The 71,183-nt window shown below is 43.0% G+C and overlaps 3 protein-coding genes across 7 annotated transcripts; 1 reads left to right on the plus strand and 2 right to left on the minus strand.

The window, feature by feature from the left end:
- Positions 1-2,826: 2,826 nt before the first annotated feature.
- Il36b (interleukin 36 beta) lies at positions 2,827-10,955 on the plus strand. Of its 3 annotated transcripts, none has more exons than XM_037204734.1 (5): positions 2,827-2,966; positions 4,168-4,255; positions 6,323-6,430; positions 9,399-9,538; positions 10,329-10,955. In XM_037204734.1, the coding sequence occupies exons 2-5, from the start codon at positions 4,180-4,182 to the stop codon at positions 10,539-10,541; spliced, it is 537 nt and encodes a 178-aa protein (XP_037060629.1). In that variant the 5' UTR covers positions 2,827-2,966; positions 4,168-4,179; the 3' UTR covers positions 10,542-10,955. The 3 variants fall into 3 exon arrangements, with proteins under 3 accessions (XP_037060629.1, XP_037060628.1, XP_028724693.1); XM_037204733.1 differs by lacking the exon at positions 2,827-2,966 and adding an exon at positions 3,049-3,142; XM_028868860.2 differs by lacking the exons at positions 2,827-2,966; positions 4,168-4,255 and adding an exon at positions 5,779-5,812.
- Positions 10,956-28,149: 17,194 nt separating this feature from the next.
- Il36a (interleukin 36 alpha) lies at positions 28,150-45,899 on the minus strand. Of its 3 annotated transcripts, none has more exons than XM_037204372.1 (6): positions 45,837-45,899; positions 30,662-30,748; positions 30,447-30,560; positions 29,831-29,970; positions 28,636-28,849; positions 28,150-28,387 (listed from the first exon to the last, which is right to left on the minus strand). In XM_037204372.1, the coding sequence occupies exons 2-5, from the start codon at positions 30,684-30,686 to the stop codon at positions 28,637-28,639; spliced, it is 492 nt and encodes a 163-aa protein (XP_037060267.1). In that variant the 5' UTR covers positions 30,687-30,748; positions 45,837-45,899; the 3' UTR covers positions 28,150-28,387; position 28,636. The 3 variants fall into 3 exon arrangements, with proteins under 3 accessions (XP_037060267.1, XP_037060268.1, XP_037060266.1); XM_037204373.1 differs by having other exon boundaries at positions 45,842-45,890; XM_037204371.1 differs by lacking the exon at positions 45,837-45,899 and adding an exon at positions 31,077-31,209.
- Positions 45,900-49,909: 4,010 nt separating this feature from the next.
- Positions 49,910-55,734, minus strand: LOC114692730 (interleukin-36 gamma-like). The gene is made up of 5 exons (XM_037204374.1): positions 55,540-55,734; positions 54,975-55,027; positions 54,377-54,484; positions 53,909-54,048; positions 49,910-50,875 (listed from the first exon to the last, which is right to left on the minus strand). Exons 2-5 carry the CDS (start codon positions 55,006-55,008, stop codon positions 50,666-50,668), a joined length of 492 nt encoding a protein of 163 aa, XP_037060269.1. The 5' UTR covers positions 55,009-55,027; positions 55,540-55,734; the 3' UTR covers positions 49,910-50,665.
- Between the last annotated feature and the right edge of the window lie 15,449 nt (positions 55,735-71,183).

Genomic DNA, 71,183 nt, shown 5'->3' on the forward strand with positions numbered 1-71,183 from the left:
TATAGTGTATGTAAACCAATATGATTCCCTCTGGATTTTTCAAATACCCTCACTGTTCTTTATCCCTCCTCCTCCCCTCCCCCTCTGTGTTGCCCTCACTCCCCACCCCCAGGTCTGGGATGCTTCTTCCTGTCATCAGGTGAAATGTGGTCTAAATACCACTTTGGTGCAGTCAGCAAAAAGCATTGCTCAGCTCTGTATCTTTTCTCATCAGCATCCCTTACTACCCGTCTGCTTGTTTTATTAACATGGAGAAAGGAGGGCTCAGTTCACCAAAGAAGTGGGAGGGACGTCTGTTGGTTCTTTTAGCCCCACCAGTTTTTGAACCATATAATTTGCAGCTGTATTATTAGGCAAATACAACATTCCGAATTGTTCTGTGCCTGGGAGATCTGACACATTTAGCACCATGGACTCTTCCTCTTCATTCCCTGTTCATCTGTTTTCTCTAGCATCCATAGAGCCAGCACAACTTCCTTTTGTTTAGCATTTACGTGATATTCACTTTCATCTATGTCTTTATATTTTAGATTTTTAATTAGGTTTCCTGCAGATATGCATTTTTTTTTTTTTTTAAAGATAGGGTCTTCTGGCCTAGTCTGGCCTGGACCTTACTGTCTATCCTCCCAGGCTAGCTTCAAACCTGCCTCAACCTTCCAAATACTGGTATAATGGGCACAAGCCACCATGCTTAACTAGATCTTGAATTTTTTTGTTGTTTTGTTTTCTTGTTGAGACAGGGTTTCTCTGTGTAGCCCTGGCTGACCTGGAACTTGCTCTGTAGACCAGGCTGGCCTTCAACTCAGAGATCCACCTGCCTCTGCCTCCCGAGTGTTGGGATTAAAGGCCTGCACCACCACCGCCCCACTACATCTTGCATTTTATGCCATCTGAAAAACTCGGTTTTTGAAATTAGTGTGTTTACAGCATCTATATTTAGTTTGCATATTGATGTGGCTGGATTAATATCTACCATCTTGCTATTTTCTGTTTATTCCATTCTTACTATCTTCTGCCTTCTCTTGTATAAACATTGTTTTATGATTCAATTTACCAATTCACTCATTATTTATATTCTTACCTTTTTTATTGGTTACCCTTGGTCTCATGTGTCCTTAATTAATGAGGCTAAGTTTAAATTATTTCAAGTCATTCAAAAATGTCTTATAAGAATTTTGTATAATGGTCTGGTTCCAATCTCTCTTGTCCCTAAGGAGATAAAAGTATTCCAAAAGCTTAGAAAGCATAATGCCTGGAAAACTCATGGGGTACATTATTTAGAAGGACTTATTTAAGAAATAAAAAACAGGCCTAAACCAAATGCTCACAGGTCCACCTATCAAATCTTAACAGCAAGTTCTTTCCAAATACCTTAGTTGCAGGCCAGAATAAATTGTACCCTCCAAATAACCGTAGTGATACAAAAATATCCAGCACCTCTGGGAAACAGATGGCAAGAAATAAACAGAATAGTCTCTATCATCCTAAACAGAAAACAATGACCTGTTATTTTAAAAACTTTGTAATGGTGAGGTTGTTTTCAAGAAAAAACAAGAGCTAAATGCGAACACCCAGGAACGATCTGGGAGAATTAGCATCAGTCCAGTGTGAACCAAAGCCAGGGAAATCCTAGCTTCAGAGCTGAAGCATCAAGGAAAGAGAGCAGGGACAAGTTCTGTGGGCTGGGGTGGCCATGGGAAGAGCTCTGAGTATCCTACGATGAAGTAACACTGTTAGTGAGTTTTGAGCATAGAAGCAATGTGACCATGTTTCTACCTTATCATGGTGCTGGCTGGGTAGCCATATAAATCCAGGGAAAAGCGCTTTCCTGGTGTGTGCTCTGCTTTCCTTCTCCAGGAGCCCAGACCAGTCACACCTGTATTGCTTTCCTGCCTCCCCTTAAGGTCTTCACAGGTCCTCTGTGCCAGCCCAGGTTTCTTGGTTAAGTGGGTACACCTAGGGCCAGATAGTTAGGGACTATGGAGAGATTCCAAAAAGAAAACTTAATGATAGATCTCAGAGAATACAACCATGACCCACGTTTGGAAGTTCCCTGAGGGCAAATTTTGGAACAGAATGAGTGGGGTTCTTTTAGTGTTTAGCACTGATCCACAATATTATTCCAGGACTGAAAGTTTCCTTCTGTCGTCAATGTCCAGGCTGCATCTGACTTGTGCTGCAGAGTTAGGAACTCACAAGCCCGAAACTCTTTCATAGCATCTTCATCTGCTCCCTTGGTGTTTCTAACACAGTACACAGAAGATCAAGCCCCTCAGTGAACACATCACACAGTACCCAGGAGGAAACACTTGCCTTCGCATTGGCTGGACAGTGGGACTGACTGGCACTTATGTGGCTTTTTTTTTTTTTGTCACCTCTCAGGGCTTGGTTTCTTCTGTGAGAAAGACCAAGGGCCTGTAAGGGACGATTGTGAGGGTTAAAAGATTACTTGGGAAAGGAGAGCCCTTACAACTTTACCAGAGACAACAAGCTCTCAGGAGCTGTGGCATACTAAATATGTAAAACTCCTGAGATCAGGACTGAGATTTGCCATATTTACATATTTACATTTGCCTTGTAAATAGTGCTCTGGTGTCATGCTGTTCACTGAGTCAAGACAGCCACACCTCTGCTTCAAGGCAGTCCAGAGCCCGTGTTCTCTACCCAGACTCAGCTTCTAGCCTGTGCATTTCCTCACTGTTGTTCTCTGGTGTGTGCTCTGCTTTTGTTTCTCCAGGAGCCCAGACCAGTTCCACCTGTATTGCCTCCCTGCCTCCCCTCCAAGGTCCCACAGGCCCTCCTTGCCAGTGTAGGCTTTTTGCTAAAGCGGGCACACCCAGGGTCAGGAGACAGGGCTGTGGTCTTGCTAATTTAAAGTCCTGGAGTCCCAGACTGGTTCTCAGTGCCTGCAGGTACAGCTGCAGCCAAAGCTTTGATTCCAGAGACAAGAACCTCTTTGGACAAAGGTAAATTTTTGCTATTTGAGCCTTCTGAGGGAAAACTTTCCCTGCTTTTTGTCTAGCCCTGGGTGCGTCTGGAGACCTTGCCATGGATCTTATGATTGTATAAAGAAGGCTCTGGTGGGCAGAGAGCCAAGATGCCCAGTACAGAAACACCATTGCAGACAGTGCTCAATGAAGAGGTATTTAGTGGGGGTGGGGGAGAGGGAGAGAGAGATGGGGAGAGAGAGAGAGGGAGAGAGAGAGAGGAGAGGAGAGGAGAGGAGGGGGGAGAGAGAGAGGAGAGGAGAGGACAGGGGAAGAGAGAGAGGAGAGGAGAGGACAGGGGGAGAGGGGGGGAGTTCGAAGGTGCACATACCTCATGGGAGCCAAGCGGAAGGGGAGAGAGGGAAATGAGTGGAATTTTCCCTTAAGATACATCAGGGCATAGGGTGGTGCCAAGGGGCGGGATCAGAATATTAACTGTAGCTGGGGTTATCTCTGGGTCCTGCCTGGCCCACTTGTAGAATCCTTGGTGGCGCCTCTCTGGACGAAGAGTAAAGGAATACACAAGTCAGAGAGGCACGTTTGCTGAAAGATGCTCAGGAATTCTCAGCTTAATAGCAGGAATTGTAGTCTTCACTAGCTGTGGGGAGAGCTAGAACACAGATGGACGGACGGGCACACTCTGCTTTCCTCTAAGCCTGGTGCACAAAAGGCACCTGGGGTGATGGAACTTCCTCACCATCCAGATGTGGCAGTGGATGGCATTTCAAAGCCATCACCGCCTGGAGACCTAGGACCACACCAGTCACTAAAGGGATGGGAGCATCTATTCAGGGCTTGCTGGCCTTGAAATTTGTTTTGTCTAGGTACACTTTAAAACCTTAATCTGGGGACTAGAAAGATGGCTCAGTGCTTAGGAGCACTTGCTGCTCTTCCAGAGGACCAGGGTTCACCCACACTGGGCAGCTCACAACTGTCTATAATTCTGGTTCCAGATGATTGCACTTCCTCTTCTGACCTTCACAGGCACCTGGCACAGACTTGGTGCACATACATCCAGGCAAGCAAAACACTCATATACATAAATACAATAGATAGGTCATTAAAACATTTTAATGTGAATATGGGGTGAGGGCTTAGGGAAGCTCTTACTAAAGAATTTTCATACAATTCTAGGAGCCTATAAGAGAAGAATATTTTTTCTTTTCTCTTTCTTTCTCAGGGCCAGGCAACAATGGCTTCCTGTCCACCCTTTAGTGAACTTTATCCTCCTAATGAAAGCTCTGAATGGGGTGAGATGCACAAAGAAAGTAAGTGTGAATCACAAACCAGTTTGGATCAATCTCCATTTACTCTCGCCAAAGACAATAGGGTTGAAGGGGCCTGTTTTACTTTCTTTCTCCCTCCCCACTCCCTGAGACGGGGTTTCTCTGTGGAGCCTTGGCTGTCCTGGAACTCACTCTGTAGACCAGGCTGGCTTGAAACTCACCGAGATCCTCCTGCCTCTGCCTTCTGAGTGCTGGGATTAAATAAGGCGTGCATCACCACCGCCTGGCCTGTTTCACTTTCTTAACTACAAATCTCTTTGTTCTGGCTGAAATACCCAGAAACCTACATATTGAAATCTCAAGGCACTTAGTTCTTTTCTTATTAGTTATACATAGACTTGCTTGTTCCTTCACGCATTACAGCAAGCCATAGTTGGGACAGATGTTAAAGTGGTCTAACTCAAGGCCCAGGATGTGGCTCTGGGTGGTAGCTGAGCTAGTTGGTCCTGGCCACTTGGACCCCACCCCTTCAGGCAATGGGGCAGAGCTAGCTTTCCTAAGCCCATGCCATTGGGGCCTACTCTCCCATGCCTGTGGTAAGGAGGTAGGGTGAAGAGGGGATGGTGTCCCCTCTCCCATGGTGGGTGGGATTAGCTTTCCTGCTGCAGTGTCCAGCAAGGGGCAGGGCCAGCTATCCCAGGACCGGTGAAGGGTAGAGCTGGCTCAGCACAGGCCTCAGATTTCAACACACATAGTTCCTATGACCCTCTGTGGTTACACGAGCAATGGACAATCAGCCCAGTCCCTGGCTGCTGTTGGGCCACTGATGCAGACATGACCCACTGAAGTAGCCTGGGTCTGGATGACACTATGGCCCTGTGTGGCTGTGTAGACCACCCAGATCAGCTCTCAGACACCAACATGGCCACAGGATCGGCCCAGACCTTGGGTATCTGTGTGGCCTTTGATGGTTACATGGGCCACAGACATCAACACAGACCCCGACTGTGGTAGGACCACAGACCCAGACATGGTCCTTGGTATCAGCCTGGGCTTGGATGTCACCATAGCCCCAGGTAGCAGCGTATGCCAGATTGGCATGGCCCCTGTTGTAGTGAGGTCCTCAGACACCAATAAGGTCGCAGGCTGTGGCCTAGACCTCTAGCATTGGCTTTGATGGTATCAGGAGGCACAGACATCAACATAGACCCTGGCTGCTGTAGGGCCACACAGACCTAGTCATGGCCCTCTGCAGCAGCTCTGGCACAGACCACACCATGGCCCCAGCGGCAGCACGGCCCTAGGACACCAACATGGCCACAGGATGTGGCCTAGACCCTGGGCATCCGTGTGGGACTGGTCCTGTGGAATGATAACCACAGGATCTCCATGACTCAGGGCAACAACAGGATATCCGAGAGGAGTTTCAGTGAGGGCCCAGTGATGATAGTGTGCCAGAGGCCAGAAGTCTTGAACCAGACTCATTGCAATGAATGTTTTGTTGGTGGGGCTGATTGGACAAAAGGGTCTACTGTATGACACACTGCAGTTCCCAATGCCACTAGGATGAAGAAGGTGTCGGAAAGATGGAGGAGCGAAGTGAGTTTTTTGTTTGTTTTGAATTAAGTTTGAAGGGGCATGCTGCAGGGGTGAGGGGCAGATATGGAGGGACTGGGAGGAGAGCAGGATTGGGGTGCATGATGTGAAATTTCCAAAGAATCAATAAAGGATTATGTAAAAAAAAAAAAGAGTTGCATGTGCATTTTGATTAAAACGATAAAGAAGGAGATTACACACATACTGATGACTGGTTTAAGCAGTTTTGGTTGTTGTTGCTATGCAGAGACTTTGTAAATCAGGAAAAAATAACTTCAGAAAAACTGGCAAGAGTCGAACATCTCTTGCAACCAGGAATGTATTCAGTTCTTTTCTGTGCCTTGATCCATACACCAGCCCTGCCCTGTTTCCCTTCCTTTGTTTTTATGGCCATTTCTTCTCAAAACAATATCTATGACAGAAATTCATAATTCATTGTTATTAGAATGGAGCCCAAACCTTAAAGCTAATTGTACCCACACCTGTGTCTTGTGCTTTTCTGTTATCTGACAGGTCAACTATATCCCAGAACCTACAAGATCCATGACTCCCAGCATATGGTGTGGGTCCTGACAGGAAATTCTCTAATAGCAGTGCCTGCTAGCAACAATGTCAAGCCTGGTAAGTGACATGCGAGGGTACGGTTACTCCTGAAAACCATCAGGTCCACTGCGAGTGGACATGAGCCTGCACAAGCCTTCTGCTCTTTCTTACCTGGTCACCAATCTGATGTTCAGAGGAAAGGCAAGGCGAGGAGAAAAAGATGGTCCCCCTGCTACAGAGGAAAGCAGACATAGAAATGACAGTGCAAGGGCCGACGACTCCCCTCACTAAAGTGTCTTCAAATAGGAAAGATTTGTGTTCACAATCCCTGTTTCCTTTTAGAATGGCGTTCCTTTACATTCCAGCTGGCATCTACCCACATCCATAGATTCAAACTCTCTCATCTTTCCACTGTCAAAGTTACATGCTCTTCTCTCTTGGCATCTCTGCTTCTAATAATGGTGAAACATTCCTTCTTCCCATCAAAAGGAAATCCATCTTAGCCTTGTCTCATGTCTTTAAAACTTCCATGTTTTATTTAATTCCTCTCTTAACCTTGCCCATCACAGAGAGGCCCCTCATATCATATCCCCAGTCTCAATACTAAAACTTCCTCTTCATTCCCACTTTCTATTCCTTCTATCATTTATGATAGTTGGTTTTTCATTAATATGACAGCCTATCCTCACCATCAACAAAAATAGTTTAAAAAATACTTAAATGTTGATTTGGGCTAATAAATTCAGAGTTTTCAGAGTCTTCTGCTAGCTTCATTGCCTTTTTAGGCCTGTGCCAAAACAGACACATGGTAAGGTGGAAAAGAGCTACTCTCCTCATGTTTTGGACAGGAAGTTGTGGGGAGTTTCCAACCTTGTTGTTTTAAAGAAACATCACCAGAGACCAATTATGTCCTGCATCTAATAACTCATTCAACTGTGAACTTATTAATGGATTAATACATTGATGGAGTTAGAACTCTCATGATCTGATCATGTCTCAATAGTGCCACCAGGTCATGTGCAAGCCTTCATTATATGAGACTTTGAGTTGAGTATTTCATATCTTGCCCTAAGCCAAATCTCCAATGTCCACATAGTACTTTGTCCTAGGTGGATAGTTAGTAAGTAAATTTTGAATGGATTTGTTTCCTGTCCTCTACCAAGAAATAGATACATAATGCCCAAACTCTTGGGAATCTCCTCCTAAATTATTAGATAATTAAATTCAACCAAGACTGATAGAAAACTCACACAATGGGAACTTAAATAAGATAGTGGTTTATTTCTTTCATATATGAAACTAGTGGGTCAGGCCAGACTGGGTTCCATGTTGGCTCCATGACGCCACCAGAGGCCAAGTATTCTATCTTTCTGCTTCACCAATCTTAAGTTTACCTAAGCTATCACTTGATGTAGGTGACAAGATGTGACACGTGAAGTATTTCCAGGTGAGTCTAATCTCTGAAGGAACCATTTTAGAAACCCTACAGGATACTTCCACTCATATATCAGGGGCCACATTAAGTGCATGACTTTATTTAGATGCAACGATAGTAAAATATCTTTATTTTTTATTTTTTTTATTTTTTCCTTTTTTTAAAATTTTATTTTATTTTATTTTACAATACTATTCAATTCTACATAATAGCCACAGATTCCCTTGTTCTCTCCCTTCTTGCCCCCTCCCCTTCCCCCCAGCCCACTGCCCATTCCCACCTCCTCCAGATCAAGGTCTCCCCCAGGACTGGGATCGACCTGATAGACTCAGTCCAGGCAGGTCCAGTCCTCTCCTCCCAGATTGAGCCAAGCGTCCCTGTATAAGTCCCAGGTTTCAAACAGCTAACTCATGCAATGAGCCCAGGACCTGGTACCACTGCCTAGATGCCTCCCAAACAGATCAAGCCAATCGACTGTCTCACCTATTCAGAGGGCCTGATCCAGTTGGGGGCCCCTCAGCCTTTGGTTCATAGGACATGAGTGGGAGCAATGAAGGGCGAGGGTCGAGGGAAAGAGAGAGGGAGATCCTAGCTGGATCAAGAAAAGAGAAGGAGAACAAGGAATAGGAGACCATGGTAAATGAAGACCACATGAGAAAAGGAAGAAACAAAGAGCTAAAGAGGCCCACAGAAATCCACAAAGATACCCCCACAAAAGACTGCTGGCAATGGTGGAGAGATAGCCGGGACTGACCTACTCTGGTGATGGGATGGCCAAACACCCTAATAGTTGTGCCATAAACCCCATCCAAGGACTGAGAAATCTGGATGCAGACATCCAAGGCTAGGCCCCGGGTGGAGTGCTGGGAGTCTAATTAGTGAGAAAGAGGAGGGTTTATATGAGTGAGAATTGTTGAAACCAAGGTTGGATAAAGCACAGGGACAAATAACCAAATGAATGGAAAATATCTTTATTTTTGAGAACAATGTGCCCAGGTGACAACTGAGGTTCTGGTGTCAAGAAGAAAAAGGAAATTCGTCTCAAAAGAGCAACTAATAATCATCATTATGTGGCTAATGTGGGGAGCTTTGATGGAGAAGATGATGATGATAAAGATGATGATGATGATGATGATGATGATTTGGAGGGCTAACAGGGTGTGTCTCAAAGGACTAAATTTTTTTTTTTTGGGGGGGAGTGTTGGTTTTAGCAGCACTCTTACCCTGCAAGGAAAAGTCACAGAACACAGTAAAAACCCACTAACAAGAGTTTCATTAAGAAAAGGAGAAAAGGACAGGGTGTGATCAGGCCTGCTGGAAAGACATGTGAAGAGGAGAGGGAGGGTACATGGGATCTGCCTTTTAAGGACTACCCTGCACATGCGCACATGAGCCCATGTGGCTACTCCATGCATGTGCATAGAACATGTGGTCACGCTGCATGTAATTTATGTGACCATGCAGCACATAGATTACATAGGACATATGAACCTGAAATGACTAGGTGGAAATGCCTAAGTGTCTCTCGTCGGGGCATGCGTGAACATGGGGACATGGCTAGAATTCCTATCAGGGAGCCTGACTTCTCCCCCATTTTCCTTGTGTTTCTAGTCATCCTTAGCTTGATAGCATGTAGAGATACAGAATTCCAAGACAATGAAAAAGGTAATCTAGTTTTCCTGGGAATCGAGAGCAAAAGTCTCTGCCTCTTCTGTGCTGAAATCGGGGGCACACCAACTTTGCAGCTTAAGGTGAGTAACTGCAGCTGGCGAGGGAGGTATATCAATTAGACTTTTATTTAAGGTGGCTTATCAGGTTACAGAATAAAAATGATATCCCTGCAAGTTTGCACTCTTCAGAGTAGGAAAGGAACCCTCACCTGGCTGGTCCCCAAATAAGTAACAATGCCACTGAGTAGATACAGCACTTATTTTTCTAACCCCAGAGAACAGGATTTAAATGTGAAAAGCAGAGCATCAAACCATGGAAATGTTTCTGAACAGTGAAGGAACAGTGGCTTTTCCATCTGTAGTCATTTTGTAACTTTCTCCTAGACATCCTCAGAGATGATGCTAATATGCCACACTTAGGCAAAAGATTGCTAATCTGGACTTTTCATAATGCATATTTGTATCTGTGTGCTAAAAGAAAATATTTATAGATAAAAGTCTCATCCCTTGCTAATGACGGAAATTGCAATGCATACATTCACTTAGAGGTTGGGAATTCAGGCTGGCTGGCGCAAAACTGTAGATGGATGCATATCCGAAGCCTTCCACCGCTACCCCATTCTTTTCCAGGGAACACTATGTCTCAAAGAATCCATACCCCCTTGTATCATGGGATGGTTGGAAAAAGCCAGGCGATTTGGAAACTCCTGGGTGCCTGTTCTGAAAGCTTGCTGTCTTTTCCTTTGCCTGTATCCCTGACCCACGTCCCTCCTACTGGGCATAGCATTTACTCCCATGATGTGCACTTAGTGCTCGGTTGCTGTAGCCCCTCCCTGGTCCTCCTCACTAACAAGCCTCTTTCTTATCCTAGGATGTAGACATCATGGACATCTACAATGAGAATAAAGCACAGAAAGCCTTTCTCTTCTACCACAGCACAGAGGGCTCCACTTCTGCCTTTCAGTCAGTCGCCTATCCTGGCTGGTTCATAGCCACCCCTTCCACAGCAAGACAGGCAATCATTCTCACACAGCAGAGGGGTGAAGTTAATAACACTAACTTCTACTTAGAGTCTGAGAATTAGAATCCAGCATGGGACATATGTGGCTGAGTCCAGGACAAAGACTCAAATAGTTGGAGAATCTTTTACTTGAAAACACAGCAAGGCATCTTAAAAGACCACCACGTCACCTCTTCTCCAGACATCCATTTCTGAAATGCCTCATCTGAACATCATTCCAGTGTGAAGCCCAAGAATCACTTTCATCCTTTCCTGATCTTGCCTCACCATCCGTTCAGCTACCACGTACAGTCAAGTCACCGTCTTCTTACATGCAACTCTCCCTCCCTGTGCTCACAGCAGCCCATGGTGCAGAGATGTGGATTCCAAGCAGTCAATGCAAGAGTCTTCCTTCTTAACTTTATGTATGTTTGTTGTAAATATGACAAATACCTAAAAGGTAAATATCAAGAATGAGGCAATAAATATAAAAGAACATTTTCTGTGTCTTGATGATCACAATAGATTCAGAACATCATCAGCTAATAATTTGACACACAATGTACATTTTTATTATGGTGACTGTTAACCAAACTGAATATAAACTGGGTCCAACTTTCAAAGAGTAATTCACATCTATTTGGATTTCAAACTAATTATACTGTCTTTATTTAACCTTGTAAAGTGATTGGAAGTTGAAGGGTCAGCTCTGATATTTTCTTGTGTTTTCTGGAATTTCAGGAGTGTCGGTGGGCTAGTTTAAAGTCAGTTGCCTATTGTGTGAGGGTTTGGGGGTTTGAATAATAATGGCCCCTATAGACTTAGAATGCTTAGGTACCAGGGAGTGGAACTGTTTGAAAGGATTACAAGAATTAGGAGCTGTGGCCTTGTTGGAGAAAGTATGTCATTGAGAATGTACTTTGAGGTTTCAAAAGCCCATTGCCAGGCCAGAGTCTTTCTCTCTGCCTATATATGGATCAGGATACACAACTCTCAGCCCCTTCTCCAGCACCCCATTTGCCTGCATGCTGCCATGATCCCTGCCATGATGATTGATGATGGACTAACCTCTGAAACTGTAAGCAAGCCCCCGATTAAACGTTTTCTTTTATAAGAGTTGGCAAGGTCATGGTGCTTCTTCACAACAACTGAACAGTGACTAAGATAGAGGGATACTTTAGCTAGAAGCCACATGGATTGCAATAGACTATGAAATCCTGAATACAGACATGAGCGTGGGCATCTCTCTTCCTTCAGACCCCAATATGCAAAGCAGTGCCTTAGGCCTTGTAATGCTGCAGACCCACTGCTGAGCTCAAAGTTCTTGGCCAGGAGAAATATGTTCCAAAACCTGTGTTGGCATTATCTCCTGTAACAGCATCACCAGTGATGCTGTTCAGGATGTTCCTTGAATCCTGCCTTACATCTCATAGCTTACCTCTTAGTCCTGTCATTATTAGGCAACAAGCTTCAAGAAGGCATTATATGACAGTGTCTTAATTAGGGTTTCTATTGCTGTGAAGAGACACCATGATCACAGCAATTCTTCTTTTTTTTTTTTTGGTTTTCCGAGACAGGGTTTCTCTTGGTAGCCCAGGCTGGCCTTGAACTCACAGAGATCCACCTGGCTTTGCCTCCCGAGTGCTGGGATTAAAGGTGTGCACCACCACCGCCCGGCAGCAATTCTTTTATAGGAAAACATTTAATTGGGGCTGGCTTACAGTTCAGAGGTTCAGTTTGTTAACATCATGGTGGGACATGGTAGTGTGCAGGCAGACATGGTGCTGGAGAAGGAACTGAGAATTCTACATCTTTAATCTGCAGGAAGTGAACTGAACTAGGTGTAGCTTGAGCAAAATGACCTCAAAGCCAGCCCCCACAGTGACACACTTCTTCCAACAAGACCACATCTACTCTAACAAAGCCATAACTCCTAATAGTGCTACTCCTTATGAGCTTATGGGGGCCAACGTACCACAGAAGCTTGCTATCTCAGTCACATTGGTCATCTCTTCCTGTTCCCTAGGACATCTGGGGAAGGACAGTTGCAGGCCCTGCTTGGTGCTCACACATGCACAAATGTAGATGTGTCCTATGGAGAACCCTTGACCAATGTGTGTGGGAGCAGGTCAAGGATAGCTACCCTCTTCTCTTCCTCTCCAGCACAACTCTGTGATACTCTCTCTGTTGTCCCTCAGCAGGTCTCAGTAGGAATAAGGTGGAGTCCCAAAAACTGAACTGGAGACTCCTCCCTGCATTGATCTCTCTCATTTTCCTTTTCAATTCCCCAGCTCCAACTCCAACTCTTCTTCCCTGGAGTAGCCTGCCTTCCTTCCTTCCTTCCTTCCTTCCTTCCTTCCTTCCTTCCTTCCTTCCTTCCTTCCTTCCTTCCTTCCTTCCTCCCTCCCTCCCTCCCTCCCTCCCTCCCTCCCTCTCTCCTTCCCTGCCTCCTTCCCTCCCTCCCTCCCATCTCTCTCCTTATTTATTTATTTATTTATTGAAGGAATTTTTAAATTCATTTTACATACAAACCACAGATCCCCTTCTCTTCCCTCCTCTTGCCCCTGCAGGCTCCCTCCTCCAACTCATCCCCCATTCCCTCTTCCAACAAGGTATGGCCTCCCATGGGGAGTCAGCAGAGCCTGGTACATTCAGTAGAGGCAGGTCCAAGCCCGTCCTCCTCATCAAGGCTGTGCAAGGTGTCCCACTATAGGTAGTGGCACCAGGAGTCTAGTTGAAGAGAGAGAAGAGGGATTCTATGAGCAAGGGGCATCAAGATCATGATGGGGAACCTGCAGAGACAACCAAACCAAACTAGTGGGAACTCATGAACTTTACACCAACAGCTGTGGAGCCTCCCTGGGACTGGACTAGTAGGCCCTCTGCATAATTGGGATAGTTGTGTAGTTTGATCTGCTCAAGGGCCCCCTTGGCAGTAGGATCAGGATCCATCCCTGGTACATGAGCTGGCTTTTTTGGTCCCTGGAATAACTTTCCATTGCCACACATTCATACCTTTACCTCAGGATCTGCTCTGGAAAAGGATATTCTATTTTTCTTTTCTACTGTCCATACCTGTGTTGGATTTCTTCCCTCTGCATAGAAATTAACAGAAGCTAATGCCTTCACATGTGACTCTAACATATACAGCACTGCATAGCCCAACTGATATGACCTCTCTCTCTCTCTCTCTCTCTCTCTCTCTCTCTCTCTCTCTCTCTCTCTCAGTTTTTCAAGACAGGGTTTCTCTGTGTAGCCCTGGCAAATCCTGTAACTTGCTCTGTAAATCAGGTTGGCCTCGAACTCACAGAGATCTGCCTACCTCTGTCTCCCAAGTGCTGGGATTAAAGGTGTGCATCACCACCAACTGGCCTGTTATCTCTTCTTCTTTCTTTTTCCCTATTATATTATTTTTATTGCTCATTTGGGAATTTCATACAATGCATCCAATCACACTTACTTCCCATTCCACCTAGGTCTACTCTCCCACCCTTGTGGCCTGCCCCCCCCCAAATACACCAAATACAATTTGTGTTGCCCATGTACCCATCAGAACATGGTCAAACTCTTAGTTGCTAGCCCCTTAAAAATAACTGAGTCCTTTCCCATCCCCCCACTAGCAACCGACAACTGTGAAGAGCTATACCTCAGCATCTTTATCACAATTTTTAAGAACTCTCCTCATTGGTTTCCTGTGTAGACTGTTTCTTATTGGGGCAGGGGAGGAGGAGAGGTTGTTGTAGAAGATTTCAATGTCTTTCATTCTCAGTTATGAGTCTGTGGTCATCAATACCACTGCAACGGATGCTTCCTTGCTCATAACAACCAGTAGCAGCATGGATCATGGACTTGCATATGGTTTCCCACAGTAGCGCAGGCAACAGAGGCTGGCATGGCCTCTGACAGTAACAGAGACTATGAACATCAACATGGCACCAGGTGGCATCTTGGACTACAGACACTAACATGGCCTTGGATAGCAACAACGGGCATCAACATAGCCTGCTGGGGCAGCCCAGACCATAGATAGCAGCACAGCCTGGGCTGTAGCCTGGATCATGTACGACAACCTGGCCTCTGGTGGCAGCATGGACCTTGGAGGTCCTTGAGAAGGCCCAATCCAGAAAATGAACCATTCTCCATCTTGGACATCCTACACACACACAGACACACACACACACAGACACACACACACAGACACACACACAGACACACACACAGACAGACAGGCAGGCAGGCAGACAGACAGACACACACACAGACACAGACAGGCAGACAAACAGACACACACACTGACACAGACAGACAGACAGGCAGGCAGACAGACAGACACACACAGAGACACAGACAGACAGGCAGGCAGACAGACAGACAGACACACACAGACACACATACATACATACATACAGACAGACAGACACACACACACCGCTCTGTTTTTCCATTCTTCCCACCTCCCCGTCACACCATTATGTATTGAAGTAGCATTGCGAACTGTAGTGTGTCACACAGTATGTCCCACATCCATACAGTCTCTGGTGGCATCACAAACCATGGACTTCATTCTGACCTCTAGAGGCTGCATGTACCACAGACATTAACACAATCCTAGCATGGATTATGAACACCAACATACACACACACACACACACACACACACACACACACACGTATATATATACATACATATGTATATATACATATGTATGTATATATTGTTTAAAGAGCTTTCTATGCAAATAGTCATTGTAACTAGTCTTTGGCCTGGTTCAAGGTCTCTGGTATTGGTGAAATTATTAAGGCCACTCCACGTAGTTAGAAGGGAGGTTTATTTAGTGGCGTAACTTACAAGTGAAAGGATAGGTAGGTTGCAGGGTCTGGGAAAGGTGTATCGCAGTCTGGCAGTGTTCTCTGGAGAACTCTGCTCGGTCTACCTCCAGTGTCCAGGGTCCAGGAACCAAGAGAGCCCCTGCATCCGGAACTCGGGTCTTCAGGGTCCTCTCTCAGCCCCGCCTTGTAGGTGTGACTGTTACCGAAGCCTCAATGGGGGTTGGAACTTCCAGGTCAAAGCTGGAATGGCTACCCACTACACTCTGGTTTCTGAAATACCATAAATACTGGACTATTACCAAGACTCTTCTTGGATATCCTATTGTTTCCCAGAGTCAGGGTAATCCTTCAGCTAGGCAGGGCGACTGAGGACAGGATCCGCTAGAGCTCCAGGCTGCTGCTGGCTCACGTGGTATGACCATCGTGCCTTCAGCCCCTAGGCAGCTCCACAGCAATAGAGGCTCTATGCTGTAGGCTGGGTCTGTTAACCTAAGCTTGGGACTGAGAACCCTTCCTAGGAGCTGCTTCATGGTCCCGATGCTCTTCTCTGAGTTTCTTGCTGCAGGACAGTGCTCTGGCTGGTGCTTGAGTGGTGGCTCAGCAACTGTGGCTCCTCCTGGTGGCTGCAGGGGTGACAGCGAGAGGGAAGGGGCACTGGTTCAGCAGCAGCATCTCATCTGTGCACCGAGCCCCGTATGGCTGCTTCAGGTCATCAGCTGTGGCCTGGTGCAGGATTCCCAGAGCTGGGGGATGTGGGAGAGACTCCTCCACTGTGCTTCTTCATAGAGATGGCCAGCTCCTTTTGTTTGCTTTGTCTTCTTAACACCCCAAATCTGAAGTGTTTGGAGGCCACACTTCATCTCTCCAGCCAAAGGCAACACCTTTTCTTCTTTGAAGTCACAGCAATTTTACTTTCTTATGGAAGATTTCTTTTGTTTGGCTTTGTACTGTTCTTGACTGCCGCATAACAATTCCTCAAGAAATGTCACTAAAATAAATTATCACTGCATAGCGTGCGTCTTGCATCAATACCAAAGTGTGTTGGCAAAATCTTACATTGTAATGTCGGGCAGGGGCAGCATCCAACTCCAAGAAATGTCTAAGTAGACATTAAGTTCCTCAAGGAACATGGAGCTGAAAAGCACAGAAAGGCTGTTTAGTAACATCTCATTTCATTTCCTCATCTTTTTCATACGATACTTGTGACCCTAGGGAACTGTGGCCATGAAAGGATGTCCACTCAGGAAGAGGTGGGTGCAGACTGAACAGAACTGACTGTTCCTGGAGGCCCCCCCCACCCCTGGCAAATAGTGTTCACTGCCTGCCTCTCAGAGTGTTCTGGGTATAGTCTGAGGGTTTGTACTTTGTCCAAGCCCTCCATCACATACCTTTAGGTACATGCACAACATCTGAGTGACATAGGGGGAAGAATCCAAAGAATTCGTTGAGACAATATTTTTCTAGGACAGAGCAAGGACTAAGAATAAGATGGCTCCAAGGATGACCAGGAGGGACTTCCAACAATGAAGGCCAACACACAGTAGGGCAGGCTACAAAGATTTTGAGTTCTCTAAGCACAGAGGTGCATAGAAAGAATGGCCAGTGGTATTGAAAACATAATGTAGTCCTGGGTTGTGTCCATAGACAGTCCAGAAGTGTCATAGACACTGGACATGAGTAGGAGAGAGACAACTCGTCCACCTGAGCTATCTTCGGTGTTTGATACAGGAGGGGAGTGGTGCCATGCAGAAGGAGGAAAAAGAAGGGAGCAGCCCCAGACTCAGGAAGTGTCCAGATATCCCGTTCGCCTTACTGGATTGATGTATACAGTATTTGCCACTTGAACGTAAGCTAGGGACCAGAGAAGGAGGCTCAAGAGTAATGGGTTTCTGCATGGTCAATATCTGAAAGCAGTTCCATAAAGCCATGCCCTAAGATTTGAAGGAGAAAGACAAATTCCTTGTCTGTCTGTAGCCTGAAGAGAATTAGTGTATCCACACTTGTGCACAAGAAAAAAAAAAGATGGATAAAGGATGCAACATGGTACCATCTCTCCTGTTCTAATCTCTGAATCACATGTCCTGATGACTTTTCCTGTAGTTTATGAAATAGTCTAATACTGCAAAAGATGCTGATGCTATTTTGCCTTCTAAACTGGAGGCATGGTGACCATATTCAAGCCTAGGACTGCTGAGTGTGTCTAGAGAGGAGATTCACCCTTGTGTTCCAGTTTCCCCCTGAATTTCTTCCATCCAGCAACCTGAGTACAAAGCCATTTAATCTGTTTCATAGGCTTTTATTCTCTTCCATCTATTCTTTCCTCCAATATGTTTGAGATAACATCTACACCTTTCCCTTTCCTCACATCCGATTTCCTTTGTTATTTGGAAAATCCATTTTAAAGTCTCTACAACCCCTGTCACTGACTTGGGTCATGAAGGGTATCTTGATTTTGTTTATAATATAATATAATATAAACAGCAGGCAAGTGGTTTCACTTGCACTATCGACAACGACGACGACGGAGGAAAAGTGGACATGCTGAAGAAGTAAAAGCCACCTTTGGGTCACCTTTAGGGATGGGAAGTAGCCACAGAAACAAGTGGGCATCACACAAGGCACAAATGCACATAGACATCACAGAGTGTCCCCATAAAGATGACTATTAGTGCATGTCAACTTAAAATGTGTGGTAACAAAATGCTATTTCTCTAAGGCAAGATCTTCCAGTCCTAGCGTAAGGGAGAAGTGACAGCTCCCCCTCCTCCTTACTGGCAGACAGTCATTACTCACAGCACTACATACAAAAGGACACTTGGATATAATGTACTTTGGTCATATGCTGCCTCTACCCGCTTGCCTTCCTGCTCCTTAACAACCCCCTCCTGGACCTTTGTCTCAAAGGGCCATTTCACTTCTGCTTTCATGACGTATATCTCAACGTGCTTTATGTAGCTATAAAAAAATCTAGGAACCACAAACTAGAGGAATATTTGTCTTCCCGAAACAGACTTCATTTGCTTAATATGATTATCTCAAGTTGTATCTCAAGTTTTTCTGCAAGTCACAGAACAAAAGAAGTGTAATATGTGTGTGTCTATTACACTTCTTTTTGTCCATTCCTTTGTGGATGGACACCAAGGCTTCTTCCCTCACTTAGTTATGGTGAATATTGCTGCATCAAATACTGATGCACACGTATCTCTGTGACATGTTGACTTGGGCCTTTCAGGTAAATACCCAGGAGAGGCAGAGCTGGGTCACATGGTAGATCTACTTTTAATTCTTTGAGAAACCTACATACTGATCTCCATAGTGGCTAGATTAGTTCACATTTCCATCATTAGTTTACCCCTCACTACGTTGTCATCGTCATTTATTGTCATTGTGTGTGTAATGATTGCCCAGTACCTTGCTGAGGTAACCAAATGCTAGTTATCTTACTAGAAGATGTTCAGTCACCAAGCACATGGCAAGGATCTCATGTTTTGAAAACTTACAACTTCTGTTAAAGCTAATTTCTTTTTACACTATTCATTCTTTTCGCTTTAAACATGTCAGGCCAGTGAGATGACTCAGAAGGTAAAGGTGCTTGCTGCCAAGTCTGGTGACCTCAGTTTGACCCCCAGTACCTGCATTCTGGAAGGAGAAAACTGGAGCCTGCAAGTGGTCTTCTGACCTTCACACACACACACACACACACACACACACACACACACACACACAATCACGAACACCTACACATGCACACTTACATACACACACAAATAACTGTAGTAACTCTTTAAAATACTGTTGTTATTAAAAATACATTCATCAAATAGATCTAAATTGTATACCCCAAAATACTAATTTCTCTTTTCCTCAACTCAGAGGTAGCCACTATTATGTGTTGATATCATTCTGGTTCATTCAATATGAAAATATGCTGCCAGGTGGTGGCTCACGCCTTTAATTCCCAACACTCTGGAGTCAGAGGCAGGCAGATCTCTGTGAATTTGGGGCTAGCCTGGTCTACAGAGTGAGTTCCAGGACAGGTTCCAAAGCTACACAAAGAAACCTTGTCTAGGGAGAAAAAAAAGAAAGAAAGAAAAGACTCAGTGCACTTCTCTGTGTGCCGTTGTGTGTCTCTAAGTTTGTGTGTTTCTTATCCCCATGTATTTCCCTGGTTGGTATGATAGACTACATGTACTTCCCCACTCAGCCATATGTTTGAATAGATATATATCCTGGCATGGACAGCTTTAGTTCACTCTCCACAGTGGCTGCTGAGTTTCCAACAAGCTTGTTTCAATGTCAGTTGCTTGGCCATTCTTTCAGAGATAGACAGGGAGGTTGTGTCATAAACAGTGGCGATGCGTATCTTCCTGAAGACCTCATTGCAGGTCTGCATATCTTGCATATGCATGCAAGGCTTTCTTTAGAATAGAAGAGTGAATTGAAGGGCGGTGGAGTAGGTACATTCTTTATTTTCAATAGAGCTCTCTCTCTTTCTTAGGTATGGCTTTTCCCCATTTAAACACTTCCAAGATGTCTTTAATCTTGCTTGCCTAATGCTTGCTTTTAGATTATAAGAGTTTTGTTAGCTCAATATAACAGATGTATATCTTATTGTTATTGTAATTTGTTCACCACTTATTAATAAGCCACCCACTGTTCAGCACACTCTATGTCTGATTTTCCACCCAAACCTATTTTTGGAGCATCATTGACAACACCTCTGTCTGTTGACTAATCCAGAGGACACTAGCATTTCACCTCAGACAGTGCTAGAAACAGCCCCACTCCCCTCACACCTTTTACTCATATACCAAATATTCTGCACCAAGTCCTGCCTTGGTTTTCCCAACCTAACTAGGTGTCTATTCCCAATCCTGCTTCCTGATTGCTCCTCGTGTGACTTCTAGAGGTTGAGGCTGCTCTGGAGTCACCTTGATTGCTTCTTCTTCCAAATTATTTCACTAGGTGGTACTACTTGTCCCATGAACTTAAGTTCTAGGTGTAAGCTAACAGATGATCTTTGGCCTAGAACTTTCTACTACACTGTGGATTGGAACTGTGCTGATTTGTACTGTCTCATAGCTTACAAATAGATATGTGGCAAGCGGAGCCATTAATGCTCCCCACAGCCTGCCTGTTCCCACACCCAGTTTCCTTCTCAGTTTCTCAAGACAGAAACCAAAGAGTCATCACTGATTCCTCCCTTTCTTAAAGCTCAACACTCCATCAGAAAGCTCATTTTTCAGATTGCCTCTGAACTACATCTCATTCTACCCATCCTTGTGTAAGAACCCTGCCACTCACCACTCACCAGGCAAACACCACAGTTCAGCTGGATTGGGGGTCAGCTGCTGAACCCTCAGTCCTCAGCTGTACCCATTAAAGCCATCTTTTACATGGCTACCAATATTTAGACTCTCCCAGTCTTTCCATCTGCACATACTTGGCAGACTTGGCTAGATAATCAGGCACAACCTCCCTGTTCTGGAAATCTTGTTCTCTAACAGTTATGCTAATCTTTCAATTCCTTGAACATGCCAAGTTCTTTAAAGCCTCAAGACCTTTACATGTATGATGCTCTTTCACATCCCTACACCTGGATGGTTGGTTTATACTGCACTGTCTCCTTTGAGTCATCTTCTAAACACCATGCCCTAAGCTCTCTTCTTCCATCGCTTGTATTTTTCTCTCTCCAGTCTTTCTTTACACAGCTTGTCTGTATTTTTCTGCCTTTGTCTTCCCCTTCTTTCCCCATTATAAGGAACCTGGTCACTGGGATGTTTGCCAATTTAACCACTGTGTCAGCAGTCCCCAGTGTAGAGTCTGTTACATCCTTAATACATATCTTTTGAATGCACTAGTCAGTTAATGAATCAAAACCTCCAGATGTGTGAGCTCAAGCAAAACTTTCCTCTTTGTAAGTTGATTGTCTCAGATATTTAATATGCTAATGAAAAACTAATGTGACTAGCTCTACTCAAAGTAAAATCCACCATCCTGCTCCCAACCTTTGACGTCACAGAGCAACAGAATCTCTATCTGCGCACAACTCCTTTGTAATCACTGACCCTATCCATGTTTCTCCCAAACATACATCTTATGTGGTCTTATGAGAAGCACATTGCACGGCCAGGCTGCTGTCTACCTACTTCCCACTGAAAACCAGATGATATGAAGAAAGCCTCCACATTATACTCCTCCTTCATTGTTTCCACTGTTATGAGGGCCATCCTCACAAGGCAGAGCACATGGCACTGAGAAGCTGCCCACAAATGGGTGTGACTACCAGCCTCATGGTCTTTGTAGAATGAACTCACATTCTTCATAATAAATTAGTCTATAAAAAAAAACTAGCCTTGGTCTTAATTCCCAATTGGTGCTTAACTCGATGATGGGGTGAAAGATTCCTACCCCTTCTCAAGAGACTAGAAATTAATATAGCAAAAGTCTAATCCTTGGTCCACTCCACAATGCACTGGTATTAATGGATGCTTCTTACTCTAGATAGGCCTAATATTTGGGTTCAGCCTTAAATACCAACTAGTCATAAGCATCTTAACAGTACTGGTGAAGGAGAATGGAATATTGGTTGGGACAGCAAATGTGGTTTAATTATTCAGATAGAATATCATGATGCATACTCGAGTGTGCCACCAGGGTCCAGTTGTGATGGGTTCAGGTATACTTATCACACTGTCCTAACTGTATGGGTCTAAAATCATCAGAGACACCTCTGAAGTCCAGCAAAGTCCAACTTTTGGACTTACTCCTGGAAGACAGTCATCAGAGAACTTGGAGAAGAGTGGTGTTTAGGTGGCATTTAGGTAAAACAATGTTTAAAAATCAAAGCAAAAAGTGTGCTGTGGACAGGGTTTGCATCATGGTTAGGAATGTGAAGTTGATCCAGGGACTGTGTCTTCTCAAAGTATAAAGTTAAGACAGTTATAGAGTGCCTTCATCTGGTACTGTGGGCCCAGGATGGACATAGTGACTGTGGTGGTTTGAAAGAAAATGTCCCCCCCCCACGCCCACTTCAAAGTGACACTCTTAGGAGGTGTGACTTTGTTGGAGGAAGTGTGCCACTAGGGGGCAGGCTTTGAGGTCTCATTGCTCAAGCTTCTTTCAGTGTGATGTTCAGTTGACTTGCTGTTGCCTCTGAGTTGAGATGTAGGATTCTCAACACCAACACCATGTCTGTCTGCATGCCACCATGCTCCACGCCATGATGATAATGGACTGAACCTCTGAAACTGTAATAAACCTCCCTCAATTAAATGTTTTCATTTATAAGAGTTGACATTGTCATGGTGTCTCTTCACAACAATAAAAACCCTAACTGTGACTGTGGCTGTTTATCTGTGACCACTGATTATTAACCTCCAGCAAATTTGGGAAGAGATGCTTCATTCTTGGGGCGCCTAAGAATCCAAGCAGTCCTAGTTCTGACTGCCCATAGTGGGAAGAAAAATCTCTGTATGAATAAGAAAGTAACAGTCATTCATCATGCTATTTTACATGAATAATTAAATCGTGTGTTCAATTTTTGTGTGTGTGTGCCATTCTCCTCTACCAGTAAATCCTTGCAGGAATAAATATGGTTCCTGATACTTTGCATCTAGCTTTGTCTGTGCCTTGTCAATACAGCCTCATGAGTAGTGTGCTGATTTTTCTTTTGTTACTAGATGATGCAGGATCGTCAATCTTTCTCAGCCTTAGCCTTGATATGAGGAACAATGACTATGGTCCCATCAACTCTCTGCTCAATGAGAAATAGTAGTTCCCTTGAAGTCAAAGAGCCTTATCCATGGCTAGAGTTTATTTAATGGTGGGATTTGTAAGAACAGGTACCAGCTGCCTCCTGATGAGCAGTGCTTAGGGGCCCATACACAGGTATCCATGCATTTTGGTCTTGGTGGCTTCTCTGACAACAAACATGCTGTGCTCTGACTGCTGAGGCAGGACTTCCGGCCTTCGGCTAAAAGGGCGTGTGCAGGTTCCTGTCTCTAGAAACTTATTCCTGGTGAGGCTTTGGAAGGGGACATGACAGAGCAGGTTGCAGACCAGGTCAGAGAATATCAAAGGAAGAAGGTGAGGGAAATCCCCAGAATAGGAAAACAGGGAGTAAAATGGCAGAACCATTTGGCAGGTTCTACCAAGCCGGGTGCCTGGAAGTTTTCCTTCCTGAACATGGGATCTCCCTGCAGTCAGAGAATACATTTTTCTAGGGTTGTGAAGTCCTGGTAAAATGTCTCCTTCCAGCAAGCTTCACTTCCTTAGAGCCCAGGGCAGGTCACCAATGGCCAACTTAGTGTCTGATGATACACTCAAATCCCTTTTTCGAGAGTCCAGAAAGTTCTTCAAACCCTGGTTCCTAACTCTTCCCAGTGCTCTTTCTTTAAATACCATTGACTGGAAAGAAAAGTATTTCAATAGGATGTAGTCATGCTATTAGCATTGTGTATGGAGTACGGAATTGATATGAAGCAGCTGTGAAACTTTAAATCATGATGCTACCCCTACAAGATGGGAGAATTCAGCCATGCCTATTCACTCACCTGAACTCTAGACTTCTCTGATTTTTTTCTCTGATTTTTTAAAAAGCACCACAAATGTTGTTTTCAATGGAGACTGACTGGTTTTGATATAATTTGGATAAAAAGAGTCAACCCAAACTCTTTGATTTATCTCTAATAAGAGTTACTGGGAGCCGGGCGGTGGTGGCGCACGCCTTTAATCCCAGCACTCGGGAGGCAGAGCCAGGCGGATCTCTGTGAGTTCGAGGCCAGCCTGGGCTACCAAGTGAGTCCCAGGAAAGGCGCAAAGCTACACAGAGAAACCCTGTCTCGAAAAACCAAAAAAAAAAAAAAAAAAATTGTGCCGGGCGGTGGTGGCGCACGCCTTTAATCCCAGCACTCGGGAGGCAGAGCCAGGCGGATCTTTGTGAGTTCAAGGCCAGCCTGGGCTACCAAGTGAGTCCCAGGAAAGGCGCAAAGCTACACAGAGAAACCCTGTCTCGAAAAATCAAAAAAAAAAAAAAAAAAAAAAAAAAAAGAGTTACTGGAGTCGAAGTTACTCCTATGTAGACAAAAAGCTACAGGGTTTCCAGGAACCTTTCATTCCTTGGCATTTAACATCTGGAATTTGAGTTCATTAATTAGAGTTTTTATGTTTGGTAGGTATGATGAGTTCCTGTACTATGGGACATCTAGCCACATGTATAAGACAGATGGTCATCAGGATCAGTGATATGAAATAGAGGTAGTTCTGACAGATTGCGATGTCTATAAGTTTGTTGTATTTTGACATTTTAAATATCAATAGCAATATAGAAATTAAATTGATTGGACCAGTTAATACCCCCTTTTTATAGGAAGTGTTATTATTTGTGGGTCTAAGAGTTTGGCTCTAAAATAGAGGTGCCTTCAAAATGGAAGGTTCTGGGGAAAGGCTTAAAATAAGTCTCTGTTCACCTAAAACCTGGATGTTTTATACAGTTTATATTGAATGATAATCATTTTAATAACAAAAATGTGAATATTTTTAAATGTCAAGTCTTGGTTTTAATGCAGTAGACTGTTGTGGGATATTAGTTTACACTGTGAAGATGTGTCACTGTGATTGGTTTAATAAAGAGCTGAATGACCAATAGCTAGGCAGGAGAGGTAAGGTGGGCATGCAGGAGAGATGCCAACAAGATATGGAGGGGGTCAGACATACAGAATGGAGGAGAGGTAAAAAAGCCACATGGTAGAACATAGATTAATAGAAACAGGTTAATTTATGTTATAAGAGCTAGGTGGGAACAAGCCTAAGCTAAAGGCCATGCTTTCATAATTAATAATAAGTCTCTGTGTCATTATTTGGGGGCTGGCAGTCTCAAAAGAAAGTCAGACAAGAAAGACCTGTTACAGTAGACAGTCAAGGTAGGCAAGCAGTCATAGAAAAATCTTGACGAAGAGATCATACTTGTTGGACTGGCTCAGATATTTGGCCCAAGAGGGAGTCACCTAAGACACAAGATGGGTGACCCATGTGGGATCCAGCCCTTTCAGGGCAATGAAAATGGAACAATGTACACTTCTCAGAGGTCTGATGACCCCTTGTCTCAGCAGAGCAGCTTGACCACAGCCTCCAGATCCCCCCAGCCTCCATAAGATTTTGCTTATTGCAGTCTCCTTTGCCCGAGACAGTCACTTTTTCCTTAATACTCTCCTGCCTTTCTCCCACCCAACTAAAAGCACCCTATAAATCCCAAACTCCTCTTTGGTGGTTCTGCATTCCCTTTTCTTGGGGACAGCCTGACAGTCATACCCTGAGTAAAGCTTTGCCTTTTGGCCTCAGCCCAGCTCTTGTGGTCTGGTTCTCTCGTTAAGTCACACAGTAATACCATCCTCAGTTGTAGTTTTATAAAACCAAGATCATTGTTATTTCTACTGTTTAGAAAGTGAACCAAGGACCGGGCGGTGGTGGCGCACGCCTTTAATCCCAGCACTCGGGAGGCAGAGCCAGGCGGATCTCTGTGAGTTCGAGGCCAGCCTGGGCTACCAAGTGAGTTCCAGGAAAGGCGCAAAGCTACACAGAGAAACCCTGTCTCGAAAAACCAAAAAAACCAAAAAAACGAAAGTGAACCAAGGAAAAGATGTCAGATAACTTTTAAGAGACCTAACTAGAAACTGGTTTAAAAAACATTATAGAAGAGCTATCTAGCAGAAATGTGCAAGAGGGGTTCTGAGTTCTGTTTCTTGTAGTGCTCAGTTGTCACAGTGGTAGAAGATGAGTAACACCTAGTTCTTCTGAAGTCTACCTGGATATGTTCTCAGAAGGATTTGGCACAAATTTTAGGTAAAAAATATATGACTCTAATAGTTTCTCTCTTGAAGTTTTGTAGCACAGGTGATGGCTGAGAGAACCTGCTATGGCCCTTTTCACTGAAGGTAAAGGGGGCTCTGACTTACTGTCTTTTCCAGGAGGACTGAAGAGATTATTTTATCAACCACCACACTGCAAAGAACTAAATAAACTTCATGTGCGTGCGTGTGTGTGTGTGTGTGTGTGTGTGTGTGTGTGTGTGTGTACATAATAAAAGGAAATCCTGACTGCATCTGCCTCCTGCAATGCAGCAAAAATGGAACTCAATGGGTTTAAAAACAAACAAACAAATGAGGACACAAAGTTGGGTGGGTAGGGAAAGAGCGGTGCATCTGGGAGGAGTTTGGGCATGGAGTGAATGTGATCAAAACATACTGTAGGAAATTCTCAAGGAATTATTTAAAATATTTTTAAAGAAACTTGAAAAGAATACAGAAAAGGATAAACCTTCAAAAATGAATATGCTCACCACCCATGAAAACCAAGTCAGTTTATGGTTGATGAGTTCAAAGGAAAAACTCAGAAGATACTCACAGAAACACATCCCAGGGTGGGGCAGGAGATTTTCATTCAACTACATATTTGCATTCTGCACTGACACATAGAATACAACTTTTATTAATGGGGCCCTGTTTGTCCTAGCCATCCATATTTGGGCCTTGAAAAACCTGCTTCTGGAAGGGACCACCTTCCTTAGAAATCTTGCTAGTTCTAAAAACTAAGAGACTCGGGACTGGGGAGATGGAATGGAGGGTAAAGTAGTTGCTGCTCAAGTGTGAGAACCAGAGTTCAAATCCCCAGTACCCATGTAAGTGCTGGGCAGGCATGGTGGCTGTGGCAGTTAGCTTTCTACTGCTTTTATAAAGATTATGACCAAAAGTAATTTGGAGAGGAAAAGATTTATGTGGCTTACACATTCTGGTCATGGCCCATCACCAAGGGAAACTGTTTTGGTTACTGTTCCATTACTGTGAAAAGACATCATGACCAAGGTGGAACTTATAAAGAAAATCATTTAATTGGGTGCTTGCTCACAGTTTCAGAGGGTTAGTCCATTATTATCTCGGTGGGAAACAGACAGAAATGGCACTAGAGCCACAGTGGAGAGCTGTATATTCTCTCAGATCCTCAGGCAGCAGGCAGAAAGAGCGACACTGGGCCTGGTGTGGGTATTTGAAATCTCAAAGCCCACCCCAGCAACACACCTCTTGCAACAAGGCCACACCTCCTAATCCTTCCAAACAGTCCACCAGCTAGGGACTAAGCATGCAAATATATGGGTCTATGGGGCATTCTCATTCAAACCACCACAGAAGCCAAGGCAAGAACTCAAACAGGTCAGGAACCTGGAGGCAGAAACTGAAGCAGAGACCATGGAGGAGTGCTGCTTATTGGCTTGCTCCTCATGATTTTCATAGCCTGCTTTCTTGTACAACACAGGATCACCAGGACAGAGGTGACACTTCCCAGAGAGGACTGGACCCTCCACACAGTCATTAACCAAGAAAATGCTTTATAGACTTGCCAGTCTCTTGGGGGTATTTTCTCTTCTCAGATGACCCTTGCTGTGTCAAGTTGACAAAAAGTCTTAACTAGCACAGTGTCCCTTTTGTAATCCCAGTCCTCTGAAAGTAGAGACAGGGAGTTCTCCATGAGCAAGCTGCCTAGCTGCCCCCTAGTGGAATTGGTAAGCTCTGAGCCCAAATGAAAGACCCTGCTTCAATATAAAAGGTGGGGGGTGATTAGGGAAGACACTCGGCATCATCAGCTTCTGGCTTTCACATGCACACACACACACACACACACACACACACACACACACACACACACACGAGAGAAAGACAGATAGAGACAGAAACAGGGTCAGAGAGAGACACACAGGGAGACCAAGAGGAACTTCATGTGAGTCTGCTTTTCAAGCTGTAGCTCCTTATAATGCAAAAATAATACAGCTATTTTATTCCACTAAAATCACTGTAGTCAATAAAGCAAGTGAGATAAACGATTTTATTCCACAAAGTTTACTCCTTATAAAAACGAGCAGTAAAGCTTTGGATGAAAATGTGGTAAGATGTTCTGCATCTGATCCGGCCGACACAGAGAGGGAAGCCAGCCACAGAAGAGTTCAGGTCTCCTTTCAGTCTTCCGCTTTGTTGGGGTGTATATGGTTGCTTCTTCTTGTCAGGATCTGAGAGAGCTTGGTTGCCACAGAGCAATGTGTCTGAAAACCCCTAAGTGTGGACACAGATGGTCACATTCACATTTCTTAATTTATGTATTAGCAGCTATATCTTCCCAGATGAACCTGGCTTGTTGTAGGTTGACAAAAACTAACCAGCATAGCATGAACAAACGTGCTTCCCAGTAAAGGATGGGCCAGGACAACAATGCTCGTGTAAGAAGGAAGATCCTTGAGGGCTAGGATGGTGGAGGCAAAGGCAAGGTTCTCTTGGCAGAAAACACCCATTACAAGACTGACCTTAGTGCACCATAATCATCTCAAAGTCAGTGATGTGGGTTTTTCCCAGTTCTTGGGTCAGAAAGAGCGGACAGCTTCCTTTGGAGCAGACAGCGATGAACCAACCAGGGAAGGCTGCGGACTCGAATGTTGAGGTGGTACCACTCTTGTTTTGGTAGAAGAGGGAAGCTTTTACAGGTTCCCTTTGGCGGTACAGTTCCATTATGTCCCCTTCCTGGCGGGTGAGAAGGAGATCCCAAGAAGGAACATCACCACCTCAGCTGTGCACTTGTCTGTCACACCAGTCCCCACCTATTAAAGCAGGCCTGGAGACTTCGGGTTCTTACTAGAGTATTAAGAACCACACACCCCAAATACATGTTAAGAACAGAGTAGCAACATTAGGACACAAGTTTCAAATTTGTTTGTCTGGAGTTTGACAGTTCTAGTGTTTTCAGATAAAGTCTCTCTGTGTACCCCTAGTGCTGAGATGAGAGGCAGGTGCCACCATGTCCAGCTGTTTCAGTTATGCCTGCCCCACCCCCACAGCCAGCCTAGCCTAGTTGGTGAGCTCCAGACTTAGTGAGAGATCCTGTCTTTAAAATAATGTAGGGAGGGTGGTGGTGGTGGTGGTGGTGGTCCCAGCACTTGGGAGGCAGAGGCAGGTGGATCTCTGTGTTTGGGGCCTGGTCTGAAAAGTGAGTTCCTGGACAGCCAGGACTGTTACACAGAGAAACCCTGTCTCAAAAAACCAATGATAATAATAATAATAATAATAATAATAATAATAATGATGATGATGATAATATGGGGAGAGATGAAGGAAGATACCCAGTGTCAACCTCTGACCTATACCCACATGTGCACACACATGCACATAGACACAAGATCATATGAACACACACACACACACACACACACACACACACACACACACGAGTAACTCTAAAAACCTTCCTCCTTGACAAAACTTACTTTTGTAAAATAAAACAAAAACTTACTTTGGAAAGCTACTTTCAAATACTCCTATAACTTTTTCTTGTTCTTTGGTGATGCATGTACCCTCAGGGGAACAATAAATTGGTGTGAGGATAACCTGTGAATTGCCTTTTAAAAGATTTGGGAGTCAGGGTTTCTGTCAAGCGGGAGCTTTATGGGACAGATGGGCTCCTCACCCCTGGCCAAACGAGAGCAGATCCTTCTTTTCTAAACTCACCTTGAGCCGCAGCATGGGCTGCTCCCCTTCCTTTGTGCAGAACAGGCAGCGTTCAGGCTTGCTCAGTCCCAGATACATGGGGTCCCCCCTGCCCTTCTCAAGAGTCTCCAGATACTGGCATGGAAGTAACGTGACAGTGACTGGGGATGCAAGAGCAGAGATCAGGGTTCAGTCCATGCTTCCAAAGCACCATTCTAAACTAGAGATAAAGAAACAGGGCCTTGCCAGCCTTCATGTGCCCCACCACTCACCACCTGGCTCACACAGGCGTCCCATCTGGGTAACTCTTTCCGTTAGAGACGATCAGCATCTCATAGACTCAAAGATTAATCTCATAGATCTTTCTCTGCTATTTGGCTCTTTGAAACGTCACAGAAAACAAGACTTCCACCTTTGAAATGTCACAGAAAACAAGACTTCCACCATTTCCTCAACCTTCCACTCCTGGGCTCACCTCTCTTTCTCTTGACTCTTCCTATAGCTGTCCAAGCCTGTGACTGCCCTGCAATGCTCCTCCAGGTAAGGATAGCCAACACACGTGCAGAGAAATGGAAGGCTGAGGACAGACCCACAACATTAACCAGAGGGGCTGCCACAAAGGGCCTGGGCTACTCACCCGGAACCGTTTGTTCTTTCCTAGGGACTGCAGTGAGGATATCATTATGAAGAACCCACACACGACTACTGAGGTCCTGTATATGTCTTAGCCAAGGTGTCTCTCTGCTTAGTTCTGTAAAGAAAGGGAAAATGCAGATCTGTAAGGACAAAGGCACAGAACTCCCCCCTTCTCCCCCCCGCCCCGCTCCCATTTTCCAATCTTTCCCACTTTACGTCTTCCTTGATCTGTGGCCAACATTAAGGTGATGTTGTTTCAGAACTTCCAACCTAGCTCCAGTGTTATGTATGTGCAGATTGACCCTAAGGGAGGAACAGAGTTAGAACTAAGTCCCAGTTTGACCCCGGATCAGAGGAGCTGGTGATCAGCCTAATAGCCAGTCAGACTCTCTAACCCAAGTCTCACCAAGATCCCTCTACATCCTTAGACTCAGCTTATTGCCTAAAAGAAACAGCTCCCCTAGAACTCCCATGCAGGCAGGCCCGAGGTCCAGGAGGACAGGGAGTACCAAGACCAGAGCCAAACAGCAAGAGTATCAGAGACCAGGGACTGACAACCACAGGCTGCGTCTCCAACCTGGTTACAGAGAAACAGTGTCTGCACACTACAGAACTATGGCTGCTGCTGTACCTGTGCTGGTAACCTCGGAACTAGAGCGCCTGCTGTGCTCAGCGTCTCTGACAGGCTCTACTGGGGCCCATGCCTTTTTATCCATGACAAGAAGGAAGGAAGTTCTGCCTCAGAGGATCTGGGACTGCCTGGCACCCTAGATAATTACTAGTTCCTTGTGCTAGAGGACTCGCTAAGTCTTTATTGGAATGAATGTCAACGGTAGCATGGCTGTGACTTATCAGAGTGTCGTGGAATGGGAGGGCATGCTAACTAAGCCTGTGAGAGCAGCGAGCAGGAAATACAGTTACAGACTGTGACTGACTGAGGAAAGAAACATGGGATTTCCCCAGGGTGGATGCCTGGGCTAGGTGATGTAAGATGAGGTACTAGAATATTGCTCATTCGGAAGGAGCCTGTAGCAAGTGCTCAATGTGGTCAGTGTGGAGAAGACCCTGTCCTGAGTCCTATGTAGCTTTTAAACTGGTACAAGTCACCTTAGGTTGCCTGGAGGGGATGCTCCTCTTTCTCCCAGCCCACGAGCCTGCTGCTTCTCCACGAACAAACTTGACCCAAAGCAGTGCCACACCTCAGCGGCACTGGACTGCCTGCTCACACCTCAGCGGATTTAAGTCATTATCTTGTTATAGGATAAGGAAGCCTGAAGGAAACTGCACACCTCGGGGTGCTCCCTTCTGAACCCCATTTAGGCACAGAACACACCCAAACACCGATTTCCAACACAAGGAGATTAAGCAAGATGAAGAGACAAGGGGGTTGAATTGGGCAGAATCAGCAGCAAAAGGCTCCGCACGAGTGATGTGTAAAGGGAAAAAGAGGAGGTCGGTGTTAGGATGAGCTGGGGTGAGTTGGTAGGTTCTGATTGAACATGTTAGTCCGTGTAGCCAAATGGGAAATTTTGAAAGCTGGACCTTGGTGGTTAGCCTCAGGAAGGAGTCAGGCATAAGGAAGTGGCCAAATAAGGGAATGGACCTTGATGGCCAGCTTTAGGAATGTGGAAGTGCCTAAGAATCTACTGGTTTAGCAAGAGAGAGGGAAGTGGGGAGGGGTGGGGAGGCAGGGCCTGACTATGCCATGTTTATCTTGTTTGGGCCTGTTAGAGCCCTTCAAAGCCTCCTTGTCAGATGGTCTGAGACAACAGTGCCTATCATTAGATAAATCCGAAAGGAAACTGAGGCAAAGATTTTGATGCTTTATTCCATACCTGAGTTCACAGTCTGCCTCCAATAGATCCCAGAACATGTCACCTTCATACCTTATTGGCTTCCATCTCAGGGACACATGCTACCAACGAATTAAGGGACTGGTGGATAAAATACCGGACTCCCTGTTCCCTGGCAGGACAATGTTCAGGCTTCTCAGAGGGCCCGTAGCTGCTCCCAGCCATAGTTACCTATAAAAGTAACTAGTATTCATGACACTTCCTGGAATCATCTCCTAATTAAGGTCCCTGCTAGGACCTTAGGACCTAAGGACAACCCCAACTAAGACAGAAGTTGAGTGTTCAAAAGGAAGATACTTGTGTTCAAATGATAGGTATTCAAAATAAACCTTTCCACATTCCTAATTGTGCACACACTTGATTCTAAAGCATAGACTGTGAATGATGTTTTGGCATCATCTGGCATCTTGTCAGAAATACAGAAACTTGGGCTTTACTCCAACCTATAGAAACAAGATCTGAAAGAAAAGAACATTAAAATTGCTATATCATCGGGAGTGGTAGCACATGTCTTTAATTCCAGTACTCATGAGGCAGAGGCAGGTAGATCTCTGTGAGTTTGAGCCCAGCCTGGTCTACATAGTGAGTTCCAGGACAGCCAGGACTATATAGAGAGACCGCCATGCCTTCGGTAGTTTATAGTACACATCCATGCTCAGAACATAATCAAATCAACACAAAAAGAAAGAGGTGTGGGCTCTGGGCATGCTTGGGGCTGGGAGGGAACAAGTCCAAAGCCCTGAAGCCATTTTTTCCCTTTAATCTCTGAAAACTATGCAAATGGGCTTTGTTGGTACCAAACAGAAGGAGAGAAAGACGAGAAGAAGCCATTTCTGGAGAGTCATGGGCCCAGGTACAGGATCTTGGATTATATAAAAGAAATGCAATCATAACTTCATCAGAATGAGATTTCATAAAATTAAAGACAAACGCCAAATAGTAAAACTAACAAATAATAAAAATGCATTTCCTCCACAGAAACCAAAGATTGACAATATTGGGGGTGAGAAGACAGTAGAATAATATCCCAAATGCTGAATTCAGTTGGACATTTGGGTAAGGAAGCTGAGTACAGGTGACTCTGTGAGGCAGGAAGGAGTCACGATTTAAAATAATAGACTTTATCTTAGAAAGAGAAACAGAGGAAGAGCCTTGGGAATCCAAGAAGGAAGTAAAAGGATTCCTGAAAAAGCCAGAGAGAGAGAGAGAGAGAGAGAGAGAGAGAGAGAGAGAGAGAGAGAGAGAGAGAAAGAGAGAGAACATGGAGAAGTAACCTGAGTACAACCTCAGCCACAGAGTTCCATGGGTGAGAAGGGGAAATAGAAGTACCTTCCAAAAAGGTAAACGATCCTCTCCTGGGGACAAATCACAGCCCTCATAAGCTTCAAGTGCAGTTGCAGGCTTTAGTGAGAAGGACAGACAGCAGTAGAGAGAAAGCCTAGGATGTCGAACTGTATTACTTAGGGGACTGCAGGCAGGCAACATCTTGAGAATCTGGTGGTCAAAGCTGAGCTACCCTAGCGTCCTGATTAGGGAGCATCCACAGGTCAGACACTTAGTTAGGTCTGACCCAGCCCCTGCAGGAGGAAAGGGACATGCAGGCAGGTGTGCAAAGCAGGAGGACCAGTCACTGGAAAGACCAAGGTTACAAGCAGCAAAAGGACTAGCTTAGGCCGGAAGTACACAGGAAGAGACAGCCCACCTTGGATGGTCAGACACTGACCTCATCAACCAAAACTAACTCGAAGAGTTTGGCAGCTTTGAGCTCAAGGCCAGTATGCGTGTCTAATTTAGGAGTCTCCTTTGTTCACTGCGACAGAGTCTGAGAACTCTGAAGTTCCAGGGTTGTACAAGTGTCTTAGGGTTTCTATTACTGTGAATAGACACCATGACCACAGCAACTCTTTTTTTTTTTTTTTTTTGGTTTTCGAGACAGGGTTTCTCTGTGTAGCTTTGCGCCTTTCCTGGGACTCACTTGGTAGCCCAGGCTGGCCTCGAACTCACAGAGATCCGCCTGGCTCTGCCTCCCGAGTGCTGGGATTAAAGGCGTGCGCCGCCGCCGCCGCCGCCGCCGCCGCCGCCGCCGCCACCACCACCACCGCCCGGCCACAGTAACTCTTAATAAGGAAAACATTTAATTGGAGCTGGAATGTAGTTCAAAGGTTGAGTCCATTGGCATCACAGCAGGAGGCATGACAAGGCACAGGCAGACCTGGTGCTAGAGAAGGAGCTGAGGGTTCTACATTCAGATCGGCAGACAGCAGGAAGACAGTGAGATACTGAGCCTGGCTTGAGCATCTGAGACCTCAAAGCCTACCCCCACTGACACACTTCCTCCAACATGACCACACCTACTCTGACAAGGCCACACCTCTTAGTAGTGCCACTCCTCATGAGTCTATGGGTGGCATTTTCATTCAAACCAAAACAACAAGACACCCACAACTGTATTTCTCCATCAGGGCAATTAATACCCAGCATGTCTTGAAAGTATGAAGACTTCTGTGCTGCTTGCTTCTCATACTCTTAATGCACTTGGGAGACATGCCAGTTAAAATATTAGCCAGACCCTCCAATCTGGGGAGTCTCAGGAGAAGATAATATGGGGGACCATGCACTGTAAAGCTGAGCACTGCCAGCAAAGGCCCCTGTTATATGGAGAAAGAAAGTTACCACTGTAACGAGAGCTCTGGTGGACACCAGACACTTGTCCAGACTCAGTCCAGACTCAGCAACAGCATAAACCATTGAAAAAACGAGCACTCATCAATGCAACGGACCCTTGGTCCACTCTTTGGATACAACGAGCAGTTTCCAATTTTTGAGGGCCCAGAAAGAAGCTAACCTGACACCCCATTTTCCTCCTTTTACTTTTTATAATTCTTCTCTCGGCCCCTCACCTTCATGTCGAGTGAGATTTTAACTTGGCTGTGTTTCTGAGTTTTCTGGTTTGTTATTCTCCTGCATCCATCCATCCAATTTTATTTATTAACTTTTTCCCATTTGGGCCAAATATTTTTCTTTTCCTTAATTTCTTTAAAAAAATTTTTTTTAAGTTTTAATGTTTTCCCTTTTTGCTCCATCTGTATATTTGATAGTACTCTGACTTTATCTTACTAAGGGGATTAAGGATTAATTTTGATATTCAGATTTTTATTTTTAGTAACTTATTTGTGTTTTTGAACTTTGTCATCATTGGTAAGTTTTTTAATTTCCGTTTCTGATCTTGTTTCTTCTCTAGACCTTTCCTCCTTTTTCTATCCCTCTGTATTCCTTTAACCTAGCTTCTCTATTTCCTTTCCTCCCATCCCTTTCTTTATGACATTAATTTTCTATGCCGTTGTTACCCTAAACGATTCTTCACTTCACAGCACACTTTCCAGTAGTTCTTCTTGTCTCATTTTTGTTGTCACTGATGATGTACTCTGACATGCTAGTGGGATACAGTGTGTTTTAAGTGTATTTCTATATCCTGTATGGTATGGTGCTTCTGCTACAGGAGTTTGCTTTCTCTTTACTGAATGGTACTGGGGACTGAGACTTGCAGAGCAGGCTGCTCAATAAAAAGATAACCCCCACCCATCCACAGAAATATGCAAATCAGCAGATGTACAAATTGCAACACAGAGTTGGCAAGAAACATGAAAAGAGCAAAGCAACATGGCTTCTCCAAAAGATCCTAACCATTGAACATAAAATAAGTAAAATTTTAGACGAAGATTTCCAAAGTTTACTGGTAAAAATGATCAAGGACTTGAGAGTGCACATAAACAAAGAGGTGAATTCAGTCTGTGACTTTTATAGAGGAAAAAGTCTGCAAAATGAAATTTAGAAACTCAGCAATGGGCTGGAGGGATAGCTCAACCGGTAAAGGCTAGGCTCACAACCAAAAATATAAGAAACTCAGCAATGTGTATGAAAAAGTTGATTACATCGAGGCAAAGTTCATCAAGAAAATTGACATTAATGAAATTAATTAAATGGAGACTAAAGAACAACGTACAATGTCAATCAAAGAGATGGTTCTTCGAAAAGTTAGTAAGATTTACAAATTCTTAGCTCATCTGACAAAAAGAGGGAGAACACTTAAATTAATAAAATTAGAGATAAAAAATATGTCATGAGCAGATGAAATCTATAAGATCTATACTAAAGATAAATTTATGTATAACAAATATTTATATGCAATGTTTATAATAAATACTTTAGAAAAAAGGGGTGTCATTATACTGGATCTGAAGAAATACAGAGCATCTTTATAAGTTACTATGAAAATTTATATACTGGAAAGCTGGATAAGCCAGAAAAAACAGAAGAATTTCTATGTGCACATCATCTACCAAAACTAAGCCCTGAAGATATGAACAACTTAAACAGACTCATTACAAGCAATTAGATTGAAGCTGTTATTAAAAACCTCCTCCTTTCAAGGAAAATTCCAGAACCAGACAAGATTCAGGGGAAAAATAAAAATAATGAAAATAAAAAATTCAATGAACTACATAAAGGACATAGTAGATAGCATCACCAGTGGAAAAAATATCAGGGATGGAGGGGAATAATGAAATGTTGCATCCTAACAACAAAGAAAAATAAATGAGCAAGCATGACCACAATGTCCAAGAAATCTGGGGTACTATCAAAAGACCACATTTGATATCCACAGGGTATAAGGAGCTGACACAAATACCAACATCATGAAGACTATGTTGGATAAAATAACAGAAGAAAATTTCTCAAATCTAGCAATATAAGCAGACATTCAAACGCAAGAGGATTTATAAGTCCAAATAGACTTGATCAGGGAAAAACCTCCCCGTAACATATTATGTTGAGAGGTCAAAAATACAAAGCAAAGAAACAATATTAAAAACTGTGAGGGCAAAATGCCTCCTCAGCTATGAAAGACAGAAACATGAGAATAACACTATATTTGTTATCAGCAAGCTTCAAAGACAGAAAATCATGGAATGATACACTTCAAACCCTGAAAGTAAATAACTGCCAACCAACAGTGCCATATTCAACAACGATACTCCCTTTTGTTGAAAATAGATTCTTTTCTCATATAATGTATCCTGATTACAGTTTTTCCTTCCTCTACTCCTCCCAGTTCCTCCTTCCTCTCCTCTCCTCCTCCCCTCCCATACAGATCCACTCCCTTTTTCTTCCTCATTAGAAAAGAACAGGCTTCTAAAAGATAACAACAAAATGTAACAAAATAAAATATAATAAGATAAAACAAAAGCTACCACACAAAGTTGGACAAGGCAAAACAAAAGTAAGAAAAGATCCTCAAGAGAAGGAGCAAGAATCAGAGATTCTCTTGTTGCCATACTCAGGAGTCCCATAAAAATACAAAACTGAAAGGTATAGTATCTGCTGAGAGGACCTGTGCAGACCTGAGTAGGCCTCATGCGTGCTGCTTCAGTGTCTGGTTCATATGAGCCCTGCTCAGTTGATTTAGAGGGCCTTGTTCTCCTGGTGTCCTCCACCCCCTCTGGCTCTTACACGATTTCTGTCTCTTCTTCTGTGGAGTGTGGATATGCTCTCTATTCATTTTTGTCCAATTCTTGAAAGTCTTTAATTTCTGCCTTGACCCATTTTTCATTCAGTAGAATTGTTCAGTTTCCATGAATTTGTAGGCTTTTCACTTTTTTTTTTATTGTTGATATCCAGCTTTAATGCATGATGGTCTGATAGGATGCAGAGTTATTTCAATTTTCTTGTGTCTGTTCAGACTTGCTTTGTGTCTGAGTATATGGTCAATTTTGGAGAAAGTTCCATGAAGTAAAGAGAGGAAGGTATATTCTTTAGTGTTTGGGTGAAATGTTTTGTAAGCATCTGTTAGGTCTGTTTGGTTTATAATATTAGTTAGCTCCAATATTTCTCTACTTAGTTTTTGTCTGGGTGACCTGTCTATTGGTGAGAGTTAAGTGTTGAAGTTTCCCACTATCAGTATGTGAGGGTCAATATGTGATTTCAGCTGTAGTAGTGTTTCTTTTACAAACTTGGGTGCCCTTGTGTTCAGACACAGATATTAAGAATTGCAATGTCCTCTTGGTGGATTTTTTTTTCCTTTAATGAATGTGTGGTGTCCTTCCCTGTCTCTTCTGATTAGTTTTGGGTTGAAGTCTATTTTGTCAGATATTAAAAAGGCTACAGCAGTTTGCTTCTTAGGTTAATTTGCTTTACCTTGAGGCCGTATCTATCCTTGATGTTGAGGTGTGTGTCTTGGATACAGCAGAAAGATGGATCCTGTTTTTGCATCCATCCTGTTAGCCTGTGTCTTTTTACTAGAAAATTGAATCTACTGATAATGAGAGATATCAATAACCAATGATTACTGATTCTTGTTATTTTGCTGTTGTTGTTGATGGTGGCGCGCGCGCGTGTGTGTGTGTGTGTGTGTGTGTGTGTGTGTGTGTGTGTGTGTGTGTGTATGTGTGTGTGTGTGTGTGTTTGTGTTTGTGTTTCCATTCTTTTGATTTTGCTGGTCTGAGATTATTTATTCCTTGTGTTTTCATGGTTGTAGTTAACCTCCTTAGGTTGGAGTTTTCTTTCTAGCACCTTCTGTAGGGCTGGATTTGTAAACAAATATTCGTGGTGATATTTTGTTCCTCAAAATATTGTGCACACTACTAAACTTATCTGGAGTCAGAGAACAGAACAGCCACTAGATATAGAGGCCAGAAAATGGTAGCATATATGCCTTTAATCCTAGCATTCCAGAGGCAGAGATCCGTCTGGACCTCTGTGAGTTCAAAGCCACATTGGAAACAGCCAGGCATGGTGATTCATGCCTTTAATCCCAGGAAGTGATGGCAGAAAGCAGAAAGGTATATAAGGCATGAAAGCCAGGAACTAGCCTGGTTAAGCTTTTAGGTTTTTGAGCAGCAGTTCAGCTGAGACTCATTCAGATGAGGACACAGAGGTTTCCAGTCTGAAGAAATAGGATCAGCTGAGGAACTGGCAAAGTGAGGCAGCTGTGGCTTGTTCTGCTTCTCTGATCTTCCAGCATTCACCCAAATACCCAGCTCCAGGTTTGTTTTTATTAATAAGACCTTTTAAGATTTGTGCTACAAATATTTTTAAAATTGGCTTTGTCATGGAATGTCTTATTTTTCCTGTTTATGATGATTGAAAGTTTTGCTGGCTATAGTAGTCTGGGCTAGAAGCTGTGGTCTCTGAGAGTCTGCAATATATCTGTTCAGGTCCTTCTGGTTTTTAGACTTCTCCATTGAGAAGTCTGATGTAATTCTGATAGGTCTGCCTTGATATGTTACTTGGTCTTCTTCCCTTGCAGCTTCTAATATTCTTTTTTTCTTCTGTATGTTTAGTGTTTTAATTATTAAGTGGCATTTGTCTTTTTTTTAAATTAATGCATTTATTTATGCATGAGTGTTCTGCCTGCAGGTACACTTACATGCCAGAAGAAAGCATTAGATCCCTTTATAGATGGTTGTGAGCCACCATGCACCATATGTTTGCTGGGAATTGAACTCGAGGACCCCTGGGAAAGAGGTAAATGCTCTTAAACACTGAGCCATTTCTCCAGCCCCAAGGGGATTTTATTTTCTGATCCAATTTATTTTGTGTTCTGTATGCTTCTTGTACATTTACAGGGATCTCTTTTTTTAGGTTAGGAAATTTTTCTTCTATGATTTTGTTGAAAATACTTTCTGGGCCTTTGACCTGTTTTTCTTCTTCTTTCTCCATTCCTATTATTCTTGATTTGGTCTTTCTGTAGTCTCCCAGATTTCCTGGATGTTTTGTGTCATGAGTCTTTTTAATTTAACATTTTCTTTGACCAATGTATCTATTTCTTCTATCATGTGTTCAATGCCTGAGAGTCTCTTTTCTGTCTTGCATTCTGTTGGTAAAGCTTGTCTCTTTAGTTCCTGTTCCAATACCTATTTTTTTATTACCAAAATTCCCTCAGTTGGGGTTTTCTCTATTGATTCTATTTCTATTTTCAGGTCTTAAACAATTCTATTCAGTTCCTTCCACTGTTTGTTTGTGTTTTCCTGGATTTCTTTAAGGGGTTTATTCATTTCCTCTTTAAGGATCTCTATTATCATCATGCAGGCTGTTTTAAGGTCTTTTTCTTAGCTTCATCTACATTGGAAAGGCCTGCTGTGTTAGGGTTGCTGGACTCTTATGGAGACATTGTTTTTTATGCCAGTGTCCAGACATCTGGGATTGGGAAGATTGTAGTTCTAGGCACTGGTATCTAGTTTTGTCTTTGTTGGGTGGTTGTTTTGCTCTTTGGTTTCTGTTTCTGTAAGTGTGACAGCTCTGAAGGAAATGGTATCCTGGTAAGCAGAAGCCAAGGAATACCTGTAAGTGTTACAGCTCTAAAGGGAAAGGTATCCCAACACAGAAGTGTTACTCTCTGTTCCTGCGGGAGGGGGTGGGGGAGACACGGTTTACCCAGCAAAGTGTTACAGTCCTTGCTCCAGAAATGTTTCCCTAACCCAAGTGTAACAACTCTGCTCCTTTTTGTTCTGGAGAAGTGTTGCAGCTCTGCTCAGCTTCCCTAGAGTGTAATAACTCTGCTCCAGCAGGGGAGGGTTTCCCAGCAAGGTTGTTACAGCTCTGTTCCTTTCCACTCTAGAGGAGTGTTACAGCTCTGCTCAGCTTCCCTAGAGTGTAACAACTCTGCTCCAACAAGGGAAAGTTTCCTCAGCCGAAGTGTTACAGTTCTGTTCTGCTCTGCTCTGCTCTACTCCATTCCTCTTTGGCAAGAGCCATTACAGATTTGCTCTGCTCTGGAGAAAATTGTTAGAGTTCTGCTCTGTTCCTCTCCAGGGAAAGAAAGTCACAGAACAAACCTCACTCAAGAGATTTATTGGAAGGGAGGAATCCAAGAAAGTGGCTGCAAGGGTAGAAAAAGGTAGCCCCAAACTGAACAGGTACAGGATTTATATAGGGTTTCTTAGGGGTAGAGCTTTCTAGGGTAAAGATTTTCAGGGTGAGGATTGATAGGATCTCAAGTTCTGAGCTCAGAGACTGGTTGGATTTCATGCTCAGGGATTGCCTGGTTTTTGTGGTTAGGGATTGGTTGGATTTAAGTCCTGAATTGGTTAGGGGTAGGGTGTGTTTCCTTGGCTCTGATCTCAGGGCCAGGGTGTTCTTTCACTGGCTCTTTTTATTCTATGTTTCCTCTCTGGATGTTAGGAGAGTATAGTGGCTGTATTGTCTGGTAGGAAATATTCTGTGGACCTGACAGGTGTGACTACTGGTGGTTCCGAGCAAAATGTGTTTCTGGATATTGGGAGCTGGTACTTAGGAATGGAGATATATAGGCCAAGGGTCTGAAGGGGTTAACAGAAGGGAGGAAGCAGAGTGTCTCATCAGAATCTGCTTTTTTAGTCTCTTTGGAATAATAGCAGAGAGTGAAGAGAGAAGTCACTCTAGAAATTCTTCTACAGGGCTGGGGATCAGACTGGGGGAATTGGATCTGGAGGAATAGAAAGAGAAGGGAAGAACTACAATCAGCCTACCTACTTTCCAGACAGGAGTGCTCTGCTGGTTAGCAAGGCATGCCTGTTGGATTGGGGGCTGGAATAAAGCCCCAAGTGGAAGAGGAGGGTTAGAAGGGGAAGATCTGTGGGATCTAATAGAGATGGTTAGAAGGGTTTAGAAGGAGAAGATTTGTGGGATCTAATAGAGATGGGGTTTGGGGAGGCTACCACAGGTGTTCTGCTGTAGAGTTGGGAATTAGACTAAGGATCTCAGGGATCAGAGGGAGAGGGTGAAGAAATGCCTAATGATAAGTTTTTAAATTGACATGCTAATAATATTTCAAGGCAAGTACACATTAAGGCAGCTTGTGACCATCAAGTCAGCATTGCAGAAGATACCTGGGGATATTATATATAGAAGAGGAAGAAAAACAGCTTCAATTATGAGAGCACAGAAAAGAATAAATTTCCTGAGAGGAATGCTAAACAAATGAAATCTAAAAATGAATCCATTTTGTCAGACATAGTAAATTAGTAAACCCTTGATATTACTATGGAATAAAATAAAGAACAAATAATAATGCAAATCCCAAACCAACTAAATTACATAAAGTAATGAATATATCTCAATAATAATATTAAATGCAAATAACCTCAACTTACCAATAAAAATCAATGTAACTGTCCCACTTGGTTAAAAATCTACATTCAAATGTCTGTTACCAGCAACAGACACACCCCTAACTTAGAGTCAAAGATAGAAAACTAGAAAATGAACAAACTGTCAGAACTATTCTGATATCTGATAAAGTAGACTTCAAACAGAAATTAATTAGAAGAGATAAATAAGGGTACTATATATTACTAAAAGAAACACTTAATCAAGAAAATATAATAACCATAAAAACATATGCATCAAACATTAGCATTTTCAATTTTATAAAAACAAATACTTAAAAGACATAAAATATCCTGATACAATAATAGGGATGATTTTAACACCCTGCTCTCCTCTCTATGTATCTAAAACTAAAAACCAGTAAGTAAATCACAGAGTTAAAATGTACCTTAGAGCAAATAGATTTCACAGGTATCTATAGAACATTCCATCCAACAGAAATAGAACCATGGAATCTTTTTAAAAATAGATCACATTCTAAGCAACCAATTAGCTCTTACTAAATACAGAAGAATCATAATCGTCCCTTGTATTTTTTCTGATCATAGTTCAATAAAACCAGAAGTTAACAGTAAGAAAAACTACACAAGCACATGAAGGCTAAATATTGCACTTTTGAATGTTGAGTGAGTCGCTGAAGAAATCAGAGAGCACCTCAAAAGAACAATACTCAGCTTCATATGAAAAAACAAAAAATCCAGGATAGCCAAAACAATCCTGTACAATAAAGAAGATCATCACCACCCAGAGGCATCACCATCCCTGACTTCAAACTATACCATAGATCTATAGTAATAAAAACATCTGGGTATTGGCATAAAAATAGACACTTTGATCAATGGAATTGAATTAAAGACTGTGACACTAATCCACACACATATAAACACCTGAGTTTTGACAAAGAAGCCAAAACTGTACAGTGGAAAAAAAAAGGCATCTTCAACAAATGGTGCTGGCATAACTGTAGAAGATTGCAAATAGATTCATATCTACTGCCCTGCATAAAACTCAAGTCCAAGAGACTCAAAGACCTCAACACAAATCCAGTTACACTGAATCTGATAGAAGAGAAAGTGGTAAGTAGCCTTGAATGCATTGGGCACAGGAGACCACATCCTAAATATAACACCAGTAGCACAGACACTGAGAGCAACAATTAATAAATGGGACCTCTTGAAATTGAAGAGCTTCTGTAAGGCAAAGGACACTGTCAAAAGAACAAACAGCAGCCTACAAAATGGGAAAAGATCTTCACCAACCCTACATCTGACAGAGGGCTGATCTCCAAAATATATAAAGAACTCAAGAAACTAGACATCAAAATACTGAACAATCCAATTTAAAAATGGGGTAAAATCTAAACAGAGAATTCTCAGCAGAAGAATCTCAAATGACCAAAATACACTTAAAGAATTATTCAACATCATTAGCCAACATAGAAATGGAAATCAAAACAACTCTGAGATACCATCTTATACCTGTCAGAATGGCCAAGATAAAAAACACTGATGACAGCCTATGCTGGAAAGGATGTGGAGTAAGGAGAACACTCCTCCATTGCTGATGGGAGTGTAAACTTGTACAGACACTTTGGAAATCAGTACAGCAGTTTCTAAAAAAATTGAGTCTACCTCATGATCCAACAATATCACTCTTAGACATATACCTAAAGGATGCACATTCATAGCACAAGGACATTTGCTCAACTATGTTCATAACAACATTATTAATAATAGCCAGAACCTGGAAACAACCAGATGCCCCTCAACCAAAGAGTGGATAAAGAAAACGTGGTTCATTTACACAATGGAGTATTACTCAGCAGTAAAAAACAATGCCATTATGAAATTTTTAGGCAAATGGATAGAACTAGGTAAAAACCATCCTGAGTGAGGTAACTCAAATCCAGAAAGACAAACACTATATGTAATCACTCATAAGCAGATATGAGACATAAAGCAAAGGATAACCAGGCTACAATCCACAACCCCAGAGAAGCTAGGTAACAAGGAGGATCCTAAGAGAGACATGCATGGATCCCCTAGGAAGGGGAAATAGATAAGATTGCCTGAGTAAATTGGGAGTGTAGGGGAGGAGAGGAGAGGGGATAAAGAGAAGTGGGAAGAGAACATGAGAGAACAGGATGGTTGAGTTGGGGGAGGGACATTGAGGGAGAGCAAGGAAAGAGATGATAGAGGGAGCCATTATGGGGTTAGGGAGAAACCTGGCTCTAGGGAAATTCCTGGGAATCCACAAGCTAAGACTCCACGCAATAGTGGAGAGGGTGCCTGAACCGGCCTTCCCCTGTAATCAGATTGATGACTACCCTAACTGTCATCATAGAACCTTCACCCAGTAACTGACAGAAGCAGATGTGGAGATCCACAGCTAAGCACTGGTGGGGCTCCTGGAGTCTAGTCGAAGAGAGGGGAGAGGGATTACATAATCAAAGGGGTTAAGATCACGACGAGGAAGCCCACAGAGACAGCTGACCCTAGCTAGTGGGAGCTCACTGACTCTTGACTGACTATTGGGGAACCTGCCTGGGACCGAACTAAGCCCTCTGAATGTGGGTGATAGTTGTGTGGCTTGGGCAGTTTGTGGAGCCCCTGGCAGTAGGACCTGAATTTATCCCTAGTGCATGAACTGGCTTTTTTGAGCCCATTCCTTATGGAGGGATACCTTGATATGGGTGGTGGGGAGGAGGGGTTTGGTCCTGCCTCAACTTGATATGCCTGACTTTATGATTCCCTATAGGAGGCCTTACCCTCTCTGAGGAGTAAGTGGATAGGGTGTGGGGTTGAGGGAAGATGAGGGGTGAGGAGTGAGCAGGAGGAGGGGTGAGCAGGAGGAGGGGAGGGAGGGGGAACTGTGGTTGGTATGTCAAATGAAAAAAATAAAACTTTTAAATAGAAATAAATAAATAAATGAAAGTTTCCAGAATTAAGGGAGGTTGGGATATTGTCCTTCAGGGTATAAAATATGAAAGAGCAGCCTCTCATTGCCTACTCTTGACTATTGTGACCTACACTTTTCTGAAGTATTTCTCCCATCGAGTCTCTTGGCATCTTCTCTGCAAAACACCTTAACTCACATAAATGAACACTGAGAATGTGTGGCCGTAGATGAATGCATACTCTATGATTTCATCTCCATAAAAATTTAAAACATATAAAGCTAAACAGTACATATTTGAGGGATAGTCATATATGCAGTGATATTATAATGACGTCCAAAGGAAAGGTGGCCACCAGAGGGTGACAGTTACAGATGCCAGAAGTCGGGGAGGAGATGGGAAAGAAGATGGACAAGCGAGGCTTCCAAAGGTCTGTTTCTTCAGCTAGGCGATGAGTCCTTGGACATATTTGTTGTAAGTAAACCTTCACACTCACTCAACTCTTATTTTGAACCACAGGGGCAAAAAGTGCGTTCTGAAGAGATTTCCTGAATGTTCTAGAAAGAATAGAAACACCACAACAATAACAATCATTTATTGTTTGCCACAACCTTTTTCCTTCATTAAAATCTTACAACTTTGTCAAAAGCCATAAATAAATCAAAATAAAATAAAATGTTATTTAAAGGGTAGATCTGTATCATGTAGTGTAAATACAATAGACCTGTCTCATACAGTAATCTTACTAATCCTTTTCTTCTAGATAACATTCTTGCTGGAATAAAGAATTGCCTTACTTTGTCCTTTTTTTTTTTTTCAACTTCTATTGATTCTTTGTAGATTTCACATCATGCATTTAAATCCCACTTATTTCCCTGTCCCCTTGAATCTGCCCTCTGCCCTTGCAAGCTCCCCCCAAATCAAAACCAAATTTAAAAGAAAAACCAAAATCCAAACCAAACAAAAACAAACAAACAACAAAACAGAACAGCAAAACATAAGTAGGAGAATCTTGTTGTGGAAGCTGTAGTGTGACCTGTGAGTCACACAGTTTACCCTTTACACTTGCAAGTGTTCATTGCTGAGTCATTGGTCTGGCTCAAGGCCTCTGGTTTCTGCTACACCACTGATAATGGGCTCTCACTGGGTCTCCTCTTGGATATCCTGTTGTTGTCCTGTGGATCCTGCTGTTTTGGATCTGTAGGTTTGTCCTATTCACATGCTCCAACAGTTCATAGATGAGGTGGATGTTGGGGTGGGCCAACAGAGCCCTGGTTCTGGGCCTGGATGGTAGCTGGGTTGATCAGCTCCATAGCTTTCCCTCATTATTACTACCCGGGTGAGCTCTCCAGCACTGCCTTGCCTAGCTCACTCAATGCAGCCTGCAGCAAGGAGCAGGGCCAGTTCTCCTCCTCTCAGGTCCTCAGATCTGGGTCCCCCACACTCACATCACCAGGGCCACCTTTACTCTTTGCCTAGGCAAGGTGCAAGGTCCTCTCTTCCGATTGCTATAGGAAACATATGAGAAGATGGGGTGGGTCTGCTCTCCTGTTCTCACACCCTCAGGGTTGGTTCACCTGCGCCCCCAATGACAGGATCAGCTCTAGTGTGCTGCCCAGGTGAGGTTGCAGGGCCTGCTCTCCTGGGTGCTGCTGCTGGTGAGGGGCAGGGCTAGTTCTCTCATTCTTGTGATCCTGGTGCTGACTTTCTCACCTGACACATATAGCAAAGGGTGGAGCGAGGGGAGACCATCTTTCCCTCATCACTGCCACTGCAGACAGGAGAGAGGCAGGGTCACTTCATCCCTAACATCAGGGTCAGCTCTAGTGTGCTGCTCTGGCCTTCTTTAGCCTCCTTCTCTGCTCTGTCTCTGTCTGTCTGTCTTCTTCCTTTTTTCCCTCATATTTTCTTTTTTTCCACCCAGATCTGGCCTCATACTCATTATCCTCCTGGCTCAACTTTCTGAGTGTTAAGGTCACAGGCGTGCACTGCCATGTAGAATTTTTGCCGAGTTCATTATTCCCCCACAAATTTTCCCCACCATCAAAAATCTCTCTAATTCATTTAAACATACTGAACTCTCTGTCTACATGGCTTGCTTATTGCTGCTGAGCCTGTAACAGCTCCACTCTGCCTGGTTATCTTCTTCCTTTACCATTATCAGGCAGGCTCACCTCCCTGTTGTCTGGTGAAGATACCCTACTTTAAGGAGGCCACATTTTTCTCTTGTTTGGGCAGACATATTCTTTAGCAGTTTTCAAGCAAAACATATAGAAACAAATCACTTTTAAGCTTTTAAAATTTATTTATTGCAGTGTGTGTGTGTGTGTGTGTGTGTGTGTGTGTGTGTGTATGTGTTTGTATGTGTCCATGGCACATGTGTGAAGGTCAGAGGACAACTTTTGTGGGTCAGTCTTTATTTCCACTGTCCCACTGTGGGTTCCAGAGATGGAACTTGGGTCATCAGGTTTGGACAGAAACAATTTTACCCACTGTGCTCTCTTGCCATTTTAAGATAACTTGATTTCTACAGAAGCACACATATAGTCCTAACTATAATTAATCTGAATATATCTACATGGAAAATTACACTGAGAAGATCCAGGAAAGCATTAGTCAATCAGTAAACCCTAGGGAACATATTGCAATGTCTAGGAAGAGATTTTAATTTACTGGGTGTAGGGTTTCTGAAGATTTAGTACATGCCCCAGGTAATGCTGATGCTGTTTTTAGTTTGAGAAATGCTATGAAATAAGTACATTCCAATCCTTCTGTCATTACATAATCATATTTGGGTGGCCAGAGGTTTTGCATCTGGGTGAGTCATCTGCTGATACCTTGCAAGGTAAGGCCAGCCTCAAGGATGGGAGTGAGGGGGACCTGAGTTTGTCATATATTATGCAACAGTTTCTGCCAACATTGAAACATTCTCTCCTCCAGGCAAGCTCCTTAAGCAGGAAAGTAAACAACTCAAAATAGCTTCAGGAAGTCCTTGAAACTGACTAGATTCACTAGGCCCCTCCCTGCCAGAGTAAACAGTAAAAGCTGAGAGTTCCCCTTAGAGGAGCTGAGCTGCCCACCTGTATGAAAGAGCAGAAACCAGCCGAGCCGGCTGGAAGAGGTTAGACCAACTGAGGCACCTGGAAAGGACACTCTTCAACTTGCTGGGCCACCTGCAGGCTGTGCAGGGGGGCCCAGGCTTCCCAGCTTTTGTGCATTGTCCCCCATGCTGGGGTGGGTTTTGGTGATGCAACTGTTTCTGAGTCATTTCTGCTCCTGTAAGTAACCCCTCACCCATAACCCTGTAAGTAACCCCAATAAAACTCACTGATTTACCAAGTTGGACTTTGGTGGTATCTGTACTTGGGTCTGTCCTGGGATCCCTCTCTGGGATGAGTAGATGTGTGTGTGTGTGTGTGTGTGTGTGTGTGTGTGTTTGTGTGTGTGTGTTGTGTCTCCCCAGGAAGTTCTGTTACGTACATCATGCCATCATGAAATAACTAAGGTAACACCATCCTATCCCAACATTATTTTGTGCCTGCCTGGTCACTTCTCAGCCTTCCACTCCCAACAACCACATTCACCTTGGCAATATTTCTGGGATAGTCCATGACCTTGACCATGGTCCAAACATACTGTGTAGTGTTTGGAAGATACTGCTGAGCCTTGTAAAGGAAGCAGATTTCACTAGGCAACTCCTAATCCTTCACTAATGTAACCCCCCCTCCCCAGCACTGATGTAACTATGGTTTTATCTTTTAAAATGCTGTACCCTTGAGCTTGGGCACCAAGAGACTTTGCAGAGATGTGAGTCCACTCTTGGTCTGGCCATTCATAAAGAACTCAAAACCTTTAATTGGCTTCATCAGCATGGTTGTCATTAACTATCTCATGTGGGTCGTTTCAGTCTTGCTCAGGGTATTTCTCTTGATTTCTTACACTGTGCTTCATAATGACTCAACTCCAGCAGTTGAAAGTCCCCAGACCAAGAACGTCATTATTTACAGTTATAGTAGTCAATGTCAGTGCCGTCTGTAGCATTTCTTGTCCACTACACATGCCTTCCTGTCCTCATTCATAAAATAAGAAGGCATGAGGAAATGATGCCATTTAAAAATTTATCCATGGACTGAAGAGCATGTACAGCTCTGGCAGAGGACCCGAGTTAGTTCCCCAGTACCTGTATCAGGCAGCTCACAACCTCCTGTAATGCCCAACTCCAGGGCGTTCAACAGTCTCATCTGGCCTCCACAAATACCTGCATATTCTCTCTCTCTCTCTCTCTCTCTCTCTCTCTCTCTCTCTCTCTCTCTCTCTCTCTCTCTCTCTCTCTCTCACACACACACACACACACACACACACACTTAAAAATAATCAAATAAGTTATCCAAATCCTTAAAACAGGCAAAAAGATCATCCTAGGCCACCATGTAGCAGGCTTTCCTAGTCTCACAGTCGGTAGCTTCAATTCCGCTTGACTCTGTGCTTACTCCCATGTGTCCCTGGGTGCCTGGGAGGGAGCTGCAGGGGAAAAAAGAACTGAAAAAGAGGAGGTGCCTTACAGAGACAGGACTAGGGTGGGATACTAATCCTGTTAACCACAGATGTGCATTATAATGGAAAGAATATTAAAACATTTATGGAAGTTAAAATAATAAAAGTTAGTGTTTTATTGACAAGCACTATTACTCATACACATTGTTCTCAGTATTCATCTCCACTGGAATGATTCAAGAAAGGGTTGCTCAAGCCAAGTTAATTGATCTAGCTATTTATGAATCGCCAGGAAGCATTCTCACTCTTCAAGGAGCAACCGCTGTACCCCAACATATTTTGCATAGCTCTAGTTGCTTTTTAAAAATGTTCATTCACCCAAGAACCTAAACCCTTTCCTAGTGTGTCCAGCTCCACACAGAGGTCAGTTGCTAAAGGATCAAAGCAACTGGCCATTGCAGTGAATATTATTGTGAAGTCTCTGCTACCCAAATGCAAGGATTTGATATTATAAGTGTGTGAAAATCTGGTATGAATTAGTCCAATGGCTTGGAAACAAGGATATCACCACTCATAGGGCATTCCAGGTTTTATACACTGTGGCACGATTTCTCAGGCATGATGCCTTGTGGGTTGGACCACTTCAGCCTCAGAGGACAGCCTTACACCGCTCCCATTCCACCTACTTTGGAGTACATATTCTGCCTTATTGCTCCTTCATCTATGAAATGAGATAATGCTGGTCCTGCTCACCTCTCAGTATAAAAACTCCACAGATCAAATAAAAATTTTAAGACAATTTCTAACCAACCCTCTGCCTCTATGCTGAGTTTAAGGCCCTAAAACTAAATTGAAGTTAATGTTGTGATATTTCCCCTGTTCTGACGTGAGGAAGATGGGCTGGCCATTCTTGGAGGAGGCAATGAAACTGCCAGGGAAAGCCACGGACTCAAAGGTGGATGTTGTTCCGGTCTGGGTGTGGTAGAACAGGAAGGGTTTCACGGGCTCAGGATTGTTGTACAGATCCAAAATGTTCTCCTCCTGCATGTGAGGGAGAATACTCATGAGCAAAGCCAGAAGTGCCTTCTGATAGGAGAAGTTATTTCTACACAACCAATAAACATTCCAGAGTTCAAGGAAGCCTCTCTTAGAACAGGACATTTAAGGGCTTAGGAATTTAGTTCAGTGGTAGAGCATGCCTAGCAAGTGCAAGGCCCTGGGTTCAATTTCCACTACTGCGCCCCCCACCCCTGAAAAAAATTAAATGAAAAAGAAAGAAAAGAAGCTGAAAGAAAAGAGAGGGGAGGGGAGGGGAGGCAGGGAAAGGGAGGGAAGGAGGCAGGCAAGCAGGCAGGCTTCAAATCTCGCTGCCTATCACTATCTCTGTCCTGGTTTTTTCCTTCACTAGCAAACACCCTTCACGTTTAGCATTTTTACCCACTAACCACAAGCACTTGTCAGACTTGCTCACTACTGCCCTGCATTCGGCTCAGCAGAGCTTTGCTGACTCATCGAACAGTGAAGACCTGCCTTCTTATTTCTGACTCACCACCTCCTTCCATCATCTTCGCTCTCTGTTTCCAACTCCCTGAGGAAGCTGAAGTGACTGGATGAGAACGTCTCCAGGCTACCCACGGACCAGGCACATCTCATCGATACCTGTGCCTCCCTACCTGAAAAGGACTAGACAATGGCTTCTCTTCACTCATTCATCTAAGGACATTCTTCTAGCCATCCTGCCTGCTCTCTCCTGCAGCATCCATTTTTGCTTTCTTTGCTCAGTCATTCTTATCTGTATATTTACTTTCATCTTAAAAAAACATAGGCATGTCACCAAATGACGAACACACCCTGAGAGAGTAATCATTGGTGATTTCACTACTGAGTCAACGTTGCAAATGTACTTACACAATCTAAGGCAGTTACAATGTCATTGGATGGAATGGCCTTAGCAGAGCACTGTTTATGGAGTCCATTGTTGGACGAAACACTGTCATGTGTCACATCACTCTATTTGAATGACCCAACAGCTCTGCCAGCTCTGGCTTTACAGCAAACCCTTTGCAATAGCTGCCGATATTTGCTGTCTGATTTACCTCTTCAGACTCACTCCATGTAAGCGAGATTTAACCCCAACATTATCTCATTAAGATCCCCTAAAATCTATACCTTATCAATGACCAATTTCTGAGGCCAAAAGTCCAACCGAAGAGTGACTTAGCAAAGACAGGACCAAGCTCAGAATGGAATCACATTATTCTGTCCATGATCTTGTTGATGACAAACTAGTTTCAGAATCTACCCCCACCCACTCACTGCCATCCCAGAGCCATCAACTCACACCCAGCTCACCATAGGCCTCCCAAGGCCTTCCACCCTTCCCCTGCAATGTCTGATCCACCTGAAGTCAGAGTGACCCATTTTAGACCTAAGGTGTTTGGGGTCACTCTGTTCAGAGCATCCCAGGTTTCTCCTTTCACTCGGGGGGAGTGACTAAGTCCTGGCAGAGATCTGGTCTCAGTTCACTGCTACACATCTGTCTTCACTGGCTCACCCTCACCTGCTGACTCACTTCCCCGTCTCCTGTTCTCTCCTAGAATTCCTCCTACACAATGACGCTTGATACCTGCCATGCAATTTACTCCTGCGCCTGACTCCACTCCTGTTTCTGCTACTCCCAGGCTCTGCCCTGATCTGATTGGCTGATTTTTATTTTTTCTTTTCTGAACTTGTTTTGTTTTGCCTTGCTTTGTTTCCTAGGACATGTGATACTTTTTGGCATATGACAAATGTACTACTATATTTAGCATTTGCATGTCTCTCCTCCTTCTAATATCCAGGCTGTACAAAGCTCAGGGCTCTTTGCCATTCTGTTCAAAGATAAGCCCATGTACTCATATGGTGCAATTAAGCTCCTGCACATTTTGCTGAGTTAAACTGGATGGACTTGAATTAAGCTAATTAAAGTGAAGTTTGTATAAACTTATATACAAATGAAATTATATTTATGTGTATGCATTTCTATGTGTGTACATATTCACAACCACTTTGAGAGCTTAGGAATTGGAATAGCAAAGAAAAGATCAAGGAAGGGTCTTTTAGAAGGTAAGACAAGACAAAAGCATACTTACAAACTGGGCTATTGTACCAAGAAATTCTTTTAGAATGCAAGGCTAATAAATAAATAACTAAACAGTGGAAGGACAGAAAGCATGGTCATTACGTAGGATAGTATAAAATACCAAGGTGAAGCCTCTGACTGGTGACTAGGAGTTCTAAAATGACATACAGGAGAATGAGGGAGAGGACACATGTGAAGCCACAATGACTGAGGATGTCTTAAAACTAAGAAAGATCACAATCCTCAACTATAAAAGGGCTAGATAAATTAATGTCTGTTACGTATCTCTTTTAATTTTACTCTGGGGGAGAAAGAGTTTATTTGGCTTATAATACCAAGCTAATGTCCATCACTTTTGGTAAGTTAAGGCAGGACCTTGAGGCATCTGGTTACATCACATCCAAGAGCATGCCTACTTGCTTACTTGTTCATGGCTAGATATCTCCATCCATCTACAGTTCAGGACCCCCTGTCTGGGGAGTGGTACTGTCTACAGTGGGCTTGGTCTTCCCACATCAATTGGCTTAATTAAGGTAATCTTCTACATGACATGTCTATATTTTAAAGGGGGCTAAAAATAAACATGCTTAGGAAAATAAAATTCTTTGTTAATTCTAAAATTTGATCTCTTGCCAAATAAACCATGCTAGGATACATGGGCTTTTCGTAAAGACCAGAAAAACAACCAAGAGAGTGGGGTGGGGGTGGGGTGGGGGGTGGCAACAGAGTGGGAAAAAGGACATGTGTGACCTGAAACAGAAGGGAGACTGGTGGGGAGTTAGATGTTAGGGAAAAGGAGGGAGATGGAGTGTTGAGAACCTACTAAAGCATGCTTTGCTTTAAAAAAAAAATGCCACATGTAACCTAAGGCTTTACATGCTAACTTAAAAATGAAACGTATAACAAAAGAAATGCAGGCATTTATTTTTATGTTATTTTTCTCGGTCACTGACCTTGAGCTGCAAAGTGGGCTGTCCATCAACTTCCTCACAAAACAGGCATTTATCTGGATTCTGGATTCCTAGGTAAATGGGAATCCCTTTGCCCTGCTCAAGAGACTCTGGATACTTGCACGGGAGGACAGCGATGGTAACTATAAGGATAAGCAGATAATTTTCTTCTGAGGCTGGGAAGACAGACTGCTCTAATAGTTCTGACTGAGCAGAGCAGCAAATGCCAAGCAAGGCCAGAAGACACTTGACGAGTGTATCTTCTACTACCCAGACCAATCAAATGGTCTTCTACCCACTCACTCGTCCATCCTGATAGGCAAGCACTGACCCAGCTATTGAGGCAGGCACAGAGCTAAGCTGATTCTTCTAACTACTGTTAACTGTGGCTATCCTGCTGCAAATAGGGTACTGACACTTTCTTTAACAAAGTCTATGTAAGGAGTAAAGCAGTGACAGATGACCACTGACCTGGGGTGACGTTGTTGTTCTGTGGAACTGCCACAAGGCTCTGACCACGAAGGATCCATACCTGCTGGCTCAAGTCGGACACCTTCCCGGTCTGAGCACTGCTTCTTACTGTTTGAGTGAAAACAAATGATAGACATGAACATGAAGTCTCAAGAATAGGAGAAAGATGACCCAATCCAGGCCCTTTCTGTAATGAAGGCTTGCATCCAGGGGTTTGCATCCCCAAACTGGCAGCCTTCATGCAACCCATCAACCTGGACTTTCTTTGCAGTAAATCCATGGTATGCAAAGGCTACTAAGAATAACTGTTCTAAGAGGACAAACCATCAAGACAAAGTGACAAGTAGTTCTACAGTTCCTATGTGTTGAGATCCAGCTGCTCTTGTTTGTGCTTGCTCTGTGCTTGGCCTGATGCTAAGAACCATAGCTAGAGCATTGTGGTCTCCACTCTCCGGATAGTGAAGGCCTAGTGGCATATGGGCACCTTGCTAGGTGCAAAGAGCCATATCTGAGAGGTAGGATGAAATTCTTGGATGTCCAGAGGACATAGCTGAGGATACAAATAGCCCAGCTCTCTAGTGTCCCATCCCAACATCACCTCCAAATCTGGTGTCTCCTGGATAGTTTTCCATAGTAGGTTTGTCCTGGTACCTGAGGGAGGAGACATCAGGAAGAAAGATAAACCTCAGGAGACATTTCCAAGACTTTCCAAACCCTGGATCCCTAGGCTCTCATTCAGGACAGAACAGAAATGTGTAACCAGACATGATGCCCTAGTCCAGAAGAGCTAAGCAACCTCCTAGGACCAAACCTCAAGGCTCTGGAGACAGAAGAGCAGGCAGAATTCTCCTCTACCCAGAAATCTCAGCAACATCATCTCCCTACAAATTTCAAGGCCATAAATAACATTCAGTCTTAAACATTCCCCCAGTGCCCAAGTCATTGTACATACTTTCTCCAGAGGTCCTTCCCCTTCACTACCGTCTCTTTCTTTCTAAGGGAAGGGAGGTTTCCATGTTGGGCAGTTTGGCCAGAATCCCAGCAATTCAGGAGTAGAAGACAGAGGCTCACACACAGAGCAGGGCCCAGAATCATGGCAAGATGACCTTTCCCATTCACTGAGTATAGAAAGCTCTGGAGGGTTTTATAGGTATGTGCTATACCTGGCAAGAAGAGTCTTTATGGAAAGTCCAGGAGACCGAATCACAGCTGGGGCAGCTCCTGGGTGCAGTGATGGGTTTTGACACAGCCTAGTTCATTTATCTAGATGAGTGCAGGAGGCTCCAGCCTCTTTTGTGGGGTGTGGCAAATGTAGAAGGTGGAAGATAGCCAGTTGCTCCTGCCAGTTGCTTCTGGGAGGCTCAGGTGAAGAAATCTCAGAACCAGCATGAGTGTGACTTGTCTGAGCTCCTCTAGAAACGTGAGGAGCCCAGCCACCAGGAAACAGAGTTCATGACAAACCTTAGATTTCTCAAAAAGGAGAGACTATGGGATTTTCCCAGAGCTCGGCTGACCTGACCTGTCAGTTTGGGGTTAGACTGCAAATTCAAGGAACACAAACAATAGGGTTGGCTCCTAAACCTGGACCTGCAAAATTCTGCTCTGGAATCTCAACAGTCTTCCTAGTCAATCTTTCTTACTTTCCACCTGGATCTCTTTCAGGCCTTGGAGGAATGTGCTCCAATGTTATCTTGGGAAAACGTGTAAAAATGAATTGAGAATCACTCTTATCCAAAATCAGGTTTGGTGCCTGTCACCCCTTGAGCCCCTTCCATTATTTATCAGTCAAAATGTCCCTTCCTTGGGATGCTCATCACAAAACAGTAGTGAAAAAGTACCATCTGCCACCCAAATCCTTTAGTGCTCTGTTTCAGTCAGAACCCCATCTAAAAACAGAAACCACTCTAGGATTTTAAATGAAGGAAACCAAAGACAAGAAATTGGGCTCACCTCTACAGGAAGGTTCAGGGAGGCTAAGGAATAAAAGGAATTGTGGTGGAGATAGTAGCAATTGTAGTAATGAAAAAAAAAAAAAAAAAAAAAAAAAAAAAAAAAAAACCAAAAACCTGGGGCTCAAATGAAGGATCTTGGGACTGATGCCTCAGGAAGTGGGGAATCCTTCACCAAACTGATGGCCCATAAGAAGAGCATTCAGAGAGTACACCAACTGGTTGCCCAGTGCCGAATGGTCAGCCCTAAGAACATACATACAAGTAACATTATATGGACTGAACAGGTTATAGTTAGGATATATATATATATATGATATATATATATGATATATATATATCATATATATGCATTATATATATATTTAGCATATATATATATATATGCATGCAATAACAATTGTGAAAAGAGAGGCCAAGAATTTGAAGAAGAGCAGGGAGGAATAGATGGGAAGGTTTGGAGAGAAGAAAGGGAAGGGAGAAATGTTGTAATTATAATCTCAAAAAAAAAAAACTAAAAAGAATATGCCATCTGGTGGATGCATGGATCATGGGAATGGAGGGGCAGGGTCAGCTAGCAGATGCTCAGAGGGCTTAAGAACACAACTCATTGGGAAACATTCTCATGCATTTAAAAGCCTCTGGATAGATCTTGAATTCGCCATGGCTAGAAGAAGATTGTAAAACCCTATGTAGTCTGGCGATGTGTCTCTTTAATTTCAGCCTTTTGCTCCTCTTGTTTCCAGCTGTCCACAGCTTCCTCGAATTTAGAGAATACAGCGCTTCCCCAAATTGCCATCCTTGAGTCACTGGTTTAAGCTTTGGTGTGGATTTCAAAGGACAGAGAAATTAGAGGAAATGCGAGTACGTAAACCTGTTTCTGGTGCTATAAAAATATTTCAGGCTGGGGAGAGGATGAGTAGAAAAAGAGCAAGTCAGCTGGGTGGGGGTGGTGCACACCTTTAATCCCAGCACTCGGGAGGCAGAGCCAGGCAGATCTCTGTGAGTTCGAGGCCAGCCTGTTCTAGAGTGAGATCCAGGACAGGCACCAAAACTACATAGAGAAACCCTGTCTCGAAAAACCAAAAAAAAAAAAAAAGAAAAGAAAAGGAGCAAATCAGCAGTGAAGGTGATCATATGGTGAGAGAGGAGGCCAAAAGGAGGGAGGAGTCGATCTGACTCTTTTATAACAACTGTTTCTCAGGTGAACTAACTGGGGTCCCACAAGAACTGTTAATCTATGTTAACATACTATCACATTACTATAATAAGATATTATATTAACTATGTTAATCTCCTATGAGGTTGGGATCCCCAGTGACATAATCCCTTCTCTCTAGGCTCACATCATATGGTCTAATTAGCTCTCAGTATGACAACACTTGGAACCAGTCTTCCAATGCATGAGTGCTTGTGGGTCATATTCAAGCCATATCTGAACCATAGCAGGAGTGATGATGATTAAGAGGAGATACAGGTTGGTCTTTGAAGAGCAGAGAACAGCCTGTAGAGGGCAGCTACTGAGGAAGTTGTCCAGAATTCTTATCTCAAAATGAAATGGATAGATATTATGAGTATACAGTCCCCTAGCTTCACTTGAGATGCTTACCAATATCGACACTAGCTGTCAGGCCATGAACATGTTGCTTTAAAATGAGGCCACTTTAAGAGATGTGGCAGCCTGGGAGGGATCTAGTTATATCTCCCAGAAGCCCTGGTCCCAGTCCCTTTATAGATACAAGTAGCAACGTCAATGGCAAGGGTCCCTCTCCCATCTCTGCTGCAGGCAAGCCCAGCTCTACTGTCCAGCCCAAGACAGAAGTGCCTTAACTTACGCTAGAATGTGAGATCACAGGTCCTCTAGTTGACAAGCTGTTCTCTCTCCCCTAAAACTCAAGCCACACCTTCTTCAGTTTCTTCTCCCCCCTCTCTCTCTCCCTGCCTCTTTCCAGGGAACTGGTAAGCAAAGTTTACTATGACCTTGCGCTCTCCCTCCTCATTGCCCATTGCAACTGTGAGCAAAGCCAAGTTAACCTGGAACGATAACTTTACTTTTATCTAGTGCCTTCTAGTCTGTGACTCCCAGCATGCTGGCTAGATCAGCCTGGGTCACATGGTGTGGATTCTTCCCTCCCACTCTTGGAAACCTAAAAGACAGAGACATTCCCTTTGTGTTATGGAATTGAAGCGTTGGTCTGCTTCTCCCTTCAGGGCCTCCTCATGGCTGCCTATGGCAATAGTGCTGTGAAGAAGATCCCCCTCAGGACCCACATCAGGCTGTCTTTCCAAATGCAGCTCTTCCTTAGACTGAAGTCTCACTTTCCCACTTCGAACCCTGATGATGTAACTCCTCACCTGAAGAGTGGCTCCTCTCAGCTTCCTTTTGATGAGCCCTTATAACATCCTTGATTACTTCTAACAGCTGAAAAGTAGAGCAGAACTTTGCTGTTAAAATAATCCAGTTGCCAGTGCTTCCTATTAATGTTTTAGCATCATAGAGAATCGTGACAACAGTGGACACTAAGTGTGGTTTGAGCTGAATCCTGGTCAGTATACACAAGGCTAAATGACTTAGATATGGAAATAATTTCAAGATAATTATTAGTCCAGATCCTAATTTTCATGCTCTAAGATGCTACTATTCATTTTTTTTTTTTGGTGGAGAGAGGGGGAGTTAGAGAGGGTGGTAATTAGTCCTACAGATTCATTCACTTAACAGTTCTATGACCTTATTAGATTAAGGAAAGGTCAAAGGAAACTGGGTAGCATGAGAGAACTTCAGTATCATGAGAGTCTCTAGAACTACTTCACAGGTACCCATTACATAATCTGTATTTATGTAATCAGGTGGATAATCAAAACTAAAACATCAGGGATCAATGGACAACAAAGGCCATTGACTCTCCCACAATACTTACCAACTATTCAGAAATGCTAGTGTAGCACTAGACTAGAGTCTCAAAATCAAGTACAGAATTCTCCACTGACACACTCACTAGAGGACCAAATCCAGTGTTGCTTATAATCTGTCAAGGGTGATCTACAAACATGGTTAGCATTCTGGGCAGGGGATGTCACTGGAAAGGAACTGGCATGTAGCCCTGATATTTAACAGGAATCTTAAAAGTTCTTATTAATAAAATCAAACCTGAGGCCAGTTATTGGGGTCAATGCTGGTAGATCAGAGAGACAGAACAAGCCACAGCTATCTCACCTCGCCAGATCCTCAGCTGGTCTTGTCTCCTCAGACTGGAGGCCTCTGAGTCCTCATCCGGAATGAGTCTCAGCTGAATTACTGCTCAAAAGCCTGAATGCTTAACCAGCCAAAATCTTAACCAGGCCAAAATGCTTCTAGTTTTTTATCCTCACGCCTTATATATCATTTTGCTTTCTACCACCACTCCCTGGGATTAAAGGCTGGCTTTCTGGGAATTAAGGCGTGTGTCACCATGCTTGGCTATTTCCAATGTGGCCTTGAACTCACAGAGATCCAGAGGGATTTCTATGTCTGGAATGCTAGGATTAAAGGTGTGAGTGCCACCATTTTCTAGCCTTTGTATCTAGTGGCTGTCTGTTCTCTGACCCCAGATAAATTTATTAGAATACACAATATTTTGGGGAACACAATACCACCACACTGATAGGGTATCAGGGGTATACCATGAATCACAGAGACCACCATGGGTTCACTTATACTCTAATAGACTTGAGGAAGTGCCAAGGAAATTTCTGGAGCAACCTCTGGTGTAGCCTCTGTAGATATAATAGATATAATAGATATAGTAGATATAATAGATATAATAGATATAGTAGATATAATAGGATGCACATGTTAAAGGCTTCTGCTCTGTCAAGCAGCCCAGCCCTGTGGTCTGAGACCTGCCTCCACCATATTCTTCTGAAGCTGGTCTCCATGAAACCCACATTCTATGATGTGAGCCAACCTGCTGTTTAACTTCATCCCTCCCTTGGATGAAAGCAAAGGGAAACTTTACAAAAGTAACCCGTAAACTATGCAACAAAATGGCAGAAATAAGCAGAAGCATTAAAAGACTTCTTGGAAAAGAATGGAACCATGTAGGACCACCATGAAGATGTTTCTCATAATTTACAGCAGCTGTGGGTCATTGTGCAATTCCGTTCAAGTGGAAAACTAAAACATCAAAAGGCACTGATTTGAGCAGAACACACACCAGTTAAAAATGGCTAAATGTCTAACATTTAAAGTTTCTGGATAAAGAGCCAATGGCAGAAAATTCTTAGTCATTACCCAATAACCTACATCCTACAAACTGCAAAAGAAAAGCTGAGACATTAGGTGCCATCAGAATGTTCAAATCTGGGAGAAAATGTAGACCAAAGACACCAGAAAAGAAAATAAAAAAGATAAGCTACCCAGGAAAAATTATTTGTAACTCACTGAAAAAAGAAGCAATTCATGTTGGTGGGAGTACAAACTTGTACAGCCACTTTGGCAATCAATATGGCGGTTTCTCAGAAAATTGGGAATCAATCTACCTCAAGACCCAGCTATACCACTCTTGGGCATATTCCCAAGGAATGCTCAATCATACCACAAGGACACAAGCTCAACTATGTTCACAGCAGCATTATTTGTAATAACCAGAACCTGGAAACCACCTAGATGCCCCTGAACCGAAGAACAGATTAAGAAAATGTGGCACATATACACAATGGAGTACTACTCAGCAGTAAAAAACAATGACATCATGAAATTTGCAGGCAAATGGTTGGAACTAGAAAATATCATCCTGAGTGAGGTAACCCAAACTCGGAAGGACCAACATGGTTTATACTCACTCATAAGTGGATACTAGATGTAAAGCAAAGGATAACCAGACTACAACCCACAGCTCCAGAGAAGATAGCTAACAAGGAAGACCCAAAGAGGGACACATGGATCGCCCTGGAAAGGAGAAATAGATGAGATCTCCGTGAGTAAACTGGGATGAAGGGGGGAAGGGAGGGTAGGGGATGGGGGATGAAAACTAAGGGAATGGGATGGTCGATCTGGGACAGGAATGGAGTGGGAGAGTAAGGAAAGAAATACCATGATAGAGGGAGATATCATGGGAATAGGGAGAAACAGGGTGCTAGGGAAGGTCCCAGGAATCCACAAGGATGACCCCACCTTAGACTACTAGCAATAGTGGAGAAGGTGCCTGAACTGGCTTACCCTAGTAATCAGATTGGTGAATACCCTAACTGTCATCATAGAACCTTCATCTAGTAACTGATGGAAGCAGATGCAGAGATCCACAGACAAGCACCAGGCTAAGCTCCAGGAGTCCAGTCGAAGAGAGAGAAGAGAGATTCTATGAGCAAGGGGCATCAAGATCACGATGGGGAAAACGTACAGAGACAACCAAACCAAACTAGTGGGAACTCGTGAACTGTGGATCAATAGCTGTGGACCCTCTATGGGACTGGACTAGGCCCTCTGCTTAGGTGAGACAGTTGTTTAGCCTGACCTTGCTTAAGGGGCGCCCTGGTAGTGGGATCAGAATCAATCCTTGGTGCATGAGCTGGCTTTTGGAGCCCATTACCTATGGTGGGACACCTTACATAGCTTTGGAGGGGCTTGGATCTGCCTCAACTGAATTTATCAGGCTCTGCTGACTCCCCATGGGAGGCCTTGTCTTGGAGGAGGTGGGAATGGGGAGGTGGGTTGAGGGGGAAGGCTAGGGGGCAGGAGGAGGGAGGAGAGGGGGATCTATGGTTGGTATGTAAAATGAATAAAATATTTCTTAATAATTAAAAAAAAGAAGTAATTCATACCCATAGTTTTTAGTTACTACCTACTAACTGGTAGGAAAAGACAGATTTAAAAACATTTTGTCTCATATGAAATATAAATATTCAATAAATATAAGTAATTATAATTACCTACAATAATATTCAATAAATATAAGTAATTATAATTACCTATGATAGTTATTAGCAATGTGCAAATCAAAGCAATAAATGATGCTCCCTTTCCACCTACCAGGAAGTCACTAATTAAAAAGACAATACACAATGGTGTGAGGAAACATTCTGCCTCTCTCCATGCATAATGTGTGAATCAGCATAAGCATTTTTGGGAAACAAACTACAGAAGGTATTAAAATTTTAATGTGTGTGCCCTTGACTTGGTAATTCTGCTTGCAAGAACTTATCATTTTGGTGACATCCAGCTCCAGCAGCTGAAAAGCCACACTGAGGAACCTGACATCATCAACACATTTTTTGTTTTGTTTTTTTGAGACACATTTTTAAACTTTAGTGAAAAACTGGAGCTTGCCTCTACAGCACATTTCAAAACAGGTTCCATGTTTGAAATGACTGCTAGAAATTTCTGACCCAACACTTTTAGCAATGATCTTTCCTTCTACATTCTTGGCTGCCACCATCAATAAAAAAGGTTCATACAAGGAACACAGCAGTGGTGTTGATCATCTTTTAGGTACTTATAAGGACTCTCCGTGCTCGTATTTTTCATAGAAAAATTCTGTAATACACTTTCCACTATTGCAGCCATATCACCAGTACACAGGCCCCCACAAGGCTTCAACGTTTTATTGGTATCCAAGTGTTGCCTGTACTGGTTAGTTTTTGTCAACTTAAAACAAATGAGTTAGCTGGGAAGAGGGAACCACAGCTGAGGAATTGTCTCCATCAAATTGGCCTGTGGGCAAGGCTGGAGGGACATTTTTTTGCTTAATGATTGATGAGGAAAGGCTCAGTCCACTGGGTGCTCTGCCACTCCTGGGTGGGTAGTCCTGGGTTGTATAATAACATGAACTGAACAAGCCATGGGAAGGAATCTAGTAAAGCGTCATTCCTCCCTCGTCTCTGCTTCAGTTCCTGTCCCCATCTCCTAACAGAAGGCATGGATGGTGCAAGAGCTGGTTTTCTGTATAGAAAAGAGGAAAACTAAGCTGCTCACATGTGCTCATTAAAAAGTGGCACTGCGGCTAACAGGAATTTTAGGGTTGAAACAGCCAAGTCAGGATGAGAAACAAAGAGCTCCTAGCTGTGCATAAGACAACCAAACTGATAGGTAAGAGGAAAGGTGGAGCTCTCTGCCAGGGTCAGCAGGCCCAGTGGCCCTCTGGCTTCTAATTCAGCTAATCGTAACAGAGTAAGCAAAGATGGGTTCTAAGGAAGTCTTTGCCTATTCTGGAAAAGAAGCCTCAGACCACCTCAGAGAAAGGCATTAACTAAGAACCCCTACAACTACTTCTTGGTAGCTGTGAGAACAAGGGGGAGTATAATTACTGAGACACCTGCAAGATCAGAAGGAACAATCCCAGCAAATGACTCACAAAGTCAGGTACAGACAAAGGCCAGGGGGTCTAGGCACTCTTGCAGTGCTTGGTCATCTCCAGGTGGGCCAGTTGAACATACACAGTGTGTGCATCCTCCATTGGCTCAACCCATCACAGTCCAGAGAACTAGTCAATGTGACAGCAATTGACTCAGCCGTTGTCTAGTTTCTGCCATAGCCAAAACCCCTAGACAAGGAAGTTCAATGCTTTTTATTTTTTTTCTCTGTTGGGTACCTACCCTCCTAACACTTGGGTGTTGCCTTTTTCCTTAATTTCTTAGTTTTCCTTGATATCTCTTAATAAAGTTTGCTTCTGCTTTGCCTGCTCACAGGAGTACCTGTGTCTTTATCTATCATTGGCATGAACAAATGAACTCTGGGGCCACTGTCCCAGATCAGTCTTTGGTGACTGAGTGTCTGGCACCCTAGGTCCTTGGGTTAAGCACAGCAGAGCCAAGAGCTGTCCTGTTATGATAAACAAACAAACCCAAACCCCAAACCTGCAGTAGTTCTATTGATGCTGTCAATATTTTTTTCATGTAAATAACGTATTTGGGCTAAAGAATAAAGAGTAAAGCTGGGCGGTGGTGGCGCATGCCTTTAATCCCAGCACTCGGGAGGCAGAGCCAGGCGGATCTCTGTGAGTTCGAGGCTAGCCTGGATTACCAAGTGAGTCCCAGGAGAGGCGCAAAGCTACACAGAGAAACCCTGTCTCGAAAAACCAAAAAAAAAAAAAAAGAATAAAGAGTAATGAATGGGGTAGTCTAATAGAAACTGAGGTATTCTGTGATATAGTCCCAATTGGTGATTTTTAAATTTTTTCTTGTTTCACCTGAAAGTAAACAATGGTTGCCTTGGGAATCTGAGACTTTCTAGCTTTAATCAAAAGTTATGAATGATAGTGACTGTAAAATAAGTATCTGTAATACAGTAAAACCTGTTTACAGGCAAAACTCATAGAAAACTTTATGGCTTCAGAGAATTAACTCTTTTCTTTTGTTGTTGTTGTTTTAAAGAATTTATTTATTTATTTATTTTTATTTTTTATTTTATGTGCATCAGTGTATTTATTTCTGTGTGAAGGTATCGGGTACCCTGGAACTGGAGTGACAGACAGTTGTGAGCTGCCATGTGGGTGCTGGGAAATGAACCCGGGGCCTCTGGAAGAGCATTCAGTGCTCTTAACCGGTGAGCCATCTCTCCAGCCCCTATTGTTTTTTGTTTTTGTTTTTTTTTTTTTTTTTTTTTGAGACAGGCTTTCACTGTGTAGCTCTGGTTGTCCTGGAACTCACTCTGTAGACCAAGTTGGCCTTGAACTCACAGAGATCCACCTGCCTCTGCCTCCCACTGAGACTAAAAGCATAGACCACCATGCCCGGCAGAGAATTAATTTTTAAACAGTTGTTATCTTTAAAAATATTTTACTACAAGTCCCACAAAATAATTGATAGACCCAAAATTTGTTAACAAATTAACTTTATTCCATGATATTGCCAAGATATTAGAAAAACAAGGATTTAGGCCTAGCTTAGCGGAAGAGAGCTTGGCTAGAGTGGGCCACCACACCTAGATTTCTCAATTCTTTCCCAAAGTATTACCCAGGTACTGAACTGCACTACTGAATGGGCTCTCTTGTCTTACTACTGATTTTAAAGATAATTGACACATAGGTTAAAGAAACACTCTCCCACTATTCCTAATTTGTAAAGTTTTTTTTTTAAGTTGGAAATAAATGTGGAAAGCTATCAAATGCCTTTTTGTGTCAAGTGAGATAACATTATAATTTTAACTAATTTAATGTAACAATTTTCCTAATGAACTTTTTTCTGTTTGTAGGATAAACCTTAATACAGGTAGATTTGAAGAGCTATTGGTATTTTGTTCATTTATTTGCAGTTTTTAGAACTTTTTCATTAGCAAACAAAGACGGTGTGATACCACATTGCCTACTAACATCATCATCATTCTTTTCCGGTTCTAAAGTAAAAAAACTACACCATCCTCATGAATCTGAATAATCTTTCATTTTCTGCCTAGAATAACTTGGATACAACAGGAATTAATTGTTCCTCAAAAGTTTGGTAGGATCAATCTATAACATTAGCCTTATCCAGGGCTGTTGGGGAAAAGAGATCCTGACTGTCCTTCCATTTGCCTGCTGTGTTGACTGGCCTCTTGTGTTCAGGACATCCGAAGTCTGGAGTAGTTTCTGTGTGGCTCCTGGTTTCTAACTTCTCTGTTGTTTCTGTGGTATTGTCACCACCCTAGTCTAAAACACAGTATGTTGACAAGTAGTTCTTGCTAATGACACTTACCTTTCCTCCACTCAGGGCTGACACTGGCATGGGCCCAACAAGAGTTGGCCCAGTGACATTTTAAACCAACAAACGACAGGTGTTAAAAATCCCTCGTTTGCTTAAAAAAATAATGGTACTGTGGCTGAGCCAAGACAGGTTTCTTCTCACTGACTAGACTGCAAGTGTAGCTAAAGGGTATATTAGCTGCTGTCTATCACACCAAGACTTGTTCAAAACACTAGAAAGAACAAAATAACCAAAAAGTGAAATGAAAATGGAGAAAAACCAAAGAAAGTTTAAAAATAACAAACATTAACTCTTTTTAGCTTTGTGTAATACCTAAATGAAATGAATAATTTTCTATGGAAGGATAATGTATCAAACTGTATCAGACTCTTTGTGGGGTTTATTTTGTTGTTTGTTTGTTTTTTAGAGATAGAGTTTCTCTTAGTAGCTCTGGCTGTCCTGGAACTTACTTTGTAGACCAGGCTGGCCTTGAATCAGAGATCCACCTGCCTCTGCCTCCTGAGTGATGGAATTAAAGGTGTACCCCACCAAGCCTGACTGATCTTTGTGGGTTTTAACAAAACATGATTCACCTGCAGAGGTGTGGGAAATGCTGCACACTTCAGAACGTCTCTTAGTCATTATGAAAGGAGTTTAGGTGCTGTGTTGGGAGGGCAAGCTACCCTTGCTAAATGAGTCATGCATCTCCCTGAGGGATGGAGCGAAGGCTTACTCCGACTGTGTCACCTGTTCCACATCATTGTGATCTCACTGCATTACCTCCCAACATTCCACTTCAGGAGAAACAAGGATAGACAGGCCAGAAACAAGAGACCCATCCTTCAGTTCTGGTTCTGCTGTTGCATGACATAAAGTGCTCTAGAAATTGCTGTCTTTTTCTGTGACTTGGTTTAAATAGGATTTGCTCATCTCTAATTACATAAACCTCCAATTGTCAATTGACTCCAAAATGCAGAGACTCAACTCTCAGTAAGGTTGCTTTAGTTTTCGTGTTTATCAACAGAGATAAAGGGTCATGATTGGGAATTGCTGTCTGCATGATTGGAGAGGTCGTGCAGTTGGTAAAGTGTTGTGCAAGCCTGTGGACCTGAGTTCCTATCCATAGCATCCACTTTAAAAAAATCTAGGCAGTTACCCTCTATGAGGAGGGGATGGGGATGGGATAGGTGGGGGGGGGAGCAGGAAAAGAGGAGGGAGGGGGAAGAGGGGTTGGTATGTAAAAGGAAAGAAAAAATTTTTAAATAAAAATTATAATAAATACATAAATAAATAAACAACAACAACAAAAATCTAGGCAGTGTGGTACACATCTGTAGCTCTAGAATTCATGGGACAAAGATAGGAGGATCTCTGGAGCTTCCTGATCAACTAGTCTACTGATTGGTGAGCTCTGGGTTCAGTGAAAGACCCTGTCTCAAAAAAATAAGGTTGAGCCGGGCGGTGGTGGCGCACGCCTTTAATCCCAGCACTTGGGAGGCAGAGGCAGGCAGATCTCTGTGAGTTCGAGGCCAGCCTGGGCTACCAAGTGAGTTCCAGGATAGGCGCAAAGCTATACAGAGAAACCTTGTCTCAAAAAACCAAAATAAATAAATAAATAAATAAATAAATAAATAAATAAATAAGGTTGAAAAGTGATGAAGAAAGACACTTAAAGACTTATAACTTCCCTCTGCACACAAAGAACATATATGTCCAATGAACTTGAAAAGAATATGGATAAATGCCATAATGGAGAAGGCAACACAAACATTTAAATGAAATAAAGAAAAAAAAGTATAACACATGAAAAATAATTTAATAAAGAAAAAGAACTTCAGAAGAAAAGCCAAACTGAAATAAAACTTGAAGTGGAAAATTTAGTCAGGCAAATAAGAAGCTCAATGGAAAACCTCACCAAGAGAATGGGTCAAGTAGAAGAAAACACATTTCTTTCTATGTTGCAGTTGTGTAGCTTAGTGTTCTTGTGGGACTCATACCAGTGGGGGTGGGGTATTTCTGGATATTTTGCCTGCTCTTGGGACCCCTTTCCTCTTACTGGGTTGCCTCATCCAGCCTCGATATGAGTGTTTGTGCCTAGTCTTACTTCATCTTGTTTGGCCATGTTCAGTTGATATCCTTGGGAGGCCTGATCTTTTCTGAAGGGAAACAGAAGAGATGTGGATCTGGGGGAGAGGGGAGGTGTGTGTGTGTGTGTGTGTGTGTGTGTGTGTGTGTGTGTGTGTGAAGTGGAGACGGGGAAACTGCTGTCAGGATATAATATATGAGAGAATAATAAATAAAAATAAAAACAAAACAAAAACAAAGCAATAAATTAAAAAATAATATATTGCTTTAAGAGCAACAACAAATGTTTCAAGAAAGTAACTGAAGAAACAATCCATTTACAATAGCATAAAAATAATATCTTGGAATAAATCTAATGAAGGAAGTTAAAGACTTGACAACAAAAAACGTAAATACACTGAAGAAAGAAATTGAAGAAGACACCAAAAGATGGACAGACCTCCATGTTCATGGGTATTATTAATATTGTGGAAATTGCCATCCTATCAAAAAGCATCTGCATTAAAATTCCAATGCAATTCTTCACAGAAATTAAAAAAGTATTAAAGAATTCCATGTGGAAAGTCAAAAGACTCAGAATAGCAAAAATAAGCTCAAACAATAAAATAATGCTGGAGGTGTCACTGCCCCTGATTTCAAGTTATATTACAAAGCTGTAGTAATAAAACCATCATTAAAAACAACAACAACCCAGATGTGTTGATCAATGGACTAGAATTAAGGACACAGATATAAGTCCAATCACAGCAATTCAATTTTTGATAAAAAAGGTAAAAAATAGGCCGGGCGGAGGTGGTACACACCTTTAATCCCAGCACTCCGGAGGCAGAGCCAGGCAGATCTCTATGAGTTCAAGGTCAGCCTGGACTACCAAGTGAGTTCCAGGAAAGGTGCAAAGCTACACAGAGAAACCCTGTCTGAAAAACCAAAAAAAGGGTATCCATTGTAGAAAAAAAGAGAATCATCAGTCAAACTAGATATCTACTTGTGTAGAAGAGTGAAACTTCATCCTTATCTCACCCTGCATAAAACTCAACTCCAAATGGATCAGGGTCTTCAACATGAGACCAGATACCCTGAATCTGACAGAGAAGAAAGCAGGGACTGTGTTTGAACTAATTGGCACAGGAATGGACTTTCTGAACAGTACCTGATAGCACAGACATTAAGGCCAATATGATAAATATGACCTCATGAAACCAAGAAGTTTCTCAACAGCAAAAGACTTGATCATTCAACTACCAAATAGCGAAAAATCTTTACCCGCTATACATCTGACAGAGGGTTAGTATCTAGAATATATAAAGAATTTGAAAAGCAAACATCAAGTAAACAAACAACTCAATTAAAAAGTGGGGAATGGAACTAGACCAGCGATTCTCAAACTGTGGGTTGTGTCCTCTTGGGGGGATGAATGACCCTTTCACAGGGATCTCCTAAGACCATCAGAAAACACAGATATTTACATTAGATTAATAACAGTAACAAAATTACAGTTATAAAGTAGCAACGAAAATAATTTTGTGGTTGGGAGTTACCATAACATGAAAAACTATATTAAAGGGTTGCAGCATTAGGAAGGTTGAGAACCACTAAACTAGACAGAGAGTTCTCAAAAAAATAAAATAAAAATGGCTGAGAAACACTATCGTAAAATATTCAACATCCTTAGCCACCAGGGAAATGCAAATCAAAACTACTTGGAGATTTTACCTTATCCCAGTCAGAAGAGCAAAGATTAAAAAAAAAAAAAAGAAAGAAAGAAAACAAATCCTGGTGAGGATGTGGGGAAAAGGGAAACACTTGTTCACTAGTAGTGGGCATGAAAACTGGTACAGCCACTGTGAAAATCATTGTGGAGATTTCTCCAAGAGCTAGAAATATATCTACCATATAATTCAGTGATACTACTCTTGGGCATAAACATAAAGGACCTTATATCTTACTCTAGGGATACCTGCTTACCCATGTTCATGGCTGCCTTGTTCACAATAGTTAAAAAGTGGAAACCACCTAGCTGTCTACAAACAGATGAATGGATAATGAAAATGTAGTGCATTTACACAATAGAAGATTGTTCAGCTGTTAAAGAAAATGAAATATGAAAATTTCAGGGGAATGGAAATAATCATTTTAATGGAGGTTAACCCAGACCCAGGAAGATAAGCTTCACTCGTCACTGAGCATATGTGGATACTCATATGTGGATACTAGCTTTGAGTTTAGATATGCGTGATCAGTTGGAATACTCATGGGACCCAAGGAACTACCAAGGAGTCATTGGGGGAGGATCTTTAAAGAGAGGGTAGACAGGGCTGGAGAGATGGCTCAGAGGTTAAGAGCATTGACTGCTCTTCCAGAGGTCCGGAGTTCAATTCCCAGCACCCACATGGTAGCTCACAGCCATCTATAATGAGATCTGGTGCCCTCTTCTGGCATGCAAGGATACATGGGAGCAGAATGTTGTAGACAAGATGCAGGTGGTGTAAATAAAGCCAATGGGGGAATAATGGAACAAGAAGGATTAAGTGGGATTGGGGATGTGAGTGCAGGGTGTAGAAGGAAAAGGGAGAAAGAGAACTATCAATAAACACACCTTTTAAAAGCTGTGTTAGAACTTACTACTGTAGAAGCTTCCTAAAATATATTCAAATACACATGTGAAAAGAGTTTAAATGAAGTTACTCTGTAATGGGGAAAATGCCCCTCCTAGACATCATAGGCTAACAAAAATTCCAGTACCAGGAGTGGGTTACCAATTTTGGAGTTGCTGGTCAGTGAGATATTGACACTGTTCTTGGTTACTATGGTGATTTGAATGAGAAATGTCCCCTATAGGTTCAAGTATTTGAACACTGGGTCCCCAGGAAGTGAAGACTCAGGAGTCCAGCTTAGAGAGTATCAATTATCCTCTTTTCCTTTAAGATCCTTACACCAAATTGCTGGTCATTCAGCATTAAACACTGCCAAGATCTGATTGTTTGTAACTCACCAAAATCTGTTCTGTAAGTTAATTCTCAGTATAATAGTATTAAGCAGTAGTGCCTTTGGGAGCTAATTGGGTGAATGGGATTAGTGTCCTGATAAAAGGGCTTGAAGACACAGCAATCTTCTTCCATTTGCAAATAATCTGTCACATA

Source organism: Peromyscus leucopus, chromosome 4 (genome assembly GCF_004664715.2).
Source record: "Peromyscus leucopus breed LL Stock chromosome 4, UCI_PerLeu_2.1, whole genome shotgun sequence".
In the NCBI taxonomy this organism is placed as follows: Eukaryota; Metazoa; Chordata; class Mammalia; order Rodentia; family Cricetidae; genus Peromyscus; species Peromyscus leucopus.

Excerpts from the sequence above, each read along its gene's own strand:
- Il36b (XM_037204733.1), top strand. The coding sequence starts at position 3,098 with ATGCCCAGTACAGAAACACCATTGCAGACAGTGCTCAATGAAGAG. Across the intron at positions 3,143-4,167 it reads AGACAGTGCTCAATGAAGAG|GGCCAGGCAACAATGGCTTC; the intron begins GTATTTAGTGGG and ends TTTCTTTCTCAG. Across the intron at positions 6,431-9,398 it reads TAGCAACAATGTCAAGCCTG|TCATCCTTAGCTTGATAGCA; the intron begins GTAAGTGACATG and ends TTGTGTTTCTAG.
- Il36a (XM_037204372.1), bottom strand. The coding sequence starts at position 30,686 with ATGTTGGCCACAGATCAAGGAAGAC. Across the intron at positions 30,561-30,661 it reads GGCCACAGATCAAGGAAGAC|AACTAAGCAGAGAGACACCT; the intron begins GTAAAGTGGGAA and ends CTTTCTTTACAG. Across the intron at positions 28,850-29,830 it reads AGCCCATGCTGCGGCTCAAG|GAAGGGGACATAATGGAACT; the intron begins GTGAGTTTAGAA and ends CTCACCCGCCAG.
- LOC114692730 (XM_037204374.1), bottom strand. The coding sequence starts at position 55,008 with ATGGAAAACTATCCAGGAGACACCAGATTTGGAG. Across the intron at positions 54,485-54,974 it reads AGGAGACACCAGATTTGGAG|TAAGAAGCAGTGCTCAGACC; the intron begins GTGATGTTGGGA and ends TCACTCAAACAG. Across the intron at positions 50,876-53,908 it reads AGCCCACTTTGCAGCTCAAG|GAGGAGAACATTTTGGATCT; the intron begins GTCAGTGACCGA and ends CCTCACATGCAG.